At 35.4% G+C, this 72089-nt stretch overlaps 2 protein-coding genes and 1 non-coding gene across 4 annotated transcripts; 2 read left to right on the plus strand and 1 right to left on the minus strand.

Moving 5' to 3' along the window:
• The first annotated feature begins 333 nt into the window (after nt 1-333).
• On the plus strand, nt 334-442 carry LOC131165202 (small nucleolar RNA R71). The gene has a single exon (XR_009139517.1). It is a non-coding gene; the product is annotated as a small nucleolar RNA R71 (small nucleolar RNA).
• Nucleotides 443-3100: 2658 nt separating this feature from the next.
• LOC131164758 (uncharacterized) lies at nt 3101-33694 on the plus strand. 2 transcript variants are annotated; one of them, XR_009139337.1, is made up of 10 exons: nt 3101-3360; nt 3798-3909; nt 17932-18059; nt 19026-19165; nt 19303-19371; nt 19715-19853; nt 19948-20010; nt 20092-20135; nt 21298-21447; nt 33377-33694. XR_009139337.1 is itself a non-coding variant. In XM_058122187.1 (9 exons), exons 1-9 carry the CDS (start codon nt 3243-3245, stop codon nt 21382-21384), a joined length of 900 nt encoding a protein of 299 aa, XP_057978170.1. In that variant the 5' UTR covers nt 3101-3242; the 3' UTR covers nt 21385-21610. The 2 variants fall into 2 exon arrangements, 1 of the variants encoding a protein (XP_057978170.1); XM_058122187.1 differs by lacking the exon at nt 33377-33694 and having other exon boundaries at nt 21298-21610.
• A 33574-nt stretch (nt 33695-67268) lies between these two features.
• On the minus strand, nt 67269-69049 carry LOC131163518 (LIM domain-containing protein WLIM2b-like). Its single transcript, XM_058120111.1, has 5 exons — nt 68915-69049; nt 68667-68766; nt 68537-68568; nt 68328-68417; nt 67269-67568 (listed from the first exon to the last, which is right to left on the minus strand). The coding sequence occupies exons 1-5, from the start codon at nt 69047-69049 to the stop codon at nt 67269-67271; spliced, it is 657 nt and encodes a 218-aa protein (XP_057976094.1).
• Between the last annotated feature and the right edge of the window lie 3040 nt (nt 69050-72089).

Here is a 72089-nt window from a genome sequence, read left to right on the forward strand (position 1 = left end):
ACATGGTTAGCCACATGTGTTGGCTTTAAGTCCTTAGTCTTTAACACCTCTAGCTCCCTAGTGAGCATCTCAACCTTAGCCTTTAGGTTATCCCCCTCCCTGAGATGGTAAATTCCACCACCATTTGGGTTTCCCTCAGATCGTGACCTATTTGTGCTCTCAGTAGCACTACGTCATGTCCATGTGTGAGCTTTTTCTGCTAAGTCATTCAAATATTCAATGGCCTCATCAGGGTCCTTTTGCAAAAATTCACCATTACACATCATCTCAATGAATTAGTGCTCCCTAGGTACAAGTCTTTCATAGAAGTAACTCTCAATGCGTCAACTCTCATAGCCATGGTGAGGACACAAATTTAACAATTCTTTAAATCTCTCCCAAACTTGGTATAAAGTTTCACTCTCTTTCTGAACAAAGGTTGAGATTTGTCTCTTCAAAGCATTCATTTTGTGATGTGGAAAATACTTATGAAAAAATGCTTGAGTAATCTCAGCCTATGACCCAATCGAACGTGGTCTCAATGAATACAACCAACTCTTTGCTCTTTCTTTTAAAGAAAATGGAAAAAATTTAAGTCTGACCGTGTCCATTGTACGAAGTTGATTATGAAAAGTTGCAACTACCTCTTCAAATTCCCTAATGTGCACATGTGGGTTTTCGTTTTCAAGTCCATGAAAAGTAGGAAGAAGTGGAATCATCCCCGGTTTAAGATCAAAATGCGGCACATTAGGTGGAAGCATGATACATGAGGGTGTGGCAGAGCGTGTAGGATGGAGATACTCCTGAAGAGTTCTAATGGGTTGGTCCTCATGATGACTCATTGTGAATGAAAATTGTGATGCAATGGATGTTGTATCTGAATCAAGAGGCGTATTAAATAGATTCGAAAAGAGAACATCCGTATCAGAATCAATGTCAGGTCTCTTTGCGAATCTACCTAATTCGTCCCTATACCTATGCACACGTGTAAATAAAAATAAAAATAAAAATAAAAATAAACTACTTTACTAAACAAAAAATAAAACTAAAACTAACTAAAATAACAAAGAGAGGAAGGAGATTGTCGCCCTTTATGAATCAATTTAGGAAAATATATTCCTCACAATGCTCCTTGTTGTACCGTTTCCATAGCAACAGCGCCAAAATTTGATTACGCCCAAAGAATAATGCGGTAGTTGTAGCACAACTTTGGGGTGTCGATTCCATAGGGAGATGGAAAAAAGGAACACAAATGGGCAAATAAAGATAAAAAGAATAGTAAATGATTTTTAAAGAAAAACAATTGACTTCTTTTTAGAAATATTTAAAACTAAGATTACTTTTGTGAATGAAAAATCAAGTTTGTAAGAGCCAAGACATCAGGAATCCCTCTCACAAATAAGATAATCAATCTATTTTTAACCCATTGGTTTTCTCAATTGGAGATTTCATAACCCCAAATCCCCAATCGGAAGATGTAGAATTACAAATCTTTGATAAATTCAAAATTAAAATTTCTAAATATTATTCATCTCATTAAAAACTCAAAAACTATTAACTTTGTTAACAAAATCTAACAACGACAATATATTCGAAGACAATATCGCAGTAGAGGAGTAATTTAACAAAATTAATAGTTTGTCTTGAACATATTTGTGGATCTTTACAATTCTATGGAAAAAGCATGATCGAATCCATGAAGAGATTCAGATGTATGAATATTCAAGCATGAAATAAAACAAATAATAATTGATGAAAAATAAATAGAAAATATAAAAACATTGAAGACCAATAATTGAAATACCTTTATTTGATCAAGTTCATCCTTAGCCCAGGTTAGGGAATTAGTTCCTCATAATAAGATGAAAGAAAAATAAACTCTAAAGAAAACCTTCACAAAACCAAGACTGCCACTTAAAATAAGAGTTTTTGTTTATGTAGTTCTCTCTACAAAATCCTAAAAATGGAATAATAAAAGAAATTCAGAATAAATAACTTCAGGATTTTGGGCTCAAATTGCGACCCATTTTTGACCTAGTAAATGTTCAAATTAATAAAAGGCTATTTCAGGATAAATTGTAGCCCATTATGTAAGGTTTCCAACGCAACTTGAATGATCCAAAACCAATATTGGATGAGATAGTTATGATGAAAATACTGAACGGTTTGCAGAGACTCTTCTAAAATGAGATTCTATCATATCCAATATTCTTTCCTCCAATCTAGGTGACCTATCTTCTTCATTTATGCTAAGTGTTGACTTCAAAATCTTCTTAACTTCATTCATATGATAAAAATAATTGAAAATTAATTAGAATTAAAAGCATTATAAAATGAATATCAATTTAGAAACTTACCATGAACATATTCAAATTGTCTGTATAAATTGGCAAATAAACAAGAAAAATTGATGTTCAAAGTGCACTTTTATGCACTCATCAAGTCTATAAAATATATGCTCGGAGCATACAAGAAGGGGTACTTAGGGAGTGAATCCACACAAAATTTAAATCTAAAACTTGAATTCCACACTCTTAAAAGAGAGATATAAATATTAATCTTTTGAAAAACATTACTATGTTCCGCGGAAGGAAATAACTATCCTCATCATTTGGACCTAATTCTATTCAATTGAGTTCTATTTTGTAAATCCTAACTACCAAAACAAACATACCTTTAAAATTCATTTGAAACTTGAAAAACATTATGAAAAGAAAAGGAAAATATGAATGAGTCTTCATATCCCGTTATCAAAGAAAATAAGGAAAAAACTACAATATATAGTAATTTAACAAAAATTAGTTTCAAAGGGCACTAATTTTAATTTTTTTTTTCAATCACATTAGAATAATTTTTTTAATAATATTTATACGAAAAGAAAATACAATAAAAATGAGTAATACTGTATTTGATAATATAAATTTCAGACTTTAAATTTAAATTTAAATAAATTTACATAAATTTTAATATAATATTATATTTTATTCAAATTCAAATCTAAAACATCCAACTCATAATATTTGAAAACAATTTTGTAAATTAGGTTTGTTTTGAATGACATGCCCTTAGACCGTTGGTCCCATGCCTTGAAAATGTGATAGCAAATGGTCGTAAATTAAGTGGGCGCCAAACTAACCAGATTGTGTCAATGACTGTTTCTCTCAGCCACTCAACTGGAAATCTTCTCTCTCTTTGCTGCCGCTACATTTTCTGTTCCCATCTTCAAGTAGAGAGAAGAGAGAATTTCACCAGTCTGCCTTACAATGCTGATTCAAGCTCAGAGCTTTAGTCCCAACATTGCTCGTAATCGACGTTGTTGCGCGAAACCTATGCTCTCGCGTTGTGGTTCTTCCTCGCTGCTTCGCAAATGCCCCTTCAATGGTGAGCTTAGGCTCAAAACTCAAAAGTTCAGTTTGTTCGATCCTGATATTGGTCTTACTCTTGCTTGGTTGCTAGGAAAATTGCAAAAAATGAATGCAAGAGAAAGATTTGAACTTCATGCTTCATGGTGCATATTTTTTAGGGCTTTTTTTTTTTTTTTGTAAAATATTGAGGTCTCGGGGCTACAATATGAATACGTAATATGTTAATATCTCTTGCCACATTTTCTCCCCCCTTTACATTTTCTTCATAAATTTAATTTACTTCTTGTTATTTTTAATCATGCATTTGGCTATGGTTGAATGTTTTTCTCGGAAACAGAGAAATGGAATTGTGGGGGTATACTAGTTTTCTAATAGGATTCTTCACTCACAATCACTTGCTCATTTGACTCGGCTCATTCATTTTTTATTTACTCATTTAATTTTTTTTTCTAGCTTCAAGATTGGATCGACATATGAGTATTCGTTTCCGGAGGAGAAAGAATTGGAGAGTTCTCTTTTCAGCGTCTGACGGCCTGAACTCTGGCAGTGCAATGAAAAGGAAAAGGTCCTTTCCTAGTCCCTGAATTGCACTCTTCTACAAAATACTATGCACTTTATCTGAATTCTCTCCTCTTTTTAGTTAGATATTGTTGCATCTATAATAAAATCATAAATAAATCAATCACAATGCTTGTTTTGTCCATTTAGTGTGTATGTGAGTTGCGTGGGTTGAAACATAATAGAGTGATGTTTAGCGTTACTACATGCAGCAAATCAAGGACCTAACATATCTGGGATCTTGGGGGAAGTTACTTAAAAGAATTATTATCTTAAGAGATCCTACAGACTATTCCATTCAAATACTCAGTTATTTTATGGATGTTCTCCGAATCCACATCACTGGAAGGATCTTACTGTTGTCCAAATAGCTGCCCTTGCACTGCAGTCCATGCTTGTGTTCCTCCTGGTGATGGCACTTGAGCATCCATTATCCATTGAACAGTCATAGAAATATAGATGCCTCCTGGTCTAGAATGCTGGTGGGTATTGGTGACGATACTCATGAGTCATAATTAATATGGCATTTTTATAAGGAGCATCCCTCTCTAGGTAATTATATATAATCACTTACGCAAAAATAGAAATGCTTACACTTAATTTGGAAGAAAATATTGCAGCATGCTGGTTTTGTTTGGCATCATCTTGTTGGGTTATTTTTAGTTCTTCTCTTCACCAAATATATATTTAACAATTGATATTTTTTCTGCTAGAAACTCTCGAAAAATCTATGAGTCTAGGAAGTAGAGGTTTTGTCAGATTTTCTTGTTTTTTTTTTGGAATTTGAAGGCTACAATCATATTTAGGATGCAATCTTGCATGACAAAAAGATACAGTCAGCATTAGAAGGTATAAATGTACAATCAATTAAGATGATATCACCTCTTAAAATCATAAATATGAATCTGTAGTCAACTTGGAATGGATTCGTTCTCAATATTATAAAAAACAAAGCAAGCTCAGTTTTAAAGCCACATAAATATGATTTCATTATTGCTTAAAATTAGAGATAGAGAAGAGAAGAAGAGAAGAAGAAAAGAGGAGAAGAAGAGGTTGATATAGAGGAGAGAATAAAATTGGTGGCAGTTTCCTAGAGCCTTACTTTGAGCCCAGGTCAGCCATCTTATATATTAATAATAAAAACAAAAATACCCCCACTTACACCACATAATTACTAAAATAGCCTATTTTCTTTTGACACTCCCCCTCAAGTTGGAGGTTTTATAAATTTCACCTAACCCAAACTTGTTACAAGTTACAACCACTAGACAAGGCATGCTTAAACAAAGGCTTCTTCAAAACATCATCTAATTGAGTCACATATTTCACAAACAATGTCCTAGCTGTTCACAACCTTCTTTAACACAACGTCCCTCACAAAATGACAATCAACTTCAATGTGCTTTGTCCTCTCACAAACACAGGTTTGCTGGCAATATAAATGGCAACTTGATTATTACAAAATATCATGGGCTTCTTTACTAAGAATACCGTTTTTGGCATAAGAGACCACAACCACAGCAGCACACTAAGGGTATGAGCCATAGTTCGGTATTTTACTTCAGCACTAGATCTTGTTACAAAAATTTTTCTTTTTTTATATGATAACAAAAGAAAAGATTTCATTGACAAAAGAGGAATTTTAAAAAGGAGAAAAGGACTTCTCTCGTCAAAATTCTGGAATATTCCAGGAAAAATAAACTAATAAAACAATAAACTGGAAAAAATATAATAATTAGAGCAGAAGATTCCTCCATTCTCATTGAACCTCCAAAAAGCTAACTCTCTTAAAGCAACCGAAGCCAACATACCATAAAAAGGCCAGGTAATGAACCTTCTCCCATATCAGCTGCCAATTCAATTTTCACCCTGAAAAAATTTGTGCATAACGTTCCAACCGTAAGCCCCATAGGATTGCAAATAAAAGAGATGTCAAGTTGTGAACTGAGGATTCTAAAAAGTTTTGTCTAGAAGTTTCCTATGAATCTTGAGTCTTGGTCACTAACAATGTCTTGGGGAACACCACAATAACCACATGCTTTAAAAATAGGTAGGTTGTCTCCTCTACTGAACACTACTTTGGTGTAGGCATGAAAGTACCATACTTTAAAAACCTATCTATAATCACGAGTATAAACCTTGCATTTTGCATCTCTGGGTATGCTAGTGTTGAAGTCAAGTGGGACACTTAACATGGTCTTGTTGGTACTTGAGGCTCCAACAACCTTGTGATTTTCATCTGCTCCACATTATCTTGCTAGTAGGCGAGACAAGTTTAGGTATACTCAATCTCCTCATCACGCATGTGTGACCAGTAATACCTCTGCTTTAACAATGCCAAAGTGCGATGCCATCTTGGATGATCTGCCCACATGGTGTCATGACACTCTCAACAGTATCTTCCTTAGGTCACCAGCTTGAGGCACAAAATGCTGGTTACCATATTTCATTAGCAATCTATTTTCTAACCAAAACTGGCGTGCTTTGCTCTCTTCCACCAATTGCATAAGGTTTTGGTCAATTGAATCTTTGACAAGGTTCTCCTAAATGTGCTCTCGTATTGTCATGATAACCTTTATTATTGTCAAGTGTGTTACCATCTGTAAGGCCATAAGCTCGGCCTTTATAGTTAGTGCATCTTGACTTGGTTCATTTGCCTATCTTGTGCTTGAATGAGAAATCAAACTCCAATAGGAATTCTTGCCTTCGAGCCTCCTTGGATGATAACTTTGGTAATGTAAAAAAGTGACTTAACAACCGAGTTTTTCGTTTTTACCACAAACTTTGCAAGTAGGTAATGTCGCCATATGTGAATGACAATATATTATTGCTAGCATCTCCTTCACTTGAGCCGTGTACTACCACTCAGATTTACTAAGCTTATGACTCTCATACGCAAGAAGATGCCCATCTTGTAATAGGACTCCACCAAGGGTGTAGTCTGATGCATCTCTCTGTACCATGAAGGGCTTCATGATGTACAGAAGAGCAAGTGCCGAATCTCGCACCATTGCATAATTTAAGTTGTTAAAGGCTGCCTAGCACTCTTCTATCCAGTTACACCTATGACGTTTCTTTAGTAGTTTCGTCGTAGGGTAGTTCTCCTCATGTACCTCTCCATGTAGTTGCAATAATAATTAGCGAGTCCAAGAAAGGAATATGGCTACTTCACTATCATTGGGATCTTTCTAGTCTTGATTGCTTTCACCTTCTCCATATCCATTTGGATACGACCTTGCTTGATCACATAACTTAGGAGTTTGATGCTCCTCTAAGCGAAAGGGCACTTCTCTCTCTTCACGTAAAACTATTTTCCTTCAACTTGTTGACACCTTTTGTAGATGCTCTTCATGTTCCTTCAGAGTGGAACCATAGACAACAATGTCATCTAGGTATACGATGACAAACTTGCCAAGGTACTTATGAAACACTTGCTTCATCAATGTGCAGAATGTCATTGGTGCATTCGCCAACTTGAAGGGCATCACCAAGAATTCATAAGCCCTATATCGTGTCACGCAAGCAGTCTTCAGCTCATCACCATTTTTTTCCTCACTTGATAGTGGCCTAACCACAAGTCATGGTTGGTGAAGTATTTAGCATAACTTAGTCAATCAAAAAAATTAGCAATCAGTGTAATGGGATACTTGTTGCACAAAAACATTTTGTTAAGCGTGGTATTCCACACACGTTCGCATGCTCTCATCATGTTCTCTATGAAACAACATTGATGCTCCGAACGGTGCTTTGGAAAGATGTATATAGCCTGCTTCCAAAGTTGCTCCTTAACTCTGCTAACCCTAGAGGCGCCATTAGATATGGCCCTTTAGTAAGGGACTTCACTCCTGGTAACAACTCGATCTCATGCTCTAACCTCTTTATGGAGGCAAGTTGAGAGGTAACTTATCTGACATCCCAACTCTATACTTATCCAACACAACTTGGATGGTAGTAGATACCTGCTCATGGCCTACCTCTTCGTCCACCACCATTGAGGCGAGATATGGTTGTTCACCCCTCAGTCCCTTTCTGAGCTGCATGACTATTAACTTCTCGTCATCCCCTTTCTTCACAATGGCTTGAGCCATGCAAGGGTAATCTCCCATCAGACAACGAGAACCAGAAAATGGCATACGTACCACCTTAGTCTCCCTTAAGAATTCGTTCCAGGTATCACTTGGAATCATCCATTGGCATGACTGTGAAATTCGCATATCCCACCCACTGTCCAAGCTTCACAGTCACTTGCTTGGCTACTCTCAGAGTAGGCTGAGTTGCGGAGTTAACCACTTTCATGTGTCCCGAGTCTTTCTCCAATTTCAAGTTGAGCCTTTGTGCTTTCGTTTGGGATACAAAGTTATCGGTAGCCCTGGTATCCACTGTAGCATGATTGCTCTTCCCCTTTAATATGCAAATCCACAAAACATTAACCCTTTTGCTTGGGTAACTTAAGGTTTTTTCGCTTGCCTCTCTAACGCTTTAAGTAACTGCATTGCACCCATCCTTAGGGTTTCCTCATCCTCATCCTCATCATCTCTTTGTGCCTTTTCCTCAATGGAAGCTTGCAAGACATTGAGCAATGACTTGTGAGGACAATCAACAACTTTATGAGGGTCTCAACATAAGAAGCATGCTAGTTTACCTTTACCTTTACCTTTGTGGATGTATCGAAAGACCGAGAAAATGAAGCTTCCTTTGAAGTTGCCTTGGTGTTGGTTCCCCCAATTTTGTGTTTGCTTTTCTTGAAAGAATTTCCTTGTTTCCACCCATACCACTCTCTTTTGACATTGTGGAACTCTCTCCAACATAGTCAGTCAAGCGTTTTGTAGCAACTTGTGTAGTAGGCAAGTCTTGAACTCTTTGTTGATGAAGTTTTGTGTTTGCTCATGGTTTCAACTCTTCTAGGAAATAAAATTGCTTGTCCTCCCCTGACATATCTCAGGTGTCCAAAACAAAAGAGTTGTTTCACATACTCTCTGATTGCACCCGTGTGTTTGAGATCTCGTAGTTTGCGCCGAGCATTGTTCTCAACATTCTTAGGAAAGAATTGGGCTTTCAGCTCTCTCTTCAATTTTTCCTAACAATCAACTGCACATTGTCCATTTTGTATCTTGTTGTACTTAGTATGCCACCACAACTTGGTGTCTCCGCTCAAGTACATTGTTGCCACATATATATTTGTCTCCTCTAAGTTGGTCCTTGTTAATTTTGGTCTGAATGCCCTTTCCATCAGGTTTACTTTCATTATATAGAATATATTTACATAGTTGTTGCCTGATTTTCAGCACTTAAATGCTGCCAGATTTTCAGCATTATTTACAGCCTGATTGCATGAATTATCTCCGTTATTTACAGCCTAATTGCCTGAATTATCTACGTTAACATGCCCCCTCAAATTGATGCTGGTAAATCAAGAAGCATCAATTTGTCAACCAAGAACTGATGCCGGTGTCGAGAAAGAGCTTTAGTGAATATGTCTGCAGTTTGACGTTTGGTGGAAATGTGAGGAAGAGTAATCACTCGTTTGTCAAAGGATTCACGTATGGAATGGCAATCAACTTCAATATGCTTTGTATGCTTATGGAAGATCGGATTAATGGCAATCTGAATAGCACTGGTATTATCAACATGAAGAGGAGTGGAATGAAGCTGAGAAAAACCAAGTTCACCCAATAACCCACGAAGCCATGTGATATCAGAGCACATCGAAGACATTGCACAATATTCAAACTCAGTGGAGGACATGGAAACTTTGTCTTGCTTCTTACTCTTCCAAGAAATGAGTGCATTGCCTAAGAACATGCACCAGCCAGTAACAGAGCGACGAGTATCCGCACATCCGGCCCAATCAGCATCGCTATACCCCACCAATTGTAACGAATATTCCTTTAGATATCAGATAATGCGGCAGATAGCTGCTAAATGAAGATGTTGGGGAACCTGCATAAATTGACTAACTTGCTGCACAGCAAAAGAAATATCAGGACGAGTAATCGTTAAGTAGTTCAAACTCCCAACAAGCTGCCGATACAAAGATGGATTTGATAGAAACTCGCCTTCCTCTTGACGAAGCATAAGATTTACCTCCAAGGGAGTAAGAACAAAATTAACCGATTGGAGACCAGCCAATGAAATCACTTCCTGCTTGAATTTGTGCTGGTGTAACAACATACCAGTCGGAGTAAGTTGCACCTCAAGGCCAAGAAAGTAATGCAGGAGACCAAGATCTTTCATATGAAAAGATGCTTTGAGATGCTGTTGTAATTGCTTAATTAACTCAGTATCAGAGCCTGTAATTACAATGTCATCAACATATACTAGAAACAATACAATTCCTCCAGAAGTCTTGCAGAGAAAAAGAGGGGAATCAAATTGACTTTGAGTAAAATGAAAAGCAAGTAGGGTAAAGCGAAATTTATCAAACCATGCACGTGGAGCCTGTTTCAGTCCATACAAAGATTGGCGTAGCCGACAAACCTCTGAGGAAGGTATATCAAACATGTTGGGAGGTGGAGACATATAGATTTCTTCCTTCAAATCCCCATGTAGCAAAGCATTCTTCACATCCATCTGCCATAGAGACCACCCCTGCGGCGCAGCAAGAGCCAAGATAATCCGCACAGTAGTCATTTTGGCAACAGATGCAAAGGTCTCTTCATAATCAATACCATACTCTTATCAGTTCCCAAGAGCCAAGAGACGGGCCTTATATCTGTCCAGTGATCCATCAGACCGATACTTGATTGAGTGCACCATTTACAACCAATAGGTTTGACACCGGAGGGACAAGTCACAAGATCCCAAGTGTGATTATCTTGAAGAGCTTAGATTTATTCTTGCATGGCCTGCTGCCAACATGCTTGGGTGGCTGCCTGGGTATATGAGTGAGGAACAGAAACAATGTCGAGAGTGGCAGTAAGTGAGGTATGAGGAAAACCATACCTATCCAGTGGATGTGTAACCCAGGTGGAGTGCCGAGGAACCGCAAAATCAGATGACAGATCAGTGTCTGGAAGGGGCGTTGAAGAAGGAGGAGGACATCGATGATACACCACACCTGGTTTAAGTCGCTCTATAGAAGAAGACACATCATCAAAAGCGGGAAGAAGAGTAGTATCAGAAATAACCTAAGACTGAAAGAAATATTGATTTTTGAAGAAAATCACATTCTGGGAGATTTGGAATTTGTTTGCATGAGCATCATAATAAACAAATCCTTTCTAAGTAGGACTATATCCCATAAAGGCACACGTGACAGATTGTGCAGCAAGCTTGTGATGCTCAACAGGTGGTAGATGAACAAAACAAGCACACCCAAAAGTATGAAAGGATTGATACTCAGGAGATATGCCAAATAATCGAAAAAAGGGGGAATCATAATTTAGAGTCGCAGTAGGCAAACGATTGATCAAAAAGACAGAAGTAGATAAAGCTTCTAGCCAGAACTTAGAAGGTACAGAAGAATCAATCAACAAAGTAACTACATCTAAGAGATAACGATTCTTATGCTCAGCGACTCCATTTTGTTGAGGGGTACAAGGACAAGAACGCTGGGAAATGATCCCCTTTTGTTGAAGAAAAAGTCTGAAAAGAACGAAACATGTACTCCCCACCTTGAGTCGGAGCATAAAGTTTTGATACAAGTACTGAACTGTGTCTCAACAAACACAACAAATTTTTGAAAGATAGAAAACACATCAGCTTTAGAGCGGAATAAAATATATCCAAGTGAATCGACTATAACCATCAATAAACGTCACAAAATAACGATACTGACCATGAGAAATAACAGGACTCACACCCCAAACATTAGTATGCACAATCTCAAAGCAATTAGAAGCACGACTACCACGCGCAGGAAAAGGTAAAGTTTTACTTTTACCAAGACGACAAGTAGCACAATCAAAATATACAGGAGAAGAAGAAAATGAATCTTTATTGCCCAAAAAACCATTTTCATAAGATGAGTCAAGAGAACAGAATTAGGATGACCAAATTTCTTATGCCAAAATTCATTATTATTGGTAGTAGTTGTACAAGCAAGAGAAGCAACATTAGGAATAGAAAATTGCAAAGGAAATAAGCGTCCCACTTTAGGTCCCTTTGCGATCACCGTCCCCGACACTTGATTCTTCACAAGACAACCACCATGAGAAAAATGAACATCACAGTTATTATCTACCAATTGTCCAACAGAAATCAAATTGGTAGACAATCCAGGAGAGACAAAAACATCGCGAAATGAAGAGCCCAAATTACCAATAGCAGCAATTGGAAGAGCACTGCCATCAGCAATCTAAATATTTTGCATGCCTCTATACTGGCAAACACCATGGAGATCCATCATATTACCAGTCATTTGATTAGAAGTGCCCGAATCAACAATCCAAGAAGTTGAGTCAATAGTCGTACCTTGCAGGCCTATGACCATAAAAGCAGACACAATCATCTGTTGGACCATTGCTGGTGTGAGAACAGACGAGTTAGAGCTTACAGTGGGTGGCGCAGAAGAAGAAGAAGAGGACTGAACAGCAGCTTGAAAAGCTTGGGATTGGCGATTTTGAGGCCGCACTCAACAGTCTTTGATGATATGACCTTCTTTCTTGCAGTAGTTACAAACTTTCTCAGGACAGTTATGAGCAATATGACGAATCTCCTTGCAATTGAAACATTGCAACTTGTTTCTCCCTCTCCGTTGTGCTGCATATGCTACATTTACAGCCTCAGAAAATACCTTCTCAGAAGTCATACCCATCTGAGTGGATAACCACTGTTCTTCATGCAATAAATATCCCAAACAAATATCCAAAAAAGGAACCGGATTGCAGTTCAATAAACTGGCTCGAATAGGCTCAAATTCAGATCAGAGTTTCATAAAAAACTGATCCCGTGACTCTCTGCATGAACTGCTTGAAGAGCCGCGAGTGCCGTAGGGGGAACCTTAGCATGAACAAGAGCATAATACTAGCTCCAAAGATTAATAAAACCAGAATAAAATTTTTCAGTAGGTAAATTACCTTGACTGTAATTACTAATTTCCAACTATAATTGGAACTTCCGACCACTGTGATCTTGGTGATAAATACGGTGGAGATAATCCCACATAACCTGAGCCATAGTAAAACAGCGAAGATTGATCACAAGGTGAGACTCAATCGTCACCAAAAGCCAAGAGGTCACCTTAGCATCCTTGACCTCCCATCGTGCAAATTCCTTTTCATCAGTAGGAACTTGAGCAGAACTATCAATATGATTTGATAATTCGTTCCCTTTCAAGAACATTTTAAATTGAAATTCCCACGTAGAGAATTCTTTCCAGTAAATCAAACAATAGTCTTTTCAATAGACATGATGAAAGGCACTAAAAAAAAAAAAAGCCCAAGCAGTCAACCAAATAAACGGCAAGCCTAACTCAAATAAGGTCCAAATCCAAATAATAAGAGGTCCATAGCCACAACAGATTACAAAAGCCCAGCAGAAATAAAAAACAAAAAACCAGATCAAACATGGAAGGCACAGATCAAACACGGAAGCCTAACTCAAAATACCTGCCCTATGTGAAAAACAACACAGCAGAGGAAGAAACACAGCACCTTCGCTGATCACACCAGGAGTCGTCGAAGCTGCTGACCACCACAGGAGCTGCTGAAAGCCACAAAGATGCGCAGCCACCACAAGAAAAAAACACCAAGATGAGTAGCCCGCGACGAAGGACAGCGTGCGCAACTAAAAAAAATTCCAGCAGCCCCAAGCAAAACTCAAAACCACCAAAGTGGACACCACAGAGAAGGCCAATGCCCACTAAAAGCATGAAAGAACTTGCTAAAACTGAGAGAAAGATAAAAAAACAGCGATGAGAGTCGCACTCAGTGATTAAGACCAAAACAACGGAGTCAGAAGAGGGGCTCTGATAGCATGTTAATTTTGGTTTGAATGCTGCCAGATTTTCAGCATTATTTACAGCCTAATAGCCTGATTTTCAGCACTTAAATGCTGCCAGATTTTCAGCACTATTTACAGCCTAATTGCCTGAATTATCTCCATAAACAGTCCTCGCCATATAAAAGTATTATTCCATGTCAAATAAGAAGTTTCCAACTCCTTAGCATCATTAACCCCATATGCTCGGGGTTCTGGTGCCTTTGTTCTTTTATACTCTATCCCCATAGAGTTGGAATTTCCTATAGCACAAATCATTAGGTTCACCTTGGCATTTAGATCACTTATATAGATATGCAAAGCTTCTACTGTAGCTTGGAGTTCTTCTGAAATTTCCACTATAGAACCTTGTTGATGTTTTTGCGATCCCTCCAATGCATCAACACGGTCAGAAAGTTTTGCCATCTCTACAGTGAAATGGTTGGCTGACTTAGGATATGCCTCTAGCGCCTTAATTCTCTCGGTATTGGTAGGCATGATCTCTTACAGATGCTTCACATAATCCCACAATACAAGGGCAATCGAATTCATGAAGCAATTAACCAGCTTTGATTCCAATTGTCACGAGTTGAACACTTCACACCTTGTGAAGGGCCATGCGACACTAGCTAAAGCACTTTTGCTTAACTAGTTAGCTGAAAGTACACCGAAGTTTACCACAAGAACATACATTCACAACCATCTAATGCAAAGTAAGCAGAAGCAGTAAGCAATCATGTAAGCAATTTAGAATCAAGTTGTAAACATTAAAGCAACGCATTCATTGACAACACCTCTGTAGGCAAACATTAAAGTAATGCAATTCATTATACTCCTAGAGTTCCATAATACTTACCAATGGACCTACCTTAGTCGTATTTGAAGAACTTGTCATATAGGTCAAAACACGTGTTAGATTTTTATATTGTGTGAAGCTTTCACAAAGACCATACAAAGACCATCCTATACATCCTTGGCTGTTCTATGAAACCTCACGTATATAGCAATTTGTGGCTCCATGCTATCTGACAACCACACAAACAATTCGTCATTCTTGATCATCCAATCTTTATAACCCTCGGAGTTTGGAAACGGTGGACAATGCAATACATACTTGGACTTTCCTTTTGCATTAATATACACATACGCTGCCTGAAACCACAAGAAGTTCAAAGATCGAGCCAATTTGATGGCTGTGATTTGTACCTTAATAGCAGCAGCCAAAGCTCTCAGTAGAAGCCATTTGAACCAGTTCAATATGCTATAATCCGCACAAACCAGCATCGGGAATGAACATCACAATGCCGATTCAGGAAGCTTACACTAGTAAAGAACAGCATTCCAGACTTTAAAAAGTACAGAAGTTCAAGATGCAGCTATGAAATTACAATGTTCTAGGAAGAATGACTCAACCACATAGAACAGGGCAGATGGCAACAGAGCACCGTAGGCACTTAATGCTGGCAGCAACTAGAAGTGATTCAGGCAAGAACAGGAACTGGAGTCATTGAACATCAACCAAAACCAATCAGAATTTCATACAAGATTGCTTGCAATCTATCATGAACATCAATACAGCTCACAACTAGTCAATGGAATATCAGAACAACAGCAGTATACCAAAACCAGTACGCGGATGATTATCTCACATCAGCAAACTTGCATGAACACATAGCATCCAAAAAATAATGTTGCACAGCCTAACGGAGAGGAAGAGTGTCCCAAAATAACTCTCAAACCGACCAAACAATCAGATTTGAGAACTGATTAGGGGAAAGATAAAAAAAAAGAAGGGAAAACAGAGTATCCAAAATCAACTCTGATAAGTCAGAATTTGAGGAGATTACTAGATTAGTGCTCTAGTACCATGCTGTAAAGTTAGAAGTGGAGAAGAGAAGGAGAGAAGAGGAGAAGAAGAGAATGAGAGAATAAGAGAGAGGAAAGAATAAAACTGGTGGCAGTTTTCTGGAGCCTTATGTTTAGCTCCAATCTGCTCTCTTAGATATTAATAATAAGAAAAAAATATCAAAAAATACCCCGACTTACATGGTAGTTACACCACATTATTACTAAAATAGCCCATTCTATTCTAACAATGATTATGCTTCTATGGGGAATCTCTAGGCTTCTCCAAGCTGATTGCATAAATTTTAGAATGTCATAATTTCCTGTTTAAAATTTTTATGAATTAATCAAAACATAGAAGTTTATGTGGTGCCACGTTTGCTGCAGGAGCTGTCTGATTCATAACCAGTTGGGTCATAAAGTGGGTAGTTTAAAGAAAATCATGATGAGATTCTAATACCAATGATTCATCTCAATTCTTGCATTGAAACATTAAAAGAGAAATTCATGCATTTTAACATTGCTTTAGCAATAAGATTGGCCTCAGAGTGACTTTATAATTATATTCTGCTGAGTTGTCGGCCTACTTGCTTTTGTTAATGGATAGTAGATTGGTGAATAAATTTGTTTGCTTCTCAATGTTTCTATTTGTTGTCCTGTAAAATACTGTCCAATATCATCTTTACTCATCCCAATATTAACTACTTTGATGTATATTACCTACTTTGTTGCTTACATGTAGCAGGTATTATAAAAACCATTACTTTATGAATAATATCAAGCATTATAAAAATCATTGCTTTACGAATAATCTTTCTTTGAGCAGTGTGTTTTAGACTGTTAGTTCAACTGGCTGTTTCCTTTGTTCCCTTTTGGGTTCATAATTACAGCAATGCTGCATGGACAGGGTGACACTGACTAAAACTGATGTTCTTTATGGATTCAGACTCGACAATTAGTGAACTCAATTTTGTGCATGCATGCATATTCTGATGACCTAAAACTTTGATCAAGTGCAAAATCCCAAATTATTATCATATTAAGTCTTTTAGATGTATAATTCTATGAAAGAAATGGCTGACTAACCTTTTTGTCAGACCTACGCTGTGCCTCTGAAATTCTCTAGTTGTTCTGATGCACATTTATATCTATAGGGAAATGGGGTGAATCATGTATTTTCTTTATGTGTTAATATGCCTCCCTACAGACCAAGAGTTTGTGGTAATTGGTAGGGTTGCAGGTATTCAAGATGGATAACTAGTAGTTGTCAGACTCAGAAAAATTGGAATATCAGGTTTGATGGACTTGGAATTACAATTCTCAAAAGCACAAAAGGCTAGTATGCAAAAGATGCAGACCAAATGTATAATTTCTACATGTGGAATCTTAAATTGTTTGTGTTAAGGCCTGATATACATTGTCGGCCCACAACCTAACAGCTTATGCTTTTAGGTAAAGTGGTATTCTTACATGATATTGAAGCAAGGTTGCCAGGAGGTCCTGGGTTCTAGTCTTGTTGCCTGCATTTATTATTTTTTTGTTAGGAACTATCTTATTCCCTAAAATGGGTGTTGTTTATTGTGTGTTTATTTCTCCACATGATGTCGTACTGCATGTGCAGGGGAGTGTTAAGGCCTTATATACATTGTTGCCCCACAACCTAATTGCTTAAGCTTTTATGTAAAGTGGTATTCTTACAGTCTGCATGCTTAGAAATACACCTGGAGAACCTAGCATGGCTGTTTCTGTGACCTAGAAACTTCAAAAGCATAAAGTTGACGCATTATCTGATTATGTTAATTAAGATTATGAGAAACAGGAAAATTCTGGGGGTGCCAGGCAAGAATCCGTGGGAGTATTTCACAATTTGAAACATCTGACACAGATATAGCTCTTATTTAGAAGACTCCATGCATTATTATAAAATTCTAGGAGTGTCAATCAAGATCCTTGGGGTATCATAGTTTGATTATCCAAGATATTTTTCACATTTAGATCTATGGGTTATTCAGTATTAATTTATAGCCTAGTACTCATCCTGTAGTTGCCTTATAGCACCTAAGCATCGTGATATAATTTTTTTCAGTAGACTTGCTTCTTTTTTTCTGCTTCATCCTTAATCTCTGGATGGTAGTCTGCATTATGCATGTGAGATTCTGTGTTTTAAGTTTAGCCTTCCATCCCAGTGGGAAATTTTCCTCGTACTTGGAGTGTAAAATCTTAGATTGCTGTACGGTGATCCATGGGTCATTATTGCTTCTTACAGACAAGTTGTGGAACACATATGTCTGCTCAAAGCGAAGGATGAATTATCTGACAAGGAAGAGAATGATATGCTGGATTATCTTTATACAACCCAATATCAGATGCGTGGAATCATTGCAATGTCATTGGGTGTGTTTCTGCTCCTAAATGATATACACTCACAAGTTGTACATGGCTAAAATTACTCGTTTGGGAAATAGATATTTGGCTTACTTTGTTGGCCTGCCTGGGTTGTTTATGTGAAGGAGAAAAACTAAATAGCTTATGATTTGTTTTTTTTTTTTTTCCATATGTTTGTTCCTTGAGCGATTGCTTCAAACACTACTATGTAAATATCCATGAATGCTTGCATGCAGTCACATAATTGAGATCTCTCTATGGCAGATTCAAAATACAATGATTGCCAATCCTGGTGTAGATCTGAAAAACACACTCCTTTAAAGATACCAGTGGCAAAAGACCAAGGCATGGCCAAATAATGAATCCTATCCCATAAATAAAGAAGTCAACTTTTTCCCTGTTCCCTCCAAATTCCCCATAGCACTGCAGAAACTGCATGGTTCACAACACAGAGGCATCTTTACTCCTACCTAACCCCTTCCTGTGATTCCGGACAAACCCAGTTTTCACCAAATAAAACAAATAACGTATTCCAAATTCTCCAAGCAAAAACATAATGTAAACAAAGATGAGGAACTGTTTCTGAACTATGAAAAGCAAAAAATGAAAACGCACATCTTGAATTGCTCATTATATACTTCTATTTGAATGCTATATTGCTAATTAGCACAGTGTAAACATAGGTGAGGAGCTGTTTGAACTATGAAAACATGAAGAATACACATCTTGAACTGCTCATTATATACTTCTGTTTTGATTATTAGACTGCTCTTCATTTCCTTTGGCTACTTAAGTTAATTCTGAGTTTCTAATGTTAAATACTCAGTTCTTTTTGTTGAAGTTACAGTTACTGGTGGATGGGCACTGTAGGCTAAATCTATTTAGTATTTAGATAGTCTGTCATGTGGCAATGTTTGAGCATGCATCCTTACTGAACACTTTTTTGTGATTTGCATATCCTATTTGCTGCTATAGGACGTCTCTCTGATCAAAATGTTGAAAATTATACACACGCTGTCTACATGCGTTTCCAAATTAAGGAAGACCTTTTGAAGTTCTATGAGAATCCTTTCTACTTGCGAGTTATCAAGGAGCATGTAATGCCTTGCATCCATGTATGCACTGACATGTAAACACCAATGCTCAGTTCCATAAGACTTCCATTTCTTCCACTTTTTTTTCTCTTGAAATGGCCATGCCATTAATCATTTCATGTAAACTTATATAATTGCATTTGCTACATAATTTACAGGGATTGGTTAATGTGGATTTTGAATCTGAAGTAGAAGATGACATCCTTCCTATATTTCGAAAAGGCGAGGTTGCAAGCTTCTTACTTAACCTGTTTAATTGAGATTAGCTTACTCTGTTTAGAAAACATAGATGCTTGTTCTTATTTGTTCTATAGCTGTATTTTTGTTTAGAACTATATAGAATGGTGTGCAAATTCTGGAGAAGCATTTGGATGCTTGGAAATGAAACTATCGATACTCTCCTTGCCTGTTGGCAGTTTGGCATTCATATTCTAGTCCTGTGCTTGAATGTCGAACAAATCACAGTTTTGTTCTTCCCTATCCGTACAGTTATATATAACACAGTTCTGGTGTCTTGCTACTGGGCTTTACTGTAATATCTGAAGAATGTTAAATTTCTCTTGGTAGCAGGAGTTCAACTATGGCGTGGAATTCATGCTTCTGATTGAATTTACTGAGAGCACACTTGGTGAATCTGTAGAAGATGCCTTGACTTCTCTGGAAAATTTGACACTGGAATTTCCATCCCTAGTTGTCCAATCCACACAAGGTGTGTTGATAATGAAAGCAGACAACACTTCAGAAAAGAGAACAGTTTCATCCATTTTATGTTTTGTTGTATCTTAGTTCTTTTTTCGCTTCAGGATTAAATTTTAATGCCAGTAATAAGGAATATACTCATGGGGTTGTGATTCGATTTCGATCATGTGAGTTATCCTTTGCTTTTCATAGTATCTGATAGTTTGGCTTTTCTGTTTTTGACTTGTATTTATTGGTATGCCTTGCAGTTGAGGCGTTTGAGATATTTGTGGGTGGTTCAGAATACAAAGATGTAAGGAGTCTATACTGTTAAATCTGCAAAATTTCATATTGAAAATTTATTTGGTAGGTACAAATTGCTAGTGGTAATCACTTCAATATTTAATGCATTGACGATTAGGCTTGACTTGGACTTGTCTCCTTGTGAGAACATTTGTCATGCAATTAGGGGAGGCAAAGGAGTTGATTTGTTCCCCTTCCTTTTCCAGTTTCCACATAATCATATTCTCTTGGCTAGGATATCATTTTTCTGCCTGTCATATTAAATATGGCTCAACGGAGCAATGGCCTCTATTCAAGATTCTTTTTATTTATTGGGTGTTGATTTCTTACAACTTTTATTCAGGATCCTTGTATATGGAGGGTTAAAATATGGGTTTTTAAATTGTTGACCTTTACCATGCATGTGTTGGACTCTTGCAAAATTTTAATAATTTTTGAAACTATGTAATTTTTTGAAACTTGATGGTGATTTGTGCTATGCACAGGCTTGTGAGTATGTAAAAATCATTGGCAGTATAAAGTAATGCATTTTGATTTATTTCTTTCTACTGAGCATGCTTAGCGAACCTTTGTTGATTAGTGTAGAGTTTCTCTTATCAGGGCACCATATCCTTATAATTTTTGAATCTAAAGAAATTTTTTTTTTCTCTCTCATACTTGACAACATGGCTAGATTACATGAGTATTTGTGAACTTCCTAAAAAATGAGTACTAAATGCATGTATTATCTATATTTATTACACAGTTTCCATAGAAACTGTTAAGCTTTATGCATGAATTACCCATTAAACTTATCAAATATCAAATCAAAATTTAATAATTTTGTTAACTTAAAATAGACACTTGGCAAACACTCATGTATGTACATTTCTGTCTCATAATCTCAGTCATAGAGGAAAGAACATGTGGAAAGAAATGGATTCTTATTTTATGATATAGTATTAATATATAGTATTGATGATGAAAACTTCACATTGGCTTAACTTTGAAATCTTCAAAATTTTGATTTCTTAAAAGCAGAAAAAAACAAGTTAAAATATTTTGATTTTAATGAGTATAACCTTCCTTCCAATTGCATGCTAGCCATTGCAAACTTTATTATATTGTTTTTAAAAAAAAAAAAAATATCAGATATGCTAAAATCTGAATTTATTTTGAATTTGAAAAATCAGATGTGGAGGTCAAAGTTCCAGCCATTCACCAAGAAAACACTTTCTGTTCATTTTTATGTTGATCCAGTTGGCACAGAGATCATGTAGCAGGGGTTCATCATTCTTGTGGTTTGTTTTCCTTCTCATTAAGCCGAGGAATATGCTTAGAAGGTACTTAGATCTTACATTAAAGAGGAATATTTGCAGGGCTTTTTTGTGAGTATGATTGTTTTGTTTGGGCTTACTATTCAAGGACAAGCAGTGTACATGATGTGGAGGAAATATCTTTATCTTTTTAAAAAATAAGATAAAATTTCCTTTGCGTTTGGAAGCATGAATTTTGAGCTTTGGATTTATTTTTTTTGTGGATTTGGACAAAATTCAATACAATTTTGTATTACATTTCTTCCAAATCTAGACAAATCCAAATCTAGGGCCCCTCTTACATACTAGGTGAAAATAAATAAAATTTGACCAAAATTAGTTAAAATTATAGTTATAATGTTTTTCTATAAATTTATCAAGATTTGAATATTAAAAATTGCATGGATTGTCTATAAAAAAATTGTAGAAAAGGTTAATCAGTATCACATCTTCTGCAAAGCGTCTAAACAATGAACTTGACTTCTAAAAAATAAGTATTAAGATTAAAATTATAGATGTAAAAGCTGCCTCTATATAAGAAAAGTTAAAGTTGTTTGAAACCCACTTATTGACTGTTTAGTAAACAAAAATTAGCTATAAACTAAAATTTTAATTGACAAGTTACAATTTAAATGAATGCTAAGCTATTAAATCTTGCAGATTGTTTTATCTGTACATTACTCAAAATACAAATAGTTAATAATCAAAGATTACTGAGCAAAATATAAACAAATCAAAGTAGCATGCTGCAAATTCATGAGTGAGTTCTACATGAATATAATAATTAAAATAAGGGCAAAAGACATTGACTTCCCTTGAGGTTTGGCAAAAAGACAATGACCTCCCCTAAGGTTTCAAAAATTCGAAGGACCTCCATTGAGGTTTCAAGAATTTCAAGAACCTTCCTTGAGATTTGTGTCTTTGGTTTGCCAAAAAGACACAAAGCTCCCCTTATATTTTGAAAAAAAGATAAGTCTTTTTAAGGGAGGTATGTGTCTTTTTGGCAAATCTCAGGGGAGGCCTGTGGCATTTTTGAAATCTCAGGGGAGGTGTGGCATTTTTGAAATCTTAGGGGAGGTCCCTGTCTTTTTGCCAAACCTCAAGAAAGATGATTATCTTTTCCTCTAAAAATAATTTAATTTAGGTACATGCCTTAATTTAAAAATTATTTAAATATTTTGTATATGTTAAAGCTTGATATACATTGTTGGCCCACATTCAAGCAGCTTTAGCTTTTAGGTGAAGTGGTTGCTTAACGTGCTATCAGAGCTATGGTTGCTAGCAGGTCCTGGGTTCTAATCTTATTGCTCGTGTTTATTGTGTGGTGGTTAAAAACTATCCTATTTCCTCTAATAGGTGTTATTATCATTTATATACCCATGTGTGGATGTAGGTGCAAGGGAGTATTAAAGCTTGATATACTTTGTTCTCCCTCAACCTTGCAGCTTAAGCTTTTAGGTAAAGTGGTAATTTAATAGTAAATTAGAAACATGATTCATATTTGAAGCAATGTGTGCTGTGACTGTTTTTTTAAAAAATTGTCTGAAGACTTAAGAAAGGAGGTAGTACAAAACTGACAAAAGCACTCACTTTGGTCAAAGACTTTTAGGTTTTTAAACATGATTCCTATATTATTTAAATCAGAAGCATGATTTTTAGATGCCGCAATAGGTTATAGCGAAAGTTTATTTTATTTTATTTTTATTTTTAAAGAAAGTAGATGGTACAAACTTGTTGAAATACTTCTTGTACAAAATTGAGCAGGTCTATTTATTGTGAACATAAATTAAGTAAATATAAAAATTATAATTTCCACATTTTTAGGCAAACTTTTAGCATAACACAAAACATAGAAAGTTGTAGCATAAAACAAAAATAACATCCCCTCATCTGCATTGTAATAATTGAGTATCTAAATTTTGTCAATAATGTAAATTAACTAATTACAAAATTCCTCAATATTCAAAGATATCTCATACTAGAGTTGGTCCTATAAAAAACTATTAATGTACACTAATATTTTCAGTAAAATTGAACCCTTTTTTAGCCACCTACTTGTCATATGATGAAGATTGATTGTGTTAGACATGGGGATCCCCTTTCCTCCTTTTTGCTTGTGTTAATGCATGGTTGATGTTTTGAGTAGATTGGTTGACAGGGCGGTGGATAAGGGGCTGTTGAAAAGTTTGGAAGTGGATAGAGAGGGGGTTTGTTGTGTGCCCATCTTCAGTTCACTGATGATACTATGTTCTTAGGTGACCATAGCTCTTCTTTTTTGAATATGCTAAGTCTACTTCGTGCTTTTTGAGCAGGTCTCTGGGCTTAAAGTTAACTTTGGTAAGAGTGGTATTGCTGCTATGAGAATATGTTAAGTCTACTTTGTGCTTTTTGAGCAGGTCTCTGGTCTTAAAATTAACTTCGGTAAGAGTGGTATTGCTGCTATGAGTTTGTGTTCCAATAGTCAAGGGAGTTGGCCTCCTTCGTGGGTTGTGGTATTTGGGATTGGTCCTTGTTGGTGTTCCTTTGGGTGGCAAATTGGCAATCCTGCGTTGGGGGGCTTTTGGGACCCAGTGGTGGAGAAGGTGTCTAAGCATTTAGATGGGTGGAAAATCATACAATTTTCCTTAGGGGTACTTCATTACTCTCAGAAGACATTTTGACAAACTTTAGCGTTTAGTGCTGAACACTGAGCGCAATTCTGAATCTGTGAACTGGGTTTTGAATGACTGGAACTAGTCTTTGAATCTGAATGTTGAATCACTCCAACCATTTGGTAACTGACTTCTGAATATATGTATTTTTCCATTTTTAACCTTCTGAACCATCAATAGCAGATCTGTTTGTTAAAAATAAGAGGCATTTCCAGAGATCAAAATAGTATTTTTTTTTTTAATTATAGAAAAAATAATAAATAAATAGAAATGAACAGTTAGATAAAAATATTTTATTCTAATATGGATGTTATAAAAATAAAAACATTATTTAATAATAAATATAAATAAAAATAGCCACCAATTAATAATGAATAAAGCCATATCATCTACCATTGGATATCATATATGGCAAGTTTTGTTGATATTACAAATCGTACCATAATCTAAAATCTCATAAATTATTATCATCACATATTTTAAACTAGTTGAACTACAATTTCTTCACATAAACAAGTCATAAATTGTTGGTCTTCCGTATTTGAATGGGGCCTATTGTCTTCATTGTCTCCTCCATCTCCTTCATTTTCCTCTCCAACCAACATCATAGGTTGATCAAACTGGGGAGAAAATTCATTTGACAATGATTTTATATGCTTTATGAATCACCATTAGGGGTTTTGTAGTTACATGATTTTAATATCTACTGCTATTGTGGTGTTTTAATTACTAAATGATGTGGTGTTATAATTATACGTAAAGATTATTTCCATGTTATTTTATGTGGAGAAATGTTTTCTAATATCTTTTTCTTGTTAATTATCATATCATATGATATATAAAGATAGTATTAAATGTATTTGAACCGGTTCATTCTAATTAGGCTTATGTTGTTGAAACACCAAGAAAGCTGTCTTTGGTCACGACAGTCTTTGTTCCTTTTTTATTTTTTTTATTTTTTATTTTATTTCACATCATCGATTCATTAGTTAATGCTACATTCCCTGCTTATGGGTCCATAAAAGAAATCTGCATGAATAGCAATTCTTGTTAGAATTGCCATTGTTGTCTATTTTTTTTCGACACACCAAAATTACTAAAACTCCTGTCTATTTTGGCATGTTTTTCCCTAGATATTTGATGTATCTTAAGAAGCTATATTTCCTTTCCAAGAAAATCAAAATGGAAAAACAGATTCCGGATTAGGTCTTCTTAAAGTGATTATATGAACATATATTGCATTTTTTTTTTGAAGATAAGGACTCTGTGGCATACCACAACAGCAACCACCAACCCCCACGGCCCCACCCCCCATCCCCACGCCTATCCCAAAAATTCACCCTCCATTTATAAAATTTGAGAGGATCGTCACCAAGTGGATTCGATCCCTGTACCTCCCCAAAGGTGCATTTTATTTACTGAGAATTTGTTTCGTTACTAGAGTATTTTGAACTGCTACTTTGAATGGGCTGTTTCTCTACAATTCCTTTTAAAACTGTTGTGAAGTTGGAGAAGAAGAAAAGAAGTGGAGGAGAAGAAGAGACAAAAAGACGAAGAAAGCAAGAGAAAGAAGGAGGCAGTAGTTTCTTGGGGCATTAAGCTCAGCTCCAGGTCTGCCCTCTTATATTATTAATAATAAAAACTTGAAAGACAAAAATACTCCTAATTACATTGCATAATTACCAAAATAGACCATCTCTTCTAATATTTCCCCTCAAGCTAGAGGTGTATGAATATCACCTAACCCCAGCTTGTTACAACCACTAAACAAGGAAGGTTTAAATAAAGCCTTTGTGGAAACATGCCCTAACTGATCCACAGATTTCATGAAGGCAGTCCTTACAACCTTTTTAACAAACATTCCTCACAAAATAATAGTCAGCTTCAATGTGCTTTGTCCTCTCACGAGACATAGGGTTGCTAACTGTATAAATGACAACTTGATTATCTCAAAAATATATCTATGGGCTTCTTAGCCCAGAATCCCATCTTTGACGTAAGAAACTTCAACAACATAAGCTCACTCACAGTATGAGCCATAGCTCAGTATTCTGCTTCAAAACTAGATCTAGTTACAATAGTTTGTTTCTTTCTATGTCAAATAACAAGATTGCCTCCCACAAATGTACAATATCCAATAGTAGACCTTTGATTGTCAGTAGAATTAGCCTAATTTGCATTAGAGTATCCTATGATCTCATAGTTTCTATGACATTTATATGTCAAACCTCTACCAGGTGAGCCTTTGAGATATCTTAGACAAGGTCTTAAATTTCGATTTCGACTCAAATTTCGAAGCTCCAAAAGTATGGAAATTTTGACGAAAATTTTGATTTCAATGTTAGTTTCAATTTTGATTTGAAAAAATAACTGAAATAAGTAGTAAAGCATGGAATTCTTTATTAAACTTTAGAAATGGTAATAAAACATAATAATGTAAGTTTTAGAATTAATATATTACAAATTAAATACATCTATGTTTTGTATAAGGTGGAAAAGTTGTAAAATAGTATGTGTATCAAACATATTTTGTAAGATAATGTACATTATACATATTTAGTTAATACAAATGAAATTCATAAATCATTTAAATATTAAATTATGATAATTTAGACATGAATGGTTAAATAGAATATTATTGTAAGTTTATTTTTTCATATAATTTCAAAAGCACTTGTAATATTTTTTTTGTTTTGATAAAATAAATTAAGATAGAAATTTCACTTCACTCATGAATTCCTCATTTGAATTCTGACGAAATTTCATCGTATAGTTAAAATTTCAACAAGTTTCGCTAAAATTTTGAGATTTCGATAAATTTGGGATGATTCGTTGAGATTTCCACGTAAATTATGCAAGACGGAAATTGATTGCCATTTTCGATTTTGAGGGTGATGGAAATCGGAAATTTCAACAGAAATTTCAACAATTTCGTGGAAATTTAAGACCATGATCTTAGGATCCTACAAACAAAATCCCAATGTGGTTGTTTGTTATTTTCCATAAATTGACTCACTATCCACACAATATAGGATATGTCAAGTCTAGTGACAATCAAGTAGATCAACTTTCCAATCAAATGCCTATATCAATGTATGTTGTCAAAGCCTGTCCCAACTCCTTACGAGGAGGAAGATCCACTGAATCCCATGGTCTCCAAGTGGGCAAGGCATCCATTTCCATATCCATTGCATTCTTCCACCTAGGGTTTGCAAGAGAAAGGGAATAGAGGACATTAACAAAGCAAAAGAACACATAGGATTAGGAAGGTGTTGAATTGAAACAAAATAAAAAGGGCAATGGAGTAAGCAATTAATGACTATTGAGTACATGTTCAAGTTACCTTTCTTGTGTGCATTTGGAAAATTCAAGTCATGCTGGGATGGATATGCGGAACTAGAAGTCGAGACAACGAAGGGCAGAAGAGGTGGTAGGATGTATGTGCTTGCTTTTTGGCATTCATAAACCCTCACTTGTTTCTTTGGGTCGATAATTGATGGATCTCAAGGTGGGGTAGAAGTTCTCTAAAGGTATAAGTGTACGGATATAAGGATCAATGCACAAGGGGAGCTAGAAATCATTGATGGACTCGCAATATATTCTTCCAATGAAGACCTAACACTAAGAAATAAGGTGTCTCCTAAAAACAGGTAACATTTGCACTAACATATTTCTTACGAGTGTGGGTATCATAGCATTTATATCCTTTCTGAGTTACTATGTAGCTAACAAAGACACATTTAACAACAAGAGGAAAGAACTTTTACTTGCTTGTATGTGGAATATGAACAAAACATGTGCATCCAAAGGCATGAGGCGCAATAGAGAACATGGATGTTTTTGGGTGCAAGAAGGGAATTTGTCCTCCTAGAACACTAGAGGACATCCTATTAAGTAGAAAACAGACTATAAGAAGAGCATCAATCCAAATGGTTTTAGGAACATGCATATGAAAGAGTAGAGACTCTGCTATGTGAAGTAAATGCCCTTTTTTTTTTTCTTTTGTTTTGCTGCTCCATTCTGCTGAGGGACATGTACACATGATGTTTGGCGAATAATTCCTTTAGCCAAGCAAAAACACTGAAGCTCATTTTGAACAAATTCAAGTGCATTAATAGATCGAAAAATTTGAATATTAATGGCAAATAGGGTTGTTATTTCCTTGTAGAACTAGGTACATTAAGAAATTCATATCTCACTTTCAATAGATAGATCCAGGTCACGCGAAAAATCATTCACAAAAGATACAAAATATTAATGGTCAGTCAAATTCTTAACTCTACAGGTACTCCAAATATCTAAATGAATAAGAGAAAACAATGATTTACTATAAGACTCAAATCTAGATGAAAAAGATGCCTACTATGCTTCCCTAATTTACACATAGAACACTCAAAACAAGAAATTGACTTGAACATAGGAAAAACCTGTTGCAGACTTGCAGTTCCTGAAGTGATGGATGACCTGAACAAGCATGCTATTGATACAGAAACACCATGGGTAGAAATTGAATAAGCCATGTGGCAAGAGCGTGATCTGACACCACTACCACCACCACTGAAATAGTATAGACCATCCTTCCCAAGCTCTCCACCAATCTTCTTCTTTGTTTGGAGATTGTGAATAACACAATAAGAAGGAAAGAAGGTTACAAAACTGTGATGAGATTTAGTTAATCGACTAACTGATAAAAGGTTCAAGGGAAATTTAGGTATATATAACATAAAAGAAATAACATAAAAGAAAGAGGAATAGAAGGAAACGGTAGAATATTGCCTGAACTAGCGACTAAAGAGTAACCTTTGAGTGCAAAGTGGCTTGACGGGTTGAAATAAATTGGGATTATCTGTCATATGGGAGGAGGCACCAGTAGCACTAGATGTAGAAGACTGGGTTTGAAGTTGTTGAACCATGCGGATAAGATTATTGTACTCCTATCCGAACACGGTAGATGATGTACTCAACTTTCTAGTGGAGTAGGCAGGTGCATTTGGAGTGTTAATGGCAGAATCACTCTTAGCAAGAGACTTATTGACCCAAGTAGGTTTCCCATGGCGATCCCAACATAGATCAATAGTATGATTGTTCTTGCCACAATATGTGTGAATGCGAGAATTGTCAAGGTGAACTCTTCGTCCTGATGCACTAATTTTGCCACGATCCCCATCCAAACCACGTCCTTGTCCTCCAACACTTCCCCGAACATGGTTAAACATAGTTCTAACTTCTAACCATGGCTGAACTATCATGTGAAGAAGCCCGAGAAAAAATTGAGAGCCATATTGGTGATCAGTTGGATTCTAGCTTATGCTTCATTCATAGATGATATAAATTCACTTGCAAGAATCTGATTGCGGATGGGGGTTGAAGCTCTGGACTCAGATGAGCCAAAAACTTGGCAGCCAAACTCTGCCCATTGATAAATGTTAGAGTTCCTCTCACATACCCTTCAAAGTGTTGTAATACTCACTATTGCATCTTCCTTCTTGGTCATATTTGAAAAACTTATCATATAGGTCAAAAACACAGGTTTGATTTTTATCTTGTCAGAAGTTTCTCACAGAGATCATCCTATATGGCCTTAGCTGTTCTATGAAACATATCATTCGCAGCAGTTGTGGTCCCATGCTATTCCACAACCACACAAATAATATGTCATTCTCTTTCATCCAATTTTCATCATCTTTGGAGTCTGGAGATTGAGGAGGCAAAAAATATTTAGAATTCCTTTTATGTTAATATATACACGCACTGCTTGAGACAACAGAAGGTACTTGGAGGATCCAACCAATTTGATGGCTGTGATATGTACATTATCAGTTGAAGCTCTCTTTGTAAAGGCCATCAGAAACACCCTCAATATGCTAATAATAAGCATAAACCAGTATCAAGAATGAAAACACAACAGCACAGCTAAATCAGGCAGCACCACAAGCACAGAGGAACATCAGAACTTAAAATGCGGCTGCTCTGACCATGGAACATAAGCTACAATATCCTACGAGAAATTACTTTATCATGCGGAAGTGAGCAGACCACAACAAGCACCACAGACACTTGTTAAACAAACTAGAAGCACAACAGTTTCGGGTATGATGGCTGGTAGCAACTAGAATTGAGTGACAGCAAGAACAGGAAATAGTCATTGAACACCAGTCAAAACGACCATCACTGATACAAGACTGCAGCAGTCAATCACGAACACACAGCATCGTCATGCTGCAGCCAACCAGTGAACAACAACACACAGCAACAGCAGAATTCCAGAAAGAATCCTACCAAGGTTGCTGCACATCGAAACTGAGATGAAAAGTGTCCCTAAATGACTCTCAAACGAACCAGAAAATCAGATTTGAGGGCTTATTAGGGAAGATAAGAAATAATCTGATATCATGTTGTAAAGTTAGATGAAGGAGAGAAGAAGAGAAGAAAAGAAGAAGAAAGCAAAAGAAAGGAGGTGCGAGTTTTTTGGAGCATTACGTTCAGCTCCAGGTCTGCCCTTTTATATTATTAGTAATAAAAAATTCGAAAGGCAGAAGTACCGCTACTTACAAGAGCCTATCTTTTCTGACAAAAACGTTACTTGAAATTTCCCAAAGCATGATGATGATTTATCTAAGTTCTTAACTAGATTTCCCAACAAGTTCTTTAATATTTTCTGTGTGTATTTGGGAAGTATAATTGCTCTGTAATGGCCCACCTAATATTGCACAACTGTTGTTAGTTTGTAATGGTTCCACTCCCTATACCCTATAAAAGTATAAATACCAATCCCTTCCTTTGCCTATATAATACACATCCGTCACTCCTTTTGACATTCAAACATATACTTATTTTCTTCCTAATTATGCAATGAAAATGGTGATGACTGGTCCATCCTTTCAAGGTTTTGTTGGTTTGGTATGTGTCTACTTTTATATTGTTGTCACATAGTCTTGGTTTACATGTGAGTGGAAAGTTAACATGAAAGTCCATAAAAACAGGTTATCTTCTTTTGATGTTGCTTACCTGAACAAAGTGAAGCATTTTAAGTTGCTGTCATGCTGTTTTCTTTACTTCAAAAAATGTTGTGCTTGAGGAAAGATATGCATGCAAGGCTGCAGGATGTTGGCTGAGACCTGCCGCCCATAGTCTTTAAACCTGGATTAGTGTACTGTACAATAGTCACGTATAATTTCCGCATACTGTAGCTACCTCAGTAATGATGCTGATAAGTTTTACAGACTAACATCCAAATATGTATTCTGCAGATGATAGGGTAAATTCTCTAGGAACTGATATGATAAAACTTACATTTAAAATCAATTTTAGTATATTTTTCTTGCTTCCATTGATTAAACTTCTTGGCTCCACAACTTACAAGCAGACAATCCTGTAAGATCAAATAAAAACTAAATATTTGGGGGAATTTCACATTGTTGCTTTGTTTGAAGCAATGTAGCATGGACCTTGTCCTATATATGTACCTTTCGCCCCTTGCCTTCAAAAATAAAATTAAACCAACTATATGGTAAACTATGATGATCTATTATTCTGTTTAATATACACCTGATGTGCGTTTAATTTTGGAAAAAGCACAGAATTTCTTGAGTCAAATTTTTGTTTCCTGTTTGCAGATACTAGAATGTTCTTTTTCTTGTTTTTTAAATTAATGGAGCATCTTTTGGGTGGCAGCAACCTGTAAACCTTGCTGATTTGAATGCAATCCTTTCTAGAAAGTAACTTTGTCATGTTAAACTGAAAGAACAAGAAGAGATATGGTTGTGTTTGGGCTTTGGGGGAATGGGTTTGAGGCCTTGGATTTGGACAAAACTAAATTCGATTTTGTACTTCATTTATTCAGGTTCACACAAATTCACATGGCCTGGAATCCATGCTCCCAATCACCACAGAACCTTTCTCTAGCCATGAATCCTATGAATTGGGGGCCGGGGCAAAGGAAAAATCTACTGCTTTAACACTCAAAAAAAAAAAAAAAAACCAAGAAAGAAGAGTCACTAAGACGTAAGCAAGCAAGAAGTAGAGGCTAGAAAAGGCAAGGTTTGGAAACCCATCTCTAGGAGGATTGTGTGCAAGATCTGGTAATCTATGCCTTGCTACTTCTGGTTGGCTCGTATTTGCCTGTGCTTTATTGCAGGTAGTAATTCCTTCCGTTCCTTTAATCTAGGTTCACCCAAATCCAAAATAATGGCCTGAAATTCAAGCTCCCAAACACATGGTGAAGATACTTTTAGCAGCATGATACCTAATCACAAGCAACAAAAATATCATAAGGTTGAAAAAATTGCAAGTGGAATTTGGTAATTGATGACAACAACAAAATCATATTGGATCTGCTAGGTAAGTTTTTTTTTGGCTATAAGTTCATCTTTTGATGTATGGTGCAGAATTTTAGACAATCTTGGATATGTTGTCTGGTCTCTTTCTTCAAACCTTTTTTTTTTTTGGCACAAACTATATCCAGAAAACCCTTAAATCCTGAGATTGAACTTTAGATGCCAATGAATTAATCTTAAGCACTCCATTATCCACATACATTTACTGAGGAAAATATGAAAGCCGTGCAAGGAGGAGAGAGTTATATTACTCATAGAACTTTACATCAGTTGGAGGCAGGAGAAACGTTAATTCAACACAAAATTGAGCAAGGGACGCAAAATAATAAATTGACTTTTTTTTTTCTGTCCTGTTTAATAGAAGTTAATCATCTTTTTGTCCATCATTTCAATCGATTCCTGAATCATGCTCTTTCAAAGAGTTCAGTTGTCATCTTTGAATTCTCTGCCCAGTTTAAAAAAAAAGAGAAAAATCATCAACACTTGTTCTAAACTGTACAAGGCAATGATAAGTATACAGGTTTAGGCATATCTACCACTGTCATAGAACCAGTTTTTCCATGCAAAATCCTCATCTCTATATAGAAAAAAAAAAAAAGGGGGGGGGTGGGGGGAGACAAAATCAGAACAGCCATTCAAATTAATGAAAGGTGAAAATATATCTAACCATTACATCAAGAGAATCTTTAGTATTCACAAGCGAAATTCTGATTTTATTGATTATTCATGTATTGTTGGTCAATTAAAAACTTGAACTTATGGTTAAATTTGTTTAGTTGAATGAATAGTCAGATTCAGGCACCAAATGTTTATGTTTCTAATAGGTGCATGTTTATTTTTCCCCATCAAATGTTCATACACTTGGCCATTGCATGTGCATGAACTAGTGCACTTCCAAGTAGGATTATGTTGATATATTATTATTTTTTATGTTCATTAAGTTTTGGATATATGTTTTTCTCGATGCAGCAATCGCTTGTCCAAGTTGAACTAGGAATGGAAAAAGAAAATTGGTTGCATCTGTTTTTGCCTTGGGCACGGGTTCTTGCTGATATAAAGGAGAATGTTTAACTCGTTTCATTGGTTGTGGCCTCTCGACAACCATTGTTTTCTTTAGCATGCCCGATAAAGAGGAGGAGGATTGGGTGTTGACCCTTCTTGAAGATGACAGTTAAAAAGTAGTTAAGTTTTGTTGCTACTGTTTTTCAGATTAGTGAAAAGGATTTTGAAAACTTGCTGTGAGTTGTGAATTAATGGTTTTATATAGCATCTTGTGTTATTACGTAATTTTCTTAACTTTTCAACTTCTTCATCTTCTTGTTTTTCATTTCTAATGCGTGTGCGTGGCTAGAGAATTTTGGCAGGCAAATTACTGATTTACTAATTTTGAATTACTGTTTTAGTATTCTATAATTTTATGAACTTTTCGATTTACTAATTTCTCATTGAAAAATTTAATCTTTATATAAAGGCATTAATAACGGAACGTTATATTTTTATATGTAAAGATAATATGGTAAATTTTATGTAAATATGATTCAATTTTTTTTTCTGGTTTTATTACACAGTAAGAAGTAGAATGGAATTGGCATTCCCTTCCATGGATGAATACATGCTTCAACCAAGGTTGAAACTGAAATGCAATTTCCATTCCATTCATTTGGTAATACTATTCCCATCTAAGTTCTATTCTTCCTTTGATTTTTATCTGTGAACCAAATATAATGTTAGATTTTTGTTCAAAGGAAATGCAGAAGTACTTAAGAATATTAACTACTCTAGGTTTGGTTCGAGAAATGTATATTCCTTGGAATCAATTAGTTGTAATAGGTAAGTTACTGATAGTTATACAAAAATTATGTTGATACCATAAAGCAAATAATAATTTTACAATGTCAAACTTTTTATGAGTACTTGATAAGGAATAGATAAAGAATAATTATTATTAAATTTTATCATAAAAATGTATATTTATTTGGTATTACATGTTGAATGACGTAATAATGAACATCAAAGGAATAACTATTACCTACATTTTAAAAATTTTCATTATGTTTCAGCTTATTCCAAGTGATAACTATTTCACGAACCATACAAGCCGTTAGTATTTTGACGCAAATGGTCATAAAAATAATAACTTCGTGCTTTTGCTAGTAAAAAAATGTCGTGCTATTAATGCACAAACCAAAATAAATTTGGTTTTAAGGCTAAGATTATTAAGTTATTTGTAATTGTTGGAAAAATATTAAAATATGAAATAAAATGAGAAGTCAAATCTATTTGTGTTAGATCCATGTGTGACACAAGTACTCAAAAGAATAACAAGTTCTAATTTTAATAAACCGATACATTGTGTACATGCACTTGACTTCCGCTTAATAATATTTGAAATAGGAAGACTTTGTAAGTCATTTGTTAAGGTATGTAGACATAATTTGTATGTTAAAAAAAAAGTAACTCCAAATATTTCTTGAAACCAATGGCTTAATTAATAATAATATATTTTTTAATTTTTTAATAAGTTGTCGTTGTCTTAAAGATATTTGGTTACATGTATATAGTTAAATTAGTAGATAATATTGTGACTAACTTTAATTTTAAACACTTTTTTTTTTTTTTTTCATTTTTTGTTAATGATTATGTCTTTTTCAATATATTTCTCTTTTGTTTTATCATATAAACGTATGTGTGTGTGTGTGTACGTACGCGCGTGTGTGTGTGTAGTGATATACAAAGCATGTTGTTTTTTATTGTTTAATAAGATTAAATATTTTAATATCTAAAATAACAAAGAGAATTGGACACAAAAGAAGTATTGATGGATAGATAATAAAAAATATTATTAATTAGTATAAGTCATGAAATGAACTTAATTGATTGTTGAAAATATTATGAATTATTAAGAAGTAATACATTTAAAATATTATTTATTAGTGGCTTATTGTACATATTTAAGAGTCAAAACACTTGGTGGCTCCAGATACTTTGTGACCTTCATAGATGATCATTCAAGGAAGTTGTGGGTATATACCTTGAAGTCAAAAGACCAAGTGTTGGTTGAGTTTAAGCAATTTCATGCCCTAGTTGAGAGACAGACTAGGAAGAAACTGAGGTGCATTCGTATTAATAACGGTGGAGAGTATTTTGGTCCATTTGATGAGTATTGCAAATAACAGGGTATTCGGCATCAAAAGACTCCTCTGAAAATTCCTCAGTTGAATGACATAACAGAAAGGACGAACAGAACATTGGTTGAGAGAGTGAGATGTTTGCTTTCACAAGCCCGGTTACCAAAATCCTTTTTGGGGGAGGCATTGAGCACTGTTGTTCATGTGTTGAATCTTACACCTTGTGTTCATTTATAGTTTGATGTGCTAGACCGGGTTTGGACAAGTAAGGATGTTTCCTATAATCATTTGCGTGTTTTTGGGTGCAAAGCATTTGTGCATATTCCAAAAGATGAAAGGTCCAAACTTGATGAGAAAACGCGACAGTGTATATTCCTTGGCTATGGTCAAGATGAGTTTGGATATAAGTTTTATGATCTAGTTGAGAAGAAAATTGTGAAAAGTAAAGAGGTCGTGTTTGTAGAAGATCTGATGATTCAGGATATTGAGAAGGTAGAGAAATCTATGTCTCAGCAGGGTGACAGTTTGACTAATGTGGATCCAGTTCCTTTGAAGAATTTTCCATCTTAGGTTGAGAATGATGTTCAGGATGACCACCACGGTAGAGGTGATGTGGATGTTCCCTTATAAGTTCAGGGAGATGTTGATACTGATGAGCAGTTGACAGTACTAGAGATTCCATCCAGAAGGTCAGCTAGAAACCGACATCCTTCCACTCGGTATTCTGTAGAACAATATGTGTTATTGACTGATGGGGGAGAGCCTCAGTGTTTTGTAGAAGCCATGGAAGATGAACACAAGACAGAGTGGGTTGAGGCCATGCAAGATAAGATGCAATCATTGCATGATAACCACACCTTTGAGTTAGTGAAACTACCTAAAGGAAAAAGAGTTTTGGAGAACAAGTGGATTTAGTGAAGCTACCTAAAGGAAAAAGAGCTTTGGAGAACAAGTGGATTTACAAGAAGAAGCCAAATGAGTTCTCTTCATGGCCACGGTACAAATCTAGATTAGTTGTAAAAGGGTTCAGTCAGAGAAAATGTATTGACTTTGATGAGATCTTCTCTCCAATTGAAAAGATGTCATCGATCTGATACAGTACTAGACTTAACAGCTAGTCTTGACTTGGAAGTTGAGCAGATGGATGTGAAAACTGCCTTCCTTCATGGTGATTTGGAGGAAGAGATTTATATAAAGCAGCCAGAGGGTTTCAGAGTGAAAGGGAAAGAAGATTATTTGTGCAAGCTGAAGAAAAACCTATATGGTTTGAAACAAGCATCAAGACAATGGTATAAGAAGTTTGAGTCTGTTATGGGGGAGCAAGGCTACAAGAAGACAACTTTAGATCACTACGTATTTGTTCAAAAATTCTCTGATAATGATTTTATTTTTTTTACTGCATTATGTGGATGACATGCTAATCATTGGCAAGAATGTTTTAAGGATTGACCAGTTGAAGAAACAATTGAGTAAGTCATTTGCTATGAAGGATTTGGGGCCAACAAAGAAAATTCTTAGCATAAAGATCAGTTGTGACAGGAGTGTCAAGAAGTTATATTTGTCACAAGAGGAGTACATTGACAAAGTGCTTGAGAGGTTCAATATGGACAAAGCTAAAGTGGTTAGCTCTCCTCTTGCTACCCACTTTAGACTAAGTACAAAAGAATGTCCTTTTATAGATAAGGAAAAGGAAGACATGGAAAGAGTTCCTTACGCCTCAGTAGTAGGAAGTTTATTGTATGCAATGGTTTGCACAAGACCGGATATAGCCTATGTCGTTGGTGTAGTTAGCCGATTCTTGTCAAATCCAAGAAGAGAGCACTGGAATGTAGTGAAGTGGATCATGAGGTATCTTCAAGACACTTCTAGTATGAGACTTGGTTTTGGAAATGGACAACCATTGTTGGTTGGCTACACAGATGCAGATATGGTTGGGGATGTGGATACTCATAACTCTACTTCGAGTTATTTGATAACTTTTGCAGGTGGGGCTATAGCTTGGCAATCGAGACTTTAGAAGTGCATTGCTCTTTCTACAATAGAGGCAGAGTTTATTGCAACAATGAAAGCGACTAAAGAGTTGCTATGAGCAATGAAGTTCTTGAGAGAACTTGGTTTCAAGTAGCAGAGGCATGTGTTGTTTTGTGATAGCCAGAGTGCTATTCATTTTACTAAGAATTCCAATTTCCATGTAAGATCAAAGCACATTGATGTACGATACCATTGGATCAGAGATGCATTGAATGATAAGTTACTAAAACTTAAGAAGGTTCATACTGATGATAATGGTTCTGATATGTTGACAAAGACACTACCAAGGGAGAAGTTTGAAGTTTGTTGTTCGATCATCGGGATGGCGACTCCCTCTACATAGTTGGAAAGGGGGAGATTTGTTGGGTTATTTCCTTCCATGTGAAAGAAAGCCTAAGTGGGCTTTATTGAAAGCCCAAAGCCCAGCTCTTAGTATGGTAACCTAAAGGAAGTTATAAAAAAAGAGGGGAGAAGGGAGGAGTTGTCGCTTCTCAAAAGAAAGAGAGAAAAATGTGATTTTTTTTCATGTTGCCCAGATTTCATCAAGACTCCGATCTTACTTCGTCTGTGGTTTGATTGAGCTTAAATTTGGAGGAGAGGTTCACGACTCAAGGAGCTACAATTTGAGCAGGAGTTGGGATTTTGCCTGTGAACAGTAACCGCGATTTTGGTATATTCTCTCCAATGCTCTTTGTATTTGCCAAGATTGTTGATTTCTTGATGAGATATATTTGTAACCTCTAATTGCGATTAGAGAAAACTTGGTGTACCAATTATTTGGTTGATAGTGGAGGTTTCAATTAGATCAGGTCTCGTGGTTTTTCTTCCTCACAATGGGGAAGTTTTCCACATAAAAAAGTAGAGATACACCATATTTGCTTGCATATAGGGAGAAGAATTATTCCGCTGTGGTTGTTTGTTGACATCTCTCCCAACAAATTATTTGTGTTAGGCATATAATAGATTCTCATCTGAAATACAACATGCCTAACAATAACATTGAGGTTGATACTAAATTTTAAATAAATATTAAAATAAATAAAATCCGTGCATCGCATATATATAATTAGTTAGTTTTATAAGATAATCTTTTCTAGTTAACCTAGCTTAATTTAAACAGGGGACTTTGATAGCCTTCCTAAATTGGGCCATGTTAGAATGCTTCCGAAACACCAGTCTATTTTTTTTTTTCAATGAAATCCCAATTTTATTGATAGTCCCCGCCTATGATGAAGGAATACCGTGGTTACAAGTAGGACACATGAGATTTACTAATAAACTATAAAAATCATCTCAGACATCAAAACCAACAATAAAAAAAACTAATACCATAATTCAACTAAAACAATCTAAACATGCCTATATGGAATCAAAACCAAACAAAAACAAATTACCTGCAAAATGATGTTAATTATCTGCAAATATAAACGAGAAGAAAACCAAATGATGTCAATTAAAAATGAAAGCTAGGAATACTCAGCTTACTCATACGAATGAGACCTCTCATTTTACTCGACAGTACATTACCTACAAAATGTCTCATCTTGTTGTCTCCCTTACCTTGACGAGCTAAGAAATCCACCATCTGATTACCTTTTCTAAATTAGTGCTTTATAGAGAAATGAAGATCTTGTAACTCCTCCTATAATAATTCCTAAAAGTCCCATGAGTACCAGGAGGAACAAATTCTAGATGTGAGCCATTCCACCATCAATTTCGAGTCACTTTCACTACAAATATTCTAATATCCCAACTTTTTACAGAGCCGAATATCATTAGTAAGAGCCCCCAACTCCGCTCCATTGTTAATACTTGACTCAAATTTTTCAGAGAAAGCGGCCTTAATATTACCAGATGAGTCACGGATGATACCACCACCACCACCATAAGAACCTGGATTTCCTTTACAAGAATCGTCAATATTTAGTTTCAACTAACCTACTGGAGGCTTATCACATACTACTTTTTGAGAAGTTCTAAACTTCGGCGTTTTCATTTTCACCTAAAACTTTTTCCAATAAATTATTATCTATAGAGGGCAAAGAATCCTTCACGTCTTCTGTAATTTTTGTGAGCCAAAACCTCAAAGATAACCAAACTGCATTCCCCGACTCATACTTATCTTTCATGTGGGCTTTACAACGTCTAAGTCATAGTCTCCAAGAAATTATAATAAGTAACAAATCGATAATCGTACATTTTTGGGTTGATTTTTTGGCACATATGAATCATCTGCCCATTTTCACCCTCCATGGTTTAGCATCAAAATTTAGAATTCCTAAGATAGACGCTGCTCTCTTCCATACGTACTTGCGATGGATCTCGTACGTATTCAGAACATGATTGAGAGATTTCCTTTTTTTATTCATGCAACAGTTGCAACAAGAGACCATATAAATCCCAGTTTCTACATTCTCTCATCTACAGGAACTTAAGACATTGGAACATGACTTTCAACATATACAACGATACTTTCTTAGGAAGTAGTTTATGCCAGATCCACGCCATTCATGAGCACTGCTCCTTTTTAATTCTTATTACCTCCAAGTCAAGGCGATTGAAAATTTTTCATTTATGGAAGGCTTCCAAATAAACATATGAGGCGCCACTTTGTGTTTTATTGACGACATCAATATCTCATCCATTTTGGGGACCCCTACCAATTCTTTCAGCATATCGGTATCCCAATTCAATTTCAGACTCCCAGCAGTCTTAAAACTTTAACTCAAGATGATGAACTATATAAGGCCACTCAGCAAGGGGACCACTGCTCAGCCACTTATCAAACCAATTTTTTTTCCCTTCTCTAACCTTCACATAAATATTCGCATATACCTCTGAAAAGACCTTTAAGATTGTCTTCCAAAATCGGGAGCCCATAAGAGTAAAATTGGTTGAAGTCATGTGACCTGATTTAACATATTTAGCCTTAAAGAAGCGGATCCAAAAATTATCTAACTTCATAAGTCTCCAAACAAACTTTATATGAAAAGATCTTTGAACATCATTAAGGTCTCTTATGCCAACACCCCCTTCATCTAAGGGTTTACAAACCTTGAACGAAACGCACAATTTCATTTTCGCTCTATCATTACTCTCCTCCTTCGGAACACCAATTTCGAAAAAAGCCTATTGTTTCTTTAATAAATGTATGTGTTCTTAATTTCTTAAAGTCGTTCATGTTTATAATGAATGAAGTCATGCTTCAAAAAATGCATCTAAAATTACGAACGCGTGCCTTTGGGCATAAGGATTTTGCTTTTCTATTGTTTAATTAAGTAATTAATTAAATATATGCGTGGCCTGCATGCATGCATAATTGCATATATACGCTAGTTTAAATATTTGGTTTCAGGTTTAGGTATGCACTCAAATCTTTCTGATTGAATTAAGATCTTCTCACAGGGAAACGTGGTTCATTTAACTTAACCCATCCATTATATATATTCAATCAGGTTGTAGCAGATATAACAACAGAGAACTCTCTCTCTCTCTCATGCATGCATATGATCATCAGATTAACTTAATTAATTTCTAAGATGGGAAACTTTCTTTGCTGGTTTACCAGTATAATTGTCAACCTTAAAGACTTTTCGTGCCATGTTAACCACAGAGAGAGAGAGAGAGAGAGAGACTTTCACCGTCCTTTCTTATGAACACGATCTTCTATTTGGCCAATTTTAAAGTGAAAAATTGCAATTGCATGAACACGTTTCAACCTCCTCGCATTCCGAAACCCCCATTGTTTAATTTCATGAAGTTACATCTAGGAATCTTTCCAACAGCGTTGTTTGACCTCTCTGCAGAAAAACACAAACTGCATTTAAATATGCAAACAGAAAGTACTGTTCCTGAGTCTTTTCCCATTTGTTTATACTTGAGAAAACAGCCAAGCTTTGGATCGCCCCACCACTCCATTAAGCCGCTACTAATAAAACATTTCGGAGGCAACAGATAAGTTCTTAAACCATTTATTGATCGATGGGGCATAATCAGATTTGACTTTACACAGTGTTCTTTTCTACAGTTCGCTTGCATACACACCTTTAGTCGGTGACTTAACTCTGTTTAATTAATTTGACTGGTGTTCATCATTAATTGAAGGACTCTTTCTTTGGCCGCAGTCAGTTTCCTGTTGCTGGATTCCATTATTCAGATAAATAGTAAATCTGCTGTGTGCTAGCTCTTAAGCTCCACCGCCTGCTTATGTGAAAAGTAAACAAATGCAAGCTATGTATATTTGATTTGAACGATTGCTTGATCAAATGCTTGGAGTATATATATATATATATCTTCATTAATTGAATCAAGTACAATTACAATCTTCTCTTCAACTGCTATACTCAGATTCTTTTTTCAACTGTAGCTCCTATAGATCTTTGACAGAAACCAAAACAAAAACAAAATTTAATTACCCCATAAATTAGCTGCAAAAAATTCTGTATACACAACTGAAAAATTAAAGGCTAGCTCCACCAGAAGAAATATTGAATGCCAATCAGTTGTGAAGTGGGTTGGGTCCCGCCGGAACCGATCGGTGCGAAACTCCGTAAATTGGACCGATCTCATATCTGACGGATTCCGACGGAGTAGCTGCCGAAGAATATTGCTGCGGAAGCCGGGAATAGGCCTCGCCTCCTCCGTTGGTTTTGCGGATGTCGCGACAGCTCGAAAGCTGGCCGATGGACAGAATGGTAATGGTGATGAAAATCAAACAGCTGATAAGCTTTCGATGTGCCATGATCCGGAATGGTTAGAAACAGCAGAAGAAAGGAAGAGAAGCAGAGGATGGAGTCTGGACTTTGGGGAGTTGCAGGGAAGGTGTGAAGTCTTAGGGAAGGTGTGAAGCCTTTTAATATGGGATGAAGCAAGCAGGCTGCGGTGAGGGCTGAGGATGCGGCCAAAGGCCTAAGACTTAGATTTATTGTGGTGACATAAATGCCCATTTGGGCAAAGCCAATATCAGTAGCTACTGCATTAAATTCCCTAACATTATCGCCATTCATTTTTATTTTTATTTTTAAAATATGAACTTATAATATATAGATAGTACTGTTCTACTTCTTCCCTTGAATGAAAAACTTCATGTAAACATCTATTTCATATATGTAGAATTGTAGCTGTTGTGATGATGAATCATGTGATATATGCAGTGAGCATTGATTAATTTTTAACGTATGCACGTAAATTTTTTTCGTACATAATTTTTAGGAAAAAATAAATGTTTATCAACGTGGGTTCGTGTCCACATGAATAGTGTGGACTCTACATTATTACCTCCACTGATATCCTCTCAGCATGTGAACTTGCGTCATCACGAGCACGCATCACATAATGTGATTCTTTTATATCTTTTTTAGAAATTAAAAAATTGTAAGGAAAAGAAAAAAAAAAGGGAGAAATTTACTTTTTTATGTTTTGTTAAGGAGAAAAGAAAGAAATGAAGCAAAATTTTAATTTTTGACACAATAAAATTTAATTTCTTATTTTTAATTATGTTAAAATAACTTTTTAGTTTTAATATTATTATATATAAAAATATATAATAAAACTAAAATTTTAATCCATTTTCCATTCTTGATCCCCTTACAAAATTTAAAAAAGGGCATGACGGCGACGGTGTTTAGTATTTGCTGAGAATTCAAAGGGTAACATGGTCATTCTGCACCCGCTGCGTATCCATTTGAACAACCCATTTGCGAAGTATTATGGGCGTTGACTCTACTTTATTTTTTTTAGATCTTATGGGAGGTGTAGATGACGTGGATCGCAATTATTGGTGGGGACTTTGGGACGCGGAGACTTTCGAGCAGTTTGGGGACACGTGGCGGAAGGAGGGAAGGATAGGTGGCACGCGTGGTCCGATGTGTCCTTGCCGTGCAAGCTGGTCGCGTAGTTTGACAATGAAGGGGACCAATCACAGGGCTTGGATCTTCCAGCAAGTCTTATACTTTATTGGAGGTTCGCAAGGTGATGCGACGTCTGATGACAAATACGATTGTGCGACTGCAGTTCCTTTCCTAGTATTTGTTTTTGTTTTTTGTTTTTTCGTTTTTGGGATTTTAAAATCATGGAATAGTCCAACTTAAAGTCCTACATAGTATAGGAATGCTGACTTTGAGTTTAAGCCGAACCATGTGGGCGGCGTAGATCAAAGCATCCCTTCTTTGAAAAAAAAAAAAATCCATGTTGACGGTGGTAGGCTAAATTTGGTGTTGTTTGGATTATTAGTTGCTTGGAAAAGTTCTTGATCCAATATGAGACAAGGTATGTTGTTTATACCTTTGGTTGCTTGTTTAAAAGAATAATCAATTTATGGGGGGTGGTTTTACCATCGTAGGGAAGGATTAAAATGGGTTTAAATATTTGGAGTCCAGAGATGACATGGTTAACTTACGTATTATGTTTTTAAGTTTGTATTTTTCAGTAATGTGAGGACTATTTGATATCAATTCTTCCGCATTGTAAAAAATAGGTTATGATATGATAATGCATTTGTTCGTGTTAGACCTATTTGTGTACCAAACTGTTTTTTTAGTTTATACTTATCTCGCAAGAATTGAAAATGATTTTCTCTATGTTTAGAGAGGTTTTGGATTTAGATAAGATATTGTTGAGAAATAATGTCTCTTCAAATAATGTACAGTGGAATAAACATTGTAAAATATCAAACAGTGTCATATGCAACAATCTCAATGATGAAATACATAATTATTCCATAACTATAGCAATATAAAGAGAGTAAAGATAAGAGCAACAACACCAGGAATTATGTGGTTTGGCAAAGCCTACATCCACAGGAGTAATTGGTAAGAGATTTTACTATGAAGATCAAAGATTACACACTACAATGATCTTCTCTGCTTCTCTCACCCCTCTCTTACTCTCTTACATGTCAAAATATGCCTAGAAGAACATATATAACAAGCACTCGGAAGTTTCCCTTCAATAATCCAACCACTCCAACATTCAAATTCAAAATTTTAATTTCTTCTTGCAACCCAAGCGCACTCATCGACGAGAACAAGGGATTCATCGACGAGTCCAAGAAGCCCACTCGTCGACTAGCCTCTCATCTTGTCGACGAGTCTTCTACTCTGAGATTTTCTAACTCTCGGTATCTACTTGTTGACAAGCACAGGGCACTCGTCGACGAGTCTTCTACTACTTTGCACCAACATATGTTTTTCCTCCCTTTTGTTTATAAGCTCCCACGAAGTATAAGAGCCACACCATGAACAACAATCTCCACCTTGGTGATTATGTGCCCCTTAGGAGAACCCAAAAAACATATCTAACTACTCCACCTTGAACTTAGATTGCACGGTTGGAACCGTCTTCCTTCTAGCATTTGGAGACATGTACTAAGTCCAAGCAACATCGCTTGAACTTGCCGATGATTGTTTCAACTTCTACCATCAACCCTGATATAGTTGTAGATGCAATACCCGAAAATTTCGCCCTAGGCTTCCAACAAGACTTTCCCACAACAATAAACACAAACATTGCTACAAGCCTTCTATCACCAAAGGCCCCTTGCATAATCTTCAACAAAACTAGCAACTGACGGTTCACTCTGTTGCCTGCTGAAACACTCTATTACACAATCATGGAGGAACCTTTGACATATCCCTGACATCAAAGACCATCCTTGGGTACCATGCAGTAGACATTTCATATTGATTCTCCACAGAACTTGTAACGCCCTAGAAAATTATATGTATGGGAGTGTAAAAAAATAAAATAAAAAATAAAAAATTAATTAATTAATTAAATATTACTAAACTGAATTAATTAAATAAATAACATAATAAGGTATATAAATATATATACCTATAGGGATAAAAGTAATGTTATAATTATTATATATATAAATATATAAATATATAAGGAAGTATCCTATTCAATCTCAATTCAATTTCACATTTCAAACAGAACCCCCCCGTGAAATTCTTATTCTCTCACAGAACCGCCTCTCTACGCTTCTCTCTCTCCCCCGCCTTCTCTCTCTCTCTCTCTCCTTGATTTCTTCGACCAAACGTATATCGATCGAAGAATGAAAAATACCCTTGAATTCATTCTCCACCACCGACATTTTAATCGGAGTGGATTTGTCGTATGAGCGTCGTAGGCACCACTCCTGGGATAAGGTAAACCCTCTCTCTCTCTCTCTCTCTCTCTCTCTCTCTCTCCTCAATTTCTCCTCAATACTTAGCCAAACCGATGATTAGAAACCACCATGATGATTTAAGAGCATTTCTCTACAAGTCTAGCCGAGTAGATTTTTGAACTGGGCTTTCCAGGCACCACTCCAAGGCTAGGGTAAGATTTAGGGAATTAATAAAATTTGATGTTTTTGAGAGTTTAATCATTTATTTGGAATTTTTGGGTCTAGGGAATGTTAAAATAATATTTTACCTGGGGTTGAGTTGATTAAACTAGGATTTATGAATTCATGGTTCATGTGAGTGCCGCAGGCCAGTTTTGGGATCCTTGCAGGTGTAGTTTCGGGAAAACATGTAAGGGGATTAAGTTAAGTAAGGTTTTTATTAAGTTTGAACCGATTAAACTGCTTTATATATATATATATATATATATTTGATCTCAAGGGTTATTTTGAAAACCCGACCGTTCAAGTAGACTTTATAAATTTAGGATATATGATATGGTATTTTGGATAAAACGAATGGTGGAAAACTGGGTTTATCTTACGAATTTCAAACTGTGTTTTCTTGGTTGTTTAAATGGTTATATTCAAATATTGAATAATCGGTATGAGTTATGGTATAACTGAATTTGGGTATGGTTGTGAAAAATACTGAATTGTTTGTGAAATATACTGGAACTTCCTTTACAAAATACTGGGTTTTATTTAACTGTTGCATGCCAAGTTTTACATGATGGCCAGCGGCCGGGTTATATTTAATGGTTGAGAGCCGAATTTTTTTTAACGGCCGTGAGCCGGGTTTTGTTTGACGACCGAGGGTCGGGTTTTATTAAGTGGCAGGTTGTAAATGAAATAGGATTTATACAATAGTTTTCATTACTTAAATTGCAAGATATGATTTGAGAACCCTGAGGACCAGTTGTATTGTGAGCACGGTACCGTTGCTAGGGAATTATTGAGACCGTGTGCGCCCACACTATAAGAGGTGTAGGGTGGTCTCTGCCATTTAGCCTATGTAAGGATGAAGTACCCAGGGCCGGCTCTTCACAATATGGGGCCCTTGGCGAATGATTTAATCAAGGACCCTTAATATTTTTTTTAATTTTTATTTTTATTTAAAATTAATTTTTCTAACTTTTTGAGATGCAAAATCACTAATTAAAGTTTTATATTCAAGATTTTCAAGTATTTCTTTTTCTATTGATAACATAGCCAATCCATTTAATCTTTCTTGTGACATAGTTGATCGCAAATAATTTTTTATAAGTTTAAGTTTTGAAAAACTTCTTTCTGCAGAAGCTACTGTCACAGGTATCGTTAATAAAATTCTATAAGCAATAAATGTATTTGGAAAACAATCTACCTTTTTTATAAAATTCAATGTTTCAATTGGTGTACTCGTTTCTTCCAAACTTTCTTTTAAAATTCTCAATTCTGAAAATAAATCAAAACCATTAATATCTGAATGTATTCCACATTTTAAAATATTCTCAAGTGTCAAACATTTTTGTTTCAAATTATTCTCATCTAATGATTTTAATATTTTTAAATCATATAAAAAACCAAAAATATTCTCATATGTTTGAAATTGTTCAAATCTACTCTCAAATGAAATAATAGCTTGATCTATTATGTATAAGAAAAAATTAATCCTAAAAGATTCTTCAGCTGAGTGTGTTGTATCATCATTAGCATTCTCATCAAATTGTTTTTTCCTATTAATTACACGTTTTTACGAAATATAGGTTCGATATTCATTTCAAGTGCAATCTCTTTTGCTGAAATCATAGAAGATATAAATCCATTCTCCCTATAATTTTTTAGAAAAACAATAAGACCTTTTAATTGATTAATGGCGACATCAATACACATATCTTTTGATTGTAAATTTTTACTAACACAATTAACAGCAAATAATATGTCATACCAAATAATCATTCCTAGTAAGAATTCAAAATTTTCCATTTCATAAGTTGCTATACAATAAGATTCACTCTTTGTTTTTGGATCATCACTAGTTTTTTCTAATTGAAGCAAAGCATCTCTAATTTGAGAAGCTTGAAACCTTATTGCCTTAACACTCTCTATTCGACTTTCCCAACGTGTTTGTGATAATGATTTTACAGTTAAATTTGGTACATATTCGGTTAAAATTTTTCATCGTTTCGTAGAAGAAGAAAATAATGTATATATTCGTTGTACTACTCCAAAAAAAGTTATAGCTTTAGAACAACAATTAGCCATATCACAAAGTACTAGATTAAGACTGTGACAATCACACGGAGTATAAAATGCTCTAGAATTTAAATCTAATAGTCTCTTTTATACACCTTGTTGTTTTCCTTTCATATTAGATCCATTATCATATCCTTGTCCTCTTATATTCTCAATACTAAGTTCAAATTTTTGTATGACATTTATTAATTCATTAAAGAGTCCTTCTCCTGACGTATCATCTACTTTTAGAAATTCTATAAAATGTTCTTCTATTTTAATTGGACTTGTAGAAAGATTCAAATATCGTATTATTAAAGACATTTGTTCTTGATGACTTACATCTGGAGTGCAATCGAGTATGATTGAATAATATTTTGATTCATTGATTTGCTTCATAATTTTCTTTTTAATATTAAGAGTTAATAAATTTATCAATTCATTTTGCATATTATGACCAAGATAATGATTATGAATTTCACCATGTTGAAAACGTCGAATATGTTCTTTCATTATTGGATCAAATTCTGCAATCATTTCAATTAAACTTAAAAAAATTCCATTATTCTCTTGATAAATTCGTTCATTTTTCCCACGAAATGCCAAATTATTTTTAGCAAGAGTTTTCACAACAGAAATAATTCTCAATAATACTTTTTTCCAGTGTTCTTTTTCTTTGTTAATTTGTTCTTCTATATTTTTATCAATTGTTATATTTTTTAACAATCTTAACTCTAAATCAGCCCATTTACTCATATTAAAAATATGTTCTTCACTAATTTCGTGACTTTTAAGTTTGGTACTAAGATTTTTCCAATCTTTACACCCTTCATTAGCTAGTTGTTGGTTATTTAATTTTTGACCAAATAACTTACAACAAAAACAAAATACTCTATCTAAATCTTTAGAATATATAAGCCATTTTCTATTATGTTTCTCTCCATTTGATAATTTTCGAATATAATATATATTTGAAAAATGTCTTGAATTTTCATCTTTTGGAAAAATTAAATCATTATCCCTAATAGGACCTTTTTCAACTAATAAATTTCGTAATTTGCTATCTATATTTTCCCAATATTTTGGATCATAAATATTATCATCATTATTTATTTTTTTTTCTTCTATATTGTTAAAATGTCTTTCAAAAGAAATATCATTAGTGAACATTTCCTGTATATCAATGTTATCTTTATCACTATTATTATTATTATTATTATTATTATTATTATTATTATTATTATTATTATTATTATATTAGATTCTAATTCCATCTCTGGAATTGATTGCTCGTTTCTTGGAGGATTTTCATCTTGTTCATTTATATTTTGCTTAGAACTAAAAATAAATTTGTCAAGAGCTCCTTTTTGAGATGACACTAATTCTTCTATTTTTTTTTTCTTTATTCGTTTTTCGTATCCGGATTCATATTTTCTTGTTGACATAGTTAAATTTCAAAATTAACACTATAAATTGACAAATTATGTAAACAAATAAAAATAAATTTAATAAATCTATAGAAATAGTAGATTAAAACAATATAACCTGATTATTATTATTATTATTACAAATCGATCGGTGAGCGAGACTTTAGAGATATCGGATTCTTGCCGGATACAGTGCTCTAACCTCAAAGCTTCCAAAATCTAAGAAAAAATAGAAAGAAAAAAAAATTCAGAGTGAAAATAATAGAAAAATAATATACAAACATTGAAATCAAAATTAGAGTTGAAGAAAATTACAGAGAATCGTAGGCCCAAAGATGATGAACACAATAGTTGGAGCAAAAATCATAGAGAGACCAAGAGATGAGAGTGAGAGTGTGAGAGATGAAAAAAAAAATTTAGAGAGACTAAGAGAGAGAGATGGGAGTAATATATAATTTGAAATACAATAAAATTGTTAGTTGGGAAGTATAAGACTTGAAAAAAAAAATTTTAATTATATTTATTTTATATTTTAAAATATAATTATATTTATTTGTTAGTTGGGAAGTCAACTATGGGAATAGAGTATAATAAATAATATTAATATTATTTAATTAAAAAAAATTTTGGAACCCTAAAAGTATATTATTATATTAAACAAAAATTGAGGGGCCCCAAAAATTTGGGGGCCCTAGGCGGCTGCCTTAATGGCCTAAGGGCAGAGCCGCCTCTGGAAGTACCTGTCCTGGGGGCCAGACTAGGAAGTGGTAAGGCTAGCGGACCTACAATTGAGTTGTGGATGCATGCAAACGTACTTACAGATGGTTACTTTGACTATTTGGGCTGATCCCCTAGGGCATAAGTCCAACCTTCAGGTTGCACAACTCGTACCATGGGGGAAATAAATGGTGTTTAGTCCCACGAAGTGTCTTTTATGTATATCTGTTAATTTATGTAGATGGTGTTATTATTTATTAAACTAGTTCATATTGAGGAAGCAAATGCATATTTTTCAACTGTAAAGGTGTGAGTATTTATATATGAATTAAAATGCATGAATGTTTATAGCGAAATAAACTCTCCACCCGAGGGCGTGCAGAGAAAGGCGAGTACCCTGATAAGTATCAGTTATAGTCATACCAGGCTGCATAACGTATTAGAGCAGAGGGGAGCTACATGTATGGGTGTGTAATCTCCCCTATCCTTGGGAACTTTCGCTAATAAATAATTGTGTGTGTGTGTGGTTGTGTGTGTGTGTATGGTCGAAGAATGATTTTATAACTGTGATTAATTAACAACTGATGATATTTTGTATACATTAAAACTCACGTTGGCCACACATTGATATTAACTTAATCTACCTTACTGAGAAGTGTCTCACCCCAATATACAAATCATCGTTTCAAGACTATCTCGAGATTGTGCTTAGTGAACTTTGGGGCGGGGTGATAGTTAGTTTAGTTTTTGTGAGTGTCTGTAAGAACTCTAATGTATTTAAGTTATGCTTAAAGTTCCTAGATATGTAATGTGGTCGTATGGACTAAGTTGGGTTTTGTATTGTAATATGGTCTATAATATGGATATTTAGAGACATCTGTTTATAAAGGTAGTTTAGAACTCTGGTAATGTACTTTGGGAGAATGTATCATGTATTTTCGCTGCTATTATATGATGAATATGGTATCAGGTACACAGACGTCACTAAAGTAGTACCTCGGGCTCCACGTGGCGGGTCGGGGCATTACAGGTGGTATCAAAGCCTAGGTTTGCTAGGTTCTGTAAACTTTGATAATGGAATATTACTAGAGTATAGGTTGAGATAAGATAAGGATAAGAGTGAGTAGATTAGGCGAGTCTTGGTCTGGAAGCTTAGAGACGGTGATCCTTTGACAGTCTTTTGTGTTTTATCTGGAATGATGATTTTAGGAAAACCACGATAAATCCATTGATGGTTTCGTTTCTGGGTTGAGAGACTGGAACTTGGAAATTTAAGTGGGAATGTTAGGTTGGTTGAGTATGTGCATAGTGCCAGTATTACGGTTAGAGGCTGATACCTTGACGGTTTTGTGGCACGATTGTGAGAATGATAATTTTTGTTTTGAAACTAAGAACTCCTATATTGTATTAGCTTCTTCATTCCATACTTATATCAACCATGATAAATGTGGAATTTCTAAGTCAGTTTCTATCCTATCTTCAGGATGGATTCCAGGGGGAAGGACATCGTAGCTGGAGAGGATAATTACATGGATACTTCCAGTGAGGATGATATGGATGCTTTGATAGTACTACAAAGTATAGCGTGGTAGGCCAAGAAGGAGAATCAGAGGGACTCTAGAGAGTAGGATCAGCTACCGGTTGGTCGGGGCTACACGTTTCAGCAGTTTACCCAGACAAATTCGTCGGTTTGTGCAGGAGGAGCGAATGCAATCGTGGCTGAAGATTGGGTTCAGAAAATAGAGGAACTGCTAGGTGTGTTGGAGTGAATGGAGGAGCATAAAGTGTGGTATGCCACTTTTAAATTAGTGTGGGAAGCAAAAAGGTGGCGGAGATTGGAAAAACTGGTGGAGGAACAGTGGTTAGGACCTACGACTATTACTTGGAGCCGTTTTAGGGAGGTTTTCTTCAACACGTACTTCCCTACTACTACCTGAGATTCTAAGGCATAGGAGTTCCTGAATCTGACTCAGGGACACTTGATCGTACAACAGTACGCACCTTTCTTATAACTCAGAAAGATGTACTGTCTGGACATAACACCAAGTCTAGATCCTCCATCACTAGAATAGTGTACCAGTGGAAATCCACTCACAACTGAGTAGTCTACTGCAAAACTAGCCCCCAATTCGCTTGCAACTATCCCATCTAGCGATATCTTTGGCGATCGGTCACACGAGAAATGCGCCATACTTACTGACTTCACCAAGAAGTACCCTGCAAGCCCTACATGTAACCTGCCCTGCTCATAAAACTTCTTGAACAAAACCAGCGTACTCAGCCCCAATGTTTGACTTGAGAATCTCTCTCCCGGTCTGGTTCTCCACCTCACCCACTGCATGAAGTACACCACGATCCTCTGTGATAAACACACAAAATACATATGTCTATCCCATGATGCTATCATCATTGATTACCAAACATCTAAATACATGTAGTCACCCATATGCTCTAACTGCATATGCTACAAGAAACCTGACTCAGACTCAATAGTTGCAACTCCACTTACAACCATAACATTCTGCAATGCAAAGATATTTCCCACTACTTTATCCCCTTTCATCACTTTCAAGTTACCCTCACACAATTTCATTTCTCCACATTCAGACTCATAACAATATCCATTACAGTCTAAATTTCCAAATGAAAAACCATTCTTCCTTAGACCTGGTTCATGCTTTACATCACATATGATTCTTGTAACACTATTATACATTTTGATTTTGACATTTCCAATAACAAATATTTTGCATAAATATCATTTTTCCATCAAAATGCAATCAATATAAACTGACCTATAGATATCAAATCATTTTAGAATAAAAGCATCCAGTATCTAAGATGCATAGGCGGGTGAGAGAAGGTAATATAATGCTAAAGCTTGATATAAGCAAAGCGTATGATCGAGTGGAGTGGCAGGTGGTCGATCATATTTTCCATGCTCTTGGTTTTCCAGATTGATTTTGTAAGTTGATTCAGAATTGTATTTCTACTCCTTGGTTTTTTGTCATGAAGCATGACACTTATAGAGGTTTCTTCAAGTCAAAAATGGGCTTGAGGCAAGGGTGTGACGCCCCGAAACCCACCAAGTGGGGCCCGGGTGCCACATGTTCCAATCACTTGCATCTGATACCATAATTAATATGCACACAGCAAAATATAAATAAATGACCTCAAATAAATACCAGAGTTTTATATAGCAACCCAAAAACAAATACTACAACATCCATATATCTATATCCACAACCAGTATTTAAAATATAATCTCATACAAATATATCTATACATATATCAGTATCTTACAATACCCCAAAAAGAAACCACAAAAAATAATCTCAGCCTAAGCCTTCAAACCCGGTCTTCAGAAGAACCTGAAAATTTGTTAATCCACTAGGGTGAGACACTTCTTAGTAAGGGTGAAATAAATTATAACAGTGTGTGTATCTATACATATATCAGTATCTTACAATACCCCAAAAAGAAACCACAAAAAATAATCTCAGCCTAAGCCTTCAAACCCGGTCTTCAGAAGAACCTGAAAATTTGTTAATCCACTAGGGTGAGACACTTCTTAGTAAGGGTGAAATAAATTATAACAGTGTGTGACACATGAGTTTTAATATTTATATATATCAAAATAAACTGCTTCTCACATAATATCAATAACAATTGAGAAAATGTATCATTAATAACATCCTCGACATCTAATATCATACCCACATCCAATATGTACAAGTACATAATTTTTATGCAGGCGAAATTCCCCAAGGATAGGGAAGATTACCTGCCTATACAAGTAGCTTCCCTCTGCTTTGGTACTAAAAACTACCTATCAGAGCACTCATCTTACTCAATAAGCTCTAAGGTGAAGTATCACCTCGCCGCCAGTACACACATCTTTATTATTTTAAAGGCGAAGGTTTCCGAGGATCGAGATGTCTACCCGCCCATACAAGTAGCATCCCTTTGTACTGATACCAAGAAACTACCTAACAGAGCACTCGCCTTTCTCAGCAAGCCCCCCGATGGTATGTTTACCTCACCGCATGCACACATATGCATTCATAATATGTTATAGCATTATTTTTATGCTATAATTAAATTCACATGCGCACAACACATCCACATAGGAATCATGCATCTCATACTTCATCTTCCAAAGTCCCCAGTATGTGGCCCACACAGAATAACTGCGTACATGTTAGTACGTGGCCCACACAGGCACCTACGTACTTCTTATCTACACGTGGCCCACACAGGCACTACTACCCACACAGGGTACGTAACATGGCCCATACAGGCGCCATTATCCATACAGGATATAACGTGATCCACACAAGCACCACTACCCACACATGGTACATAACATGGCCCACACATGCACCATTATCCACAAAGGATATAATGTTGCCCACACAGGCACCACTCCAGCTTCCGCAACACGTGGCCCACACAGGCACTACTATTCACCAGTATCCAATCCCCATGACCTACCCGTCATACATCAGTAGAACAAGCTCCTTGACCTGCCAATGTCCTATCCCATATAAATTACAGTATGACAAGCTCCTCAACTTGCCAACGTCATATCATGATTTATATCTAGGTAATATAACAACCTCCTCATGTCAACGTTATATTGAAATGCATACGAATAACCACACCAATTAGTTCACACAGACGCATCAATGCATTTCCACATAGGAATCCAACATATCAATTCATTTCCCACACAGTACCCAACAGATCAATATATTTCCAGACATGAGTCAAACATAACAATTCATTCATCATGTCATAATCATTCCAAACATCCCTACATGCAAACCCAAGTACCACAGTAATTCATATTCAATTTATTAGGAAAAATTTCTCCCATGTCACACGAATTTAATATCATATGCAATTATCTTAAATATAAACCTTAAACAAAGTTATCATTTTCCAGTACTTAGACGGTTCTAAAAATCATATAGATAAATAATAAATTTCATACGTTCGTGAATAACCAGTTTACTTTAAAAAAAATACTGATATAATTTTATTCCCCTTTACCTGATTCCCTGAACCACGCCTGCAGGGCTCCCAAAATTATACCCGCGACACTCACCCGAATCCTGATTCAATCAAATCAACCCCAATAAAATATTATCTTAACCTTTCCTAATTTACAATAATTAAATAACAATTAATTTCTAAATAACCTATTTATCCTAGTTTTGGGGCTATTTCCACAATGGCCCCACGAGAAATCCGTTCCGCTAGATTTGTAGAGAATCATCCCTAGACTCTCGTGGTGATGTTCGATCGTCCATTTGACTTAAAATTTAAGAAAAATTGAGACAAGAATAAGAATTTGGCTTACCCTAGGAAATATGTCCACGTTACTCTTATAAAAAATCCACTTTGATAGATATGTCGGTGGTGAAGAATGGAGTTCGGTGGTATTCTCGGATTTTCAATTGGGTGAGAATCCGCCGTGAAATCGTAGAAAGAAGAGGAGTGGAGAATGTGAGCTGAGAGAAAAACAATTTTTTTCTTTCTTTCTCTTCTTTCTTCCTTGTGCCGCGTGAAGCTTTTTTTTTTTTATTCTTTCCTTTCCTGCTTTGTTCAAAACTTAACCATTAAGTTTCCCTTTTTTTTTTTTCTTTCCTTTATCCTTTCCTATACTTTATTATATACTTATATATATATATACCCAAAATCCTCAAATTTCTTAATTTAATTAATAAAAATTAATTAATTAATAATAATATTTTTTTTAATTATTTATTTTTAATTATTTTTTTTGGGTCATTACAAAGGGGGTCCGTTGTCGCCATATATTTTCATCATCATGGAAGAAGTTGTTTCTAAATTAATTTAAAAAAAGCTGTCCGAGAAATGGATTTTACCGTTTGCACATCCGTATGGTGCACCTATTATATCGCATTTAATGTACGCAGATGATGTTGTTATATTTGCTAATGTTAGAAAAAAATCTGTTAGGCAGATAATGGAGGTGATTAAGGAGTATAAAAACTGGATTGGCCAAAAGGTGAATAAAGATAAATCAACTATTTTTTTCTCAAAGAAGTTAGGTGTTCAGAGGAAGGGAGAAATTTTTCAAGAAACTGGTTTTGGTGAAAGTAAATTTCCTTTTACATATTTTGGTGTGCCGATAGTGGATGGTAAATTGAAGGCTGTCATTTTGACTCTTTAATTCAAAAATAAGTAGAAGAGTTGAGAGTTGGAAAAGTAGACTGTTGTCTTAAGGAGGTCGTCTAGTTTTGTTGAAACATGTGCTTTCGAGCATGTCATTACATATGTTAACTGTTCTAAATGTCCTGAAACTGGTGATAAAAAAGATACAAAGTCTGTTTGCTTCTTTTTCTGGGGATTTAAGGATGGAAAAGAAAAAAAATGAAATGGAGGGCTTGAAAGAAATTGTGTGTTCTGTGGAGGAGGGGGGCATAGGAGTAAGAGACATTTCGGAAGTACAACAATCATTGTTCATGAAGTTTGGTTGGCATTTTGTAACTTAAAATTCTATATGGGCTAGATTTTTTAAAGCTAAATATGTAAAAGGAGGACCTATTATTCTTTGCAGACCTCATGGATTAGATTCTTCCTTTTGGAGGAAAGTTTTGTAGGGTATGCCTGATCTGTTAAGTAAATCTAAGTGGAAGGTTAGAGAAGGAGATGTAAAATTGTGGTATGATAAGTTTCTAAATTCGGACTTTTGTTTGCAGAGTGTCCAGATGGTACACATTCACATATCATATTAAAAGATTTGGTTATCAATAATGCGTGGGATATGGAAAATTTGCAGAGGATTCTAGGGTATAATAAAACGGAAGAAGTGATGGAAAAGGTGGGAAATCTTAGAAACTCTTTGGACCTACTATTATGGCTCCCGGAAAAGAATGGTTGCTCTAATACAAAGTCCGCATGAGATGTTATCAGAGTTAGAGCTCCAAAGTTTGATTGGGCAAAGTGGGTTTGGAATAAATGGTTATCGAAGAAAATTGCTATCTGCAAGTGGAATGCCGCTTTTGAGTGCTTAAGTGTTGATGAAAAGGTGAGAAGGGTAGGGGTTTCGCTGGCTTCGGCGTGTAATTGTTGTGAGATGAGGCAGCCAAAAGATATGGAGCATGTGTTAAATAAGGGAGACTTTGCTACTGAGGTTTGGAGGAAGGTTTCGGTGGAGGTAGGCGTTCCTTTCCTTAGACAACAAAGTTGGAAAGAAAGAGTCCAAATGTGGTTTAATAGGGCTTCCAGATTTTCTCAATTGGGATCATTGATGGGTTTGATTCCTTGTTTAGTAGTTAGGAGGCTGTGGAGAAGGAGATGTGCAGCTCGAATGAAGGGGAAATTGGAGAGTACTATAGATGTGTGGATGTCCATTAAGTATTGGGTGGCGGTTTTGAGCAGGAACATGACAGGAATGACTCAGTAAAAGGATGCTCATTTTTAGATATTGCAGAATCTGGAAGTGCAAATTGTGAATAAAAGAATTAAAACTATGCAATGTATGAAATGGCTAAAACGGGGGCAAGGGAGGTTGAAACTTAATTTGGACGGGAGCAGCTTGGGAAACCCAGGGCCAGCGGGTTGTGGTGGCATCCTTAGAGACCATACAGGTTCTTTTTTTTTTTTTTTTTAGTTTTTCAAAATATTTTGGTTCTTATTCAAATAATGAAGCTGAATTGAGAGCTGTGTTGGAGGGAATAAAGATTTGCAAACATTTGGGTCATACTAGTATTGATATTGAATGTGATTTGAATATTGTGGTAAATTGGATAAGATCCAGTAGGTGCTCCTTGTGGTATTTGTGGGATTTTTGGGAGCAGCTGATTGGTCTACTGGAGGGAGTAGACTTTTCGATAAAGCATTGGTATAAAGAAGGGAACAAAGTGGCAGATGCCTTGACTCGTCAAGGTGCTATGGGGAGGAATAGTTTGTTTACATAGTAGTCAACTCCCTAGAGTTATCAACGGGTTGTATAAACTGGAGAAGATGGGTACGACTTATATGAGGTATGTTTAGCTGATTTCCTATTGGTTTTGGTTTATGCTTTATGTTGTTTATCTTTTCTTTGTTTTTTTGTATGAGATCTGTTTTGTAGGTCCTTGTTTTGTTTTGTTTTACTTGAACTTGTAATCCTATTTTGGTTGGTTGTTGGTGTTGTTTTTTTTTTAGGAGGCCTTTATAGTTTTGTCTTTTGTTTCTCCCATTGATTGTCTTGTAACCACGGTATTCCTCCGCCAAAAGTGAGGGTTTATCAATAAATAAATAGAGGTGCCGCCCTTCTTAAAAAAAAAAAAAAATCTAAGATCCAAGAATTACCCATGAGGCACTCCGAACCCGATGAAACACGTAGCATATCTCAATCACTACATTCCGAGTCTTCCTCCTCCACACTTGCAGATTTCGACGAATCCTTAGAAATATATCGGCATTCCTGTTTTCACCAAACTAATGTCGGAGAATTCTTATCCATGACGTGATACAACATGTCCTTAGCCAAACAAAAACGAATGATTGCTCTCAATTCATTCCAAGTCATTGCATCCATGCTATCCGGTTGAATTCTGTATAAAACTTTCACCAAACCTTGTTACACCAAGAGATCCTTCAATTCAGAGGCCATACAACACGCTCTAATACCAATTGTTGAGAAATAACTTCTTCAAACAATGCACAGCGGAATAAACATTGTAAAAGATCAAACAATGTCATATGCAACAATCTTAATGATGAAATAAAAATTATTCTACAACCATAGTAATATAAAGAGAGTAAAGATAAGAGCAACAATACCAAGAATTACGTGGTTCGGCAAAACCTACATCCACGGGAGCAATTGGCAAGGGATTTTACAATGAAGATCAAAGATTACACACTACAATGATCTTCTCTCCTTATCTCACCCTTCTCTTACTCTCTTACATGTCAAAATATGCCCAGAAGAACATATATAACAAGCCCTTGGAGGTTTCCCTCCAATAACCCAACCACCCCAACATTCAAATTCAAAATTTGAATTTCTTCTTGCAGCTCAGACGCACTCGTCGACGAGTCCAAGAAGCCCACTTGTTGTCTAGTCTATTATCTCGTCAATGAGTCTTTTGCTCTGAAATTTTCTAGCTCTCGGTACCTACTTGTCGATGAGCACAGGGCACTCGCTGACAAGTCTTCTGCTACTCTGCACCAACATATGTTTTTCCTCCCTTTTGTTTATAAGCCCTCATGAAATATAAGAGTTACACCATAAACAATAGATGTAATATAAAATTGTATTGAAATTTATCCAAATTCATTCAAATCCAAAGTTTGAAATTCATACTCCTAAACGTAGCAAATTTATAGTTTCCAATTTTTGCAACAACATTATAACTTGCTATAATACTTTAATATCTAGAATTGAATTTTGTAAATAAGAGGCAACAATGTTGGAAGGAATGTTGAAAAACAAAGTTTGATCTAAAAATTTGTAAAGAACATCCTTTTATAGGCATTGTAGGAGAGTATTAGAGGTGGATTAACTTCATTGTCTAAAGTATCAAAACTTTAAAAATTAAATCCTATAAATTGTTTAGTCGAAAATCAGCTAATGTTATTAATTAAAACCAATAACAACTAGTTGCTATTACTTCACAATAAAACCAGAAACTATTAGTCATTTACTAATTTAATTTATCAAAACAAAAAAAGTCATTGTTGCGGGGAAAAATTGGTGACGACCAATAGGGGTGCTCCCAGATCTCCAGTGACCTGAAAAGGATGGAAAAACAGAAAGGCTTGGAGGACTCAGGGTGTACTCCGGGGGATCACTCCGATGCCTAAGTAAGAGGGATGTTCTGGAGAGGTTGAATGCAACAGTAGAATATGTTGAATGACTTACCTTGGCCTCTTCTCCAGATCCCTTCTTATAGGGGCTCGAGCTGACCCTTGGTTGATTCGTTTTTATTGTGCGGGGGCGTGAATCGCTCCCAAGTCATAAAGTGCTTGCACCCATCACTCGACTATTTAAGCCGTTGGTGTGGATCTCTCCTCCTCTTTATTGGGTTGGAGTTGATTGCTCATCAGAATATTTGACTCGGAGGAGGCGTGGGTCGGGTGTTGACCTGCTCTTATTGGCTAGGCTATTTTGGGCATATCAGTCATTATTAAAAAAAAAAAAAAAAAAAACACCAAAATACAACCTAGTTATCACTGGAAAAATCAAGAGGCAACTCTTCAAAATTTGACTTGAAACCACGACGAAGGTTGGAATTTAAGAACATAAAAAACTAGTAAGTAATAGTTGAAAAATTAAAGAAATAAACCACTAATTACAATCTAAATTTATTTTTCAAAAAAAAAAAAAAAAACATTGTTGTTAGTATAAAAACCCCCTTGATATTAGTTCAAAAGAATTATATTTTCAAGCAAAAAAAAAAAGCTTCGTGGCAAAATAAGAGTCAAAAGTTGTGCCCGAGGCGAGGCTATGCAGGCTTGTGTTTATAGGATATCCCAAAGACCCTATATTACTCTAGCACACCTCTAGAAAATACCTATTAAACTTTGGTACTAACATAGAAAAACCCCTTTGACAACTAATGTGGGACTAATTCAGTTTGAAGTACACCTACAACTCCAACAAGATCTACCACTACTACTGCTCTCTCTCTCTCTCTCTCTCTCTCTCTCTCTCTCTCTCATTCAAGCAATCCTGCCAATAAATTGCTTAATTTCTCCTCATTTCAATTTAAAAGATACTATACCCAATAGTGGGCATTCATTCGAATTCATACAAAAAAATAAAACCACATATCATTCAAATAGAATTGAATTCAAAACACAAAACAAATCACCAATGGTGGATATAAAACGGAAGAGTAGGGAAATGTAGTCACTTGCACTACAATGAAGGTAACAAATGAAATAAAATAAAATAAACTAGATTTGGGAGAAAACTATACTTGGCAAAGCGAATCGGGTCGGATAATCTGTGGTGGATAAGACCGATTTTCTAGTAAAGAAATCATAATCCATATTCGACTCGTTTAATTGGCGGAATAGGCGGTTTCAGATCGAATAATTCATGGCAGATGGGCGAATAATCCGCCATTCTCAAATATAATTTTATTAATAATTTATTTTTTGTCATAATAATTTAAGTTGTATACGACAACTTGCGATTAGCTTATGTAATAACTTTTCTAGTAACTATATCAATTATTCAATCATTTATACTAATTAATAACTCCTTATTTATGTAAGTAAAACTGTAAGTATTAAAAACTAATCGTTCATCAAACTGTTGACGGTTACATTTGTCCACTGCAGATTCAAATTAAATGACGAAGATCCGAGACAAATCATCACAATAAAAACTAAGGGGTGTCAAAAATCCAAAGTCAATTGTTTGAGAATCATATATGCTAACAAATTAGAACCTATTGATTCAAAAGGAGCTTATATGTCAACAATGCAAATTTTATCTCAAATCATAGGATTTATTATATCTTAATTATTATTACCTATATCGTGTAATCGTGTTTAAATACCCCTGCTTGTATCCTCTTTAAAGCATGTAGTATTTATGACTCAATTATTTGAATAAAAATATTATTATTCGTAAATAAATAAATAAATAAAATTAAGCGGGTTGGTGGATATCGGCTGAATAAACCCAACTTGAACCGCTAAGGAGGTGAATATGAAAATGAAAAATCATATTCGACTCATTTAGCAAGCGGTTGATTATAAGTTGGTTAAAACGGGTCGAATGCGGGTCGGATTAACGGATTTTTATCCATTTTATCAAATCTAGAGAAAACCCACACAATTCCTCCAAGAAATTCTTTCGAGTTATAGTAATTGGAACGACAATTTTTTGTAAAGCTTCTCCTGCAAATTTCAACTCTCTTAAGAACTTAGTAGGGTTTACTTAGTTAAGAACTTTCTTTATAGATTTTCACTTAGTCAAGTAAGTTATCCCCAAGAATCTTTTAGAGTTTTGTTACTCCAAAGAGTGTCTCTCTCAAATTTTGAAATCCCAAGGAGGCTAGCTAGTGTGAAGGGAGAGGGGCGAGGGGTTGTTGAGGGTGCAGAGCACTCAAGTGCTACTCATTTCACTAATCTTCCCCTATATTTTCTAATGCATGTCAAACAGAGGGGCCAGTAGACATGAAAGGCAAATCGGTGGTTGCATCAAGAAGTGAATGAGTACGTTGTCATGTGAAATTGCAAGTAATGCTTGGCAAAGAAAGAGGATAAAGACAAACATGCTTCTTCAATTCCATGTGTAATAGACCATGGAATTTGATAGGTTAGCGCGGGAATTGGGAGAATGAGCCTAGTCTAGGCTAGGGGTGAGTTTAACTAGATTGTGAAATTAATAGGCTAAGAAGATTGATTTTGAGTTGATTTCAAGTCAAAATTTAATTAGAGCCTAATAACAAAATTATAGCTGATTTGATGAGAATTAACAACAAATTTTAGAAACCTATGAGAAACAAAATAGAGAAAGAATACACGCTAAAGAAAAATCAATCACATGCACAACAGTATTTACGTGGTTCGACAATTTTTCTTACGTCCACGAAGTTGCAGAAATTTCACTATTATCAGGAAGAAAATAGAGAGAGTGCGGTGGTACAATACTCTCTCTCTCTCTCTCTCTCTCTCTCTCTCTCTCTCTCTCTCTCTCTCTCTCTCGCACGCGCGTGAAGTGTGACGGCTTAAGCTAATCACCCAAAAAAGAATCGTTTTATATGCTGCACACAGGGTTCCGAATAGGCTACCACACTGGTCCAATCCTTCGCTCCATGGATTAAGCCTCAGGATAGAAATCTCTCATTAAAGAAATGTAAGGTCATCATCCAGATCGAATGCAATTAGGCTCCACAAAGCCCAACATGATTGGCTTAATTCCTAAGTTTGGATGGAAATTGGTTTTGGTGTCTATTTTTTAGATTGTTGATTTTACAATGTTTTTGGATTGTTGAATAAAGAAAGTAAAATGAAAAAGGAGGAATTAAAAGGTGGATGTGTAACCCCCCGAACCCCTAAACTTGGGTCCAGTGCGTTAAACCTAATAATATCCTGATAAATCATAATCCATAACATACATACGCAGCGGAAAACATAAACATAATCTCCATAAACATAGTTCTACAATACCAACATTCCATAATACCAGAGCTTGCTATATCCTAATTGGAATCCATAAAATTTATCCATCACCTGCATTTTCCATAGATACATACATCTCCAAAACATTCCAATATATTCACAATCATTCAATTCTCTACTCAATAACCTTTAAACATAAAAATGTAAAACATAGAATATTTACATCCCCAAAGTTTATCATAATATACCCTTTCTCTTTTACAATCCTAAAAAATGTTAAAACCCTCGAGCTCTCTAGGCCCGACCTCGAGGATGTCCTGAAAAAGAAACATTCATATTCGGGTGAGACACATCTCAGTAAGGGAAGAAGTATACATATTAAAACAGCGTATGGTCAACATGAGGTATATAGATATCATTTTAAAATACATTTGCAAATCATTGCATAGCATTGAAATTGTTTTCTGAACCTACACAATCATATGCAAATATTTAACCCACGAGATTACCCAAGGATAGGGGTGATTACCCGCCCATACAAGTAGCACCCCTCTGCTCTGATACTTAGGTAACCCTAAGGTCACAACTAAAGCATACCAGCGCACTTACCTTACTCAATAAGCCCTCAAGTTCCAGATTAATCTCGTACTCACACATTCAACAATAGTTTACCTGCAAAGGCCCTAAGGATAGGGAAATCTACCCGCCCATACAAATAGTTTCCCTCTGTCCTAGTACGTTATGCAGCTACTGCCACATCTGGAGCTACTAGTGCACTCGCCTTTCTCAGCAAGCCCAAAGGCGAAGAGTTCGCCTTATCCAATCATAACATGTTCTACATACATAAATACTTCTAATATCATAATACTTTATTCCTTTCTATCATTATTCATTCATACACATCCATTCATGTTCATAACTTAAACATTGCATTTCGTTTCACTTTAAGTGACTATTTCCCATTTACATCGTTCACATTTGTCTTTTCATTTCATTGCCATTTCATCGTCATTTCATTGCATAACATTTCATTTCATTACTTTGTACTACAGTTGGTCTTTAGCCATCATCAGTTAGTCTACAACTTCTTTTAGCTATCATTACTACAACTCCTTTTAGCTGTCATCAGTTAGTTTACGTAGAAACGTGCTAGATCTACTAACATGACTGTCTTTCAGCTATCTTATATTTACATGGTTGCATTTAACATACATAAACAATATTGTCCATATCATATTTTATTCATAAAGCTTTACTTACTTAACCTGCATCTCGTATATCTAACATATATTTGCACAAAGTCTCATGTCACACAATTTTAGCAGTAAAATTCATATACATTTCTTACAAAATAAGCCAACCTATAAATAACATTTATATACTAAAAATTCATTTCATTCCTTACTTATTTCCTTAGAAAAATACCTTTTCACTTTCATTCATTTATTTTCACATATACATAACTATATAAGCAATCCTAAGCTCAGAAAACATAAATTTCATGGCTGACATTTTAAACCCACATATAAACATATATACATAAATAACACATAATCCATTTTAATTTATGAAAAACCTGATTTAATATATATATTTCCCCTTTACCTGACTTTCAACTACGCTTATAGGATCCTCGAACTGATTCCCACATGGCGTTCACCTGGACCCTGAATCCAAAAATCCTAACTTAATTAAAATAAATTTCAATTAACTTAAATCTTAAAGAAAATACTTATTTACTACTTCCTAGGCTCCAAATAACAACATTCCTTAAGAAAATCCTAAAATAAATCACTTACCCTAATTTTGGGATGTTACCAAAACCTCACAACCCAATGATCAGCTCCTACAACCTTGAAGAGAATGATCCCATGAACCTCCTGGCTGTTTCGGATTGTCAAACCGGGTCAAATCCGACCTGAAATCGAATAGAGAAGGCTCGGAGGTCATTTTTAGAGCGAGAGAGAGGAGAAATTGCCAAGTTTTCACGCTGAAAAATGAAGAACAACCTATTTATAGGCAGGGCTTCATCGACGAGACATGTCGATTCGTCAACGAGGCGCTATTGAATCTTTATCGACGAGAAGATACATTTGTCGACGAAATTTAGGGTTTCCAAAATTCTCTCTCGGGATTTCTTCGTTGACGAGAAGCAGACTTCGTCGACGAGCTTAGAAGGACACTCGTCGACAAATATAGGACATTCGTCGACGAGGCCTGTTATTTTCTTAAAAATTCTCCTTTCTTCCCCTTATTTTCCTTTAATCCATTTTATTTTATATATTTTCTAATTATTTTAATTCCAGGTCATTACAGGATGAGAGTGTGTTATGTGGTGTGAATCCAAAATATCAAGAATATAAAAGTATTAGATGGGAATATTTTATGGATGTTAGTGCACGCATAATGCTCGTGCCTTTAGGATAGTTGTCAACCCCTTGAGTAGCTTGACATTGTCAAGACACACGACATAAGCAAACCATGTGCCAATGCAGCAACTTAAGATGGCTAGCTATGGATTGTCTTGATACTTTGTTGGTTGGTTAAACTATGTTGCTATAGGAGGAGCACATAAAAGCGAAGCTACCTACTTGACATAATGGTCAAGGATGGACATGGTTGGGACTATGGTCCTTGACAAGTTTGCTTACCGTGACTGAATTCGGTCAACATGGTTGTAAGGTTAACTTGGTTACATCAAGTGCCTTAGTGTAGTGACATACGCTAGTACTGTTAGGACAACAAGTCATGGTTAAGGGGTAACCATGCTAGACACAAATGTTGATTCGCGGGAGTATACAATATTGTTAATGTCAATAGCTTTCAGTGTTGACATGTTGACTATATAGGGTAGTTACTTGAAAATATATTCATATCTTTGAATAAGAGAAAGATTGGGAGGTGTTGCTCTTGTAATGATTTTTGTCTTATGAATGTTTGTTTGAATTGTTATACACTTGTAGGTTAAACAACATTTATGTGTGTGTGATGTTGGCTTAGTCAAGTGTATCACTTGGTGCCATGCAGTCTCAAGTTTGTGCATTGTTAACTTAGATCTTGTTGTCTACAACAATGAAGGAGGGTTGTGGATAATTAGTTATAATCTTGAATAACTATTGTGGTCATAACTAAGATTATAGTTACTAAAGTACCTAGATTGGAGGACATTTTTAGATGATCATTAACAAAAAAAAAAATTAAAATTATTATGTCTTCCTTTAATTAATAATCTAGATAATTGGTTCAAAAAAATCTTCAAAGGCCTGGCAAATAAAATTTTCAAAATGGACCAAGTCTAGACATAAAACATCCCTTCTCCGAAATCCTTACAGAGTTCTTTAAAGTAACTAAGCTTCTTTTCTAATTAACTTCTTTCTTCTAGGTGTATGATTCATGCATTGGGTGCAAGAGGTCGAGTTTGATTCTCACAACCCTCCAATTTTCGAATTTAGCAACTCGTGCTAGCAGGTATACATTAAGGTTGATAGTTGTTAATTTTTTTCAAAGAACGTATAGTTGACTTGAGTCATAAACCCAATATCACGGCCTCTTTGTTCTTATCATGAATGGCCATTGCCCACAACCCAAAAAAAAAAAAAGACAAATGAAAAGAAAGGGGTTAAGCCAGACCACAGCCAAAATACATTGAGAATGCATCAAAGCTTTTATTTTTTTCTTTTCATCTTGCATTTCATGAGAATAATACACTGCACTTGAACTTGAACTCCCTTGTGAATTAATCAAAAACTATTAACAATGCCGTATTCTTAAGTTATTAGTTTAGTTGTTAATTCAGTTGTTAGTTTAATTGCTAATTCAGTTGTTGTTAGTTTAGTTGTTAATTCAGTTGTATTTTTCATTTCATATATAGTATAAATACTAATATAAATACTGCTGTAAAATATATTTTCATCAATTCCGGAATATACAAATTTATTTATTTAACAAAAACAACCTAATAAAGAAAACAAACACAACAAAGCCGATCATCCCTCATGGGAGTCCCAAATTGAAGGGAGCTAGAAAGAAGAGAAAAAAATGTTGAAAGAGAAATCCGAGGAGGAGATATATTTTCACAATTGCTCTGGAGTAGTAATAGTAGTAGTTTGGTCTTCTGCATCTGGTAGGGGTTTAGGTTTTGGGTCTTGGGCGGGAGGCGGTACAGGGTCAGCAGGCATCAGTGCTGCATTTTTCTTAATGGAAGCAGTCTTGGTGAGGTGATTGTAGCTGCCCTTCTCCTTGAACAGCTGAGCAAAGTGGTGCTTGCAGTAAAGGATTCCATCCAGAGCCGCATAGGATGAGGGTGTGAGGAAGCAACCCCCATGATAACACCTAAAGCATGATTTATGGTAGAACTCTCCCTCCACTGTCACCTGCATGTCCATCTCAATTTTAATTTCCACAAAATAATCAATCCCAACAACGGTCTCACTTCTTTAATTTCCACTATTATAGAAAGTGTGAGGAAGCAACCCCCATGATAACACCTAAAGCATGATTTATGGTAGAACTCTCCCTCCACTGTCACCTGCATGTCCATCTCAATTTTAATTTCCACAAAATAATCAATCCCGACAACGGTCTCACTTCTTTAATTTCCACTATTATAGAAAGTGCCTATCGTCGGCTCAAAGTGTCCATGTCCCTTGTGTTTGGAAGAAAAAAATAGGTCCTCCGAAAAGACTAGTGTGGCCTTCCCATCAGGTCCTATCTAATGAAATCACTCAGAATATATATGTCATTTTATGTGAGATCCACTATTAATTCACCTTAAACAAGTAATATGTGATTCTTACTTTTTCTAACATTATGCTTAATTATTACTAGTGAGAAAACAAAAAAACATAGTGGAGTGACAGACATTTTTAATAATTCCCCTCTATCTTATGTTGTATTGGGCAATAAAAAAACACAATTCTTGCTTGTAACAAACTTAGCCATGAAAAGAAAATTCTTGTCGAACATGCGAGGATGAGCAGATTTAGGATTCACTGCATAACGTTTGATGCATATCTAAGACTCGAATAAATTTGGATTTGGATTCATTATTCTATTTTCCATTCAAATTTTTATTCTATTCTTAGAGGTTAACTGAGAGACACGTAAGATATTGAATCACGACAGAATTCGACCTTTTCGAGTGGGTAGACGGTTTTCTTGCAGACTGCGCATTTGTCTTGAGTCCCGGAGAACATGGATGAGAGTTTGCTAGGAGCCCGTGCCTGTAAACAAGGCAAAGAAATATTAACTGTCCATCATACACAGTTAATTAATCAGGGAAATCAGTGGTTGAGAAGGAGCTATATATGCATGCTTGCAGATAGAATGTGCTAGTACGTACCAGCTCATTTGGCTTTCCTGAGGACTTCCCAGCTGATCAACCATCACAGAAATAAGCCATTATTACATCGTCCAAAAATCAGAATACGAAAATTAAAAATGTTTAAAGAAAGAGGGATCGAATTACTCACATGGTTGAAACTTCTTACTGAAACTGCCAGTTTCCTTGAAGAGCTGCTCGAAGTGAGGTTTGCAGTATAGGACTCCATCCATGGACGAATAGCTGCTCATCTGCGCCCAGCCAACATTAATTAATCAATGAATCGACCAAATCGAATCCATAACTTCATTTTTGCATACTCTTCGTTCTATTTCATTCCATTACGCAAACCAGATGAATAAATGTGATGTGAATTAGAGAAGACAATTCAATTAGTACCGCGAGAACGCCATTGCAGTGACTGCATTTGAAGCAGGTCTTGTGATAAGGAACTCCATCAGCAGATATCATTTCAATAAAATGAACTGTCTTACCACACGCCTTGCATTTCTCTTGGGTCCCTATGAACGCCATTGCTCTTGAAGAATAGAAAGAAGAAAAAACAAAACGTGAAAAAAATTTATCTGTTCTGAGTTTCAAAAGTTGAAGAGCAAGCCTAATCCAGGTCTGGAAATTAATTAACAATGGGGAATTAGGAAATAGGAAATACTTAATCAATGTTGGAGATTTGACCCTTTTTCTAGCTGGGAGATGTAGAGAGAGATTAGAGGCCAAAAACTGAGACGGGTGAAATGGATGGAGAGGGTGATTTGTGGGCTGTGTGGAGGACACGTGATCATTGCTCCGCTCACTGTGGGAAGTGTTCTATTTGTAGGGTTAAGTCTGCGGAAAGAAATGCAAGAAGAGCGAAATGAGAGATATTCTGACCAAGTCTCTGATCTCAGGAGATGATCCGCTGAGGATTATTAAGTAAGGATTGGATGTAATTAGGCTTTCCAAATGTCTAAGGCAGACACAAGGGCATGGTGGGACCCACACCCAAGTGTCGGTTGAAAAATATTAACCGGGTCTATGTTATCATAATCTCACGTGACAAAAAGTGACTAAATGTAACGACTGGAGTCTGCATTGCTATAATCACTTTCCTTCTGGCACATGAAACCGTGACCATCACGGAACTATGATGTTTTTTAAAAAAAAAAAACGCAAACTTTATTGATATGCCCTCATTTTTGTCGGAGGAAAATCATGATTACAAGACAAGCATTTAGCAGATTACAGATAAAGAAATTAAAGGCCTCCCAAAAACAACACCAACAACTAACCAAAATCGGATTACAAATTCAAACAAAACTAAATAAGAAATAAATCTAAATAGGCATATCAAAAACAAAAATAATAAAATAAAATAAAATAAAAAAATCAAAAAATATAAACCTACCAAATAAAAATCGAGAGGTTGAACTAATGACGAAAGGAAGTGAGACCCAACCTATTTATCTAAAGGATACCTTTCAGAGGACATGGTAAAAGATGTTTTTCGTCACGGAACAATGATGTTTAGCATCACTAGTGTCGGTTGCTTAGTGAGGTATGAGTCCTCTGCGCTATGCACCAATGTCTAAGTGTAAGCCCTATTATATAACAATGTTTGTTCAGAATTTCCCCCAAGAGAGATTATGTTAAAGAGCTTATCATTTTACTGAAGGAAATACGTTGTGCTTTTCTTTTTTAGGAAAATTTAGAATTAGAATGTATTTTAAGTTTTAAGTTTAGATATTAGAATGAAATATTTTTTTTGTCCCCTCTGAAATATTTGTTGTATGATCCACACTCTTTGCATCCCCTTTTTGAGTCATGTTCGAGAAAAATCAATAGCCTGATGACAATGTTAGATGTTTTAGTTTATTTCAAATTTTTGTGTAGACATGGAAGGAATAAAAATTTGCAAACATTGGGTCATACAAATATTGATATTGAATGTGATTCAAATATTATAATAAATTGGATAAGATCTAGTAAGTGCTCCTTATAGTATTTGTGGGATTTTTAGGAGCAGTTTATTAGTTTATTGGAGGGAGTAGACTTTTCGATAAATCATTGGTATAGAGAAGGGAACAAAGTGGCAGATGTTTTGGCTCGACAATATGCTATGGGGAGGAATAGTTTGTTTACAAATAGTAGTCAACTTCCTAGAGTTATCAATGGTTTGTATAAACTAGAGAAGATGAGTACGACTTATATGAGATATGTTTAGCTGATTTCCTGTTGGTATTGGTTTATGCTTTTATGAGGTTTTTTTTTCTTTTGTTTGTTTTGTTGTGTGGGGTGTTTTATTGGTTTGTAGGTCCTTGTTTTGTTTTGTTTGGACTTGTAACCCTATTTTGGTTGGATGTTGGTGTTGTTTTTGGGAGGCTTTTAAAGTTTTTTTTTTTTTTTTTTTCTATTGTAATCTCCTATTACTTGTCTTGTAACCACGGTATTCCTCCGCCAAAAGTGATGGTATATTAATAAATAAATGGAGGTGCCGTCCTTCTTTGAAAAAAAAATATTTTATTGTGAAGTAAATACTAAAATAACATCTTAATTAATAAACAAAAACTGAATAGGCTCTTTGGAAGCATTCAATGGTTAGAGTTTGAAACTTCTATGTTAAAGCTCAAGTCAATAAGTGGAGAAGAATTAGGTTCTCCTGGAGGACTAGATCGAGTGGTCCTCACGTACACCAAGTAGCCAAGTGATGGAATACATTCCATTATGTGACCTATATCCCATGAGCCTTCAATGGTCTAGAGAGAGAGAGAGAGAGAGAGAGAGAGAGAGAGAGAGAGAGAGAGAGAGAGAGAGAGAGAGAGAGAGCATCTCCTCTGATAAATCATAGGGAATATTTATGTATATGATGAATTTTATATACAATGTGGCAAAATTTAGAAATAGAAAATTTTGAAAAATATGAAGAGATAAAAAAAAAAGGTCATTTGTCAAACTAAATATAGAGTTTTATAATTTATATGCTAGAATATATACAAAAGAAGGGAAGAGAGACATATACAAACCAGTTAGAGTCGTTAGGTAATGCAAAATGTATAAAGAAAGAGAATGAAAATGTCTTGGTAAAAGAAAGAAGACAAATATACTTTTTTAAAAAATTGTTTAATGAAAACTGAATTGAAAGCTTAAATTTAGAAGTGACAAATAAGGAAAAAATAAAAAATCAAAGAATTTTATTTGCAAAATTAGAGCCTTTGAAGTAAGATGATTTAAAAAAGAAGAAGATAAAAAGTAGAAAATCTATAGGACCAAATAACATCACAATTAAAGTCTAAAAATATCTAGGAGATAAAGGAAGTATACAGTTAAATTAATTTATTTAACATTATTATGAAAACTAATATATAAAATGTTGGAAGAATTAAGGAAGGGCACACTAGTACGTATACACAAAAACAAATATGATATCAAAACTGTAATAATTGTAGCTAAATTAATCTTATGATTAATATCATGAAACTACGAGAAATAGTAATTGAACAAAGAATACAAATAGAAATGAGAGTCTCAAATAATCAATTTGATTTTATGTCAGAGTATTAACTACAAAAGTTTTTTTAAT

This window comes from Malania oleifera, chromosome 9 (assembly GCF_029873635.1).
Source record: "Malania oleifera isolate guangnan ecotype guangnan chromosome 9, ASM2987363v1, whole genome shotgun sequence".
In the NCBI taxonomy this organism is placed as follows: domain Eukaryota; kingdom Viridiplantae; phylum Streptophyta; class Magnoliopsida; order Santalales; family Ximeniaceae; genus Malania; species Malania oleifera.

Excerpts from the sequence above, each read along its gene's own strand:
- LOC131164758 (XM_058122187.1), top strand. The coding sequence starts at position 3,243 with ATGCTGATTCAAGCTCAGAGCTTTAGTCCCAACATTGCTCGTAATCGA. Across the intron at positions 19,166-19,302 it reads ATGTAATGCCTTGCATCCAT|GGATTGGTTAATGTGGATTT; the intron begins GTATGCACTGAC and ends CATAATTTACAG. Across the intron at positions 19,372-19,714 it reads CTATATTTCGAAAAGGCGAG|GAGTTCAACTATGGCGTGGA; the intron begins GTTGCAAGCTTC and ends TCTTGGTAGCAG.
- LOC131163518 (XM_058120111.1), bottom strand. The coding sequence starts at position 69,049 with ATGGCGTTCATAGGGACCCAAGAGAAATGCAAGGCGTGTGGTAAGACA. Across the intron at positions 68,418-68,536 it reads CAGGAAAGCCAAATGAGCTG|GCACGGGCTCCTAGCAAACT; the intron begins GTACGTACTAGC and ends CCTTGTTTACAG. Across the intron at positions 67,569-68,327 it reads CCGTCTACCCACTCGAAAAG|GTGACAGTGGAGGGAGAGTT; the intron begins GTCGAATTCTGT and ends ATGGACATGCAG.